Source organism: Micrasema longulum, unplaced genomic scaffold, assembly GCF_059751315.1.
Source record: "Micrasema longulum isolate JH-2025_06_02 unplaced genomic scaffold, ASM5975131v1 h1tg000041l, whole genome shotgun sequence".
Lineage (NCBI taxonomy): Eukaryota > Metazoa > Arthropoda > Insecta > Trichoptera > Brachycentridae > Micrasema > Micrasema longulum.
In genome coordinates, this window is record NW_028277248.1 from 123,717 (window position 1) to 195,805 (window position 72,089).

The following is a 72,089-nucleotide window of genomic DNA, read 5'->3' on the forward strand; positions in this document are numbered from 1 at the left end:
AATAAAAGAAAATAGCAGTGTTTGATTATGTCCAAATGCTTGCAGACTGCCTGGATTTCCTCCCTAGGGAGTTGTTCATATTTTAAGGAAATGTGGATGTTCAAACATGGGCAGAATGGTGAGTGTTACACAGTGTGTAAAATGGCCACCTAAACCAGAGAATGACAGGTCATAAGCCCTGTTAATGCCTAGACTTCGATCTTCCCTTCTCAAAAATGTTTTCCCTTTCTGTAAGTATCTGAATTTATTTCAACAGAAAGGGAAAACATTTTTGAGAAGGGAAGATCGAAGTCTAGGCATTAACAGGGCTTATGACCTGTGATTGGCTGGTTTAAGTGGCCACTTTACACACTGTGTAACAAAACGCATGTTTTTTTGAAACTAACTACTTTGAACGACGTCACTAGTTCGTATGAATCAAGCAATGATAAGAAAGTTGTGAAAGATTTCTGGTTTACGGTAAGTCACAGACCAATCAACAGAACTAACCGAGAAGAACCGGAAGAGAACTTGAGTCGTCACACGCGGAGTAATTTCAGAAATACAAAACATTAAAAATCATGGCATATGATGCATATTTAAAAAAATAGCCAACTCTTTAAAATGTTAAAAAATTGCTAGAATTTCCATCGAATTCGGAAAATCGGAATATTGCTCCCAAAATCGGTAGAGTTGGCAACGGGGATTATAAAAGTAATTACTGTTTAATGATGAGATTGATTACCCAATGATCTTCAAGCTAATTTTACACACACGTGTGCATACTTACAAAAGTATTGTTGTATACAATTAGTAAAAGTAAATATATATTGAACATAAATGACATAATGGTTTTGGTGTATAAACTGACAGATGGTACACGGTATAGAGAAACAAATGGACCACTTACTTCAAATATAACTTTCAATTTTCATTGACCCTTCCCATACTGTGCCAAAAACATCCTTGCGTTTCAGTGCTGTATAGTCAATACACATGTAAAAATAAAAGATTTAACATCAGGAAAATAGAATATTCACATGTTATTTCTTCAATATAGTATATAATTATAATCATAAGTGACAATCATATTTTGAGTTTGTCCAAATTTTTGTAGACAAGGACTGGATTCAACTCCCTGGGGAGCTGTTTATATTAACATTTTACAACAGAGATGAAGAACATTTATTTTTTATTTATTTATTTAAGAGAAGGTAATATAGAAGTCTAGGCATCTACAGGGCTTATGACCTGTCAACTTCACAAACATCAATAGATGAAAGAATTGAAGGAATATGGATGTTCAAATATAGACAGAATGGTGAATGTTACACAGTGTGTAAAGTGGCCACTTAAACCAGACAATGACAAGTCATAAGCCCTGTAAATGCCTAGACTTCCATATTCCCTTCTCAAAAATATTTTCCCACTATCTTGAAATAAATTTAAATATGAAATCCAGCCAGTCTGCAAGCATTTGGACATACTCAAACATTGTTGCTTTTTTATTTATTTTATTCAGGAAAAATACAGCACCGTTACATAGTTTTATATTTTACACAGTTAGACTTAACTCTAATGGACCAGTGAAGTTTCCATATTATATTATAATTATATCTAAGGTAATCATTGAACTATTTTTGAAACATCTCATCCTATTATGCCATATGTTAAAAATGAGTTAGATAAAATAAAATATAGTTGTTTGAGTTTAATTAGGGATAAGATGTTACGTATCGATTTGAAGATATAGGAAAGTTTTCTAATTTTTGTGTTATATATTCTACTAGCGATTTTGTTAGACGTTGTACTGCCCGAACGTTGGTTTGCCTGCTATTAGTTTGTAAAAAAACTTTTCATCGAAAAGTAGGTACCTAAGTTTCTGTTTATGATTTAATTCCAAAAATAAAAATATATAATATTAAAATATTTCATTTAAGTAGGTACCTAGGTTCTTGTTTATGGTTGAATTCAAAAACATAAAATATATATTTTTTCAAATATGGCTTTTTTTTTGCAAACGTCAAACTCCGGTCGTCTCACCAACAAAGGTGTGTTATTATACTTATGAAGGAATACGATTTTTTTTAATGTTTTGAATTTAATATTATTTTAGTGTTACCAAAAATCCAATGAAAACAAATAAGTGGGTAGAAATTATAGGGAAATTTAAGGAAAAAATCTGATTTAGATCGACAAAAAACAAATGCTGTTTTTAAACATTTAAAAACATTTTTTTTCAATACACAAAAAAACAACATCTTTCCATTTTTTGCAACTGCATTCTCCTCCTAACTTCTTTTTTACATATTCGATTGAAGATTTTATTACCTATGAACACGCACAGCGCAAAGATCTATACGCACGTAAATCGGTTAAGCCGTTTAGGAGGAGTACGGTGACTTTACACGTACAGAGGAATTATATATATAAAAATGTGTTCCGTCTATTTAAAATATTTATCAATAATTTTTCGCCAATATTTTATATGGTCTAATGATTCAAGTACTTCAGAGCATATTTTTAATTGAAGGTTTTGTTTGGGCTATTTGGGGTATAAGTCTGTTATTTAATTCAACCGAATTTCGTAAATTTACTAATTTACTTTTAAATTTATTTCAACAGAGAGGGAAAAATTTTTGAGAAGGGAATATGGAAGTCTAGGCATTTACAGGGCTTATGACCTGTCATTGGCTGGTTTAAGTGGCCACTTTACACACTGTGTAACATTCACCATTCTGCCCATGTTTGAACGTCCACATTTCCTCAACTCTTCCATCTGTTGACTTTTGTGAAGTAAAAGAGCTGAAACCTTTATCACGTTATCTGTTGAAATAAATTTAAATATGAACAACTCCCTAGGGAGGAAATCCAGCCAGTCTGCAAGCATTTGGACATAATCAAACATTGTTGAATTACTAATTTACTGCTTATTAGTTTTGACCCATCCTGTACACGCAGCCGTGATAGCTTATACCTAGCGAAAAAAATAGGTCGGGGTCAAACGTGCTTCTCAGAAAAAAAACAATTATTATATTTTTTTACTTGTCAAAATGTCTTTTATGCTTAATCATAATAATATACCATATTTTACTATGATAAAAGTCGGCCTGTGCTTAGTTATCAAAACAAATATTTAATTTCTTATTATATTTATTCATTCACTTCATACCATTGACATATAAATACACATAAAAATGCCCTGAGCCCTAAAAATTTATGACACTTAACTCATGCCCAACTCGTATTTTTATATTACCTATATATTACCTTTTCATTGGTTAATATTTGTTGATGAAAAGCCTAAAAAATATATATTAATATATATTGGAAAAAAAAAAATTAATATATATTTTTTTTGTAAATGTCAAACTACGCTTAGTGGCGCAACAGGTAAATATCACATACTACGAATACCGATAAAAATATATAAAATGGATTCAGAATAATTAGTTGTATTTTCAAAATCATTATGGATATTGTGACGAAATGTTTTCTAAAAATACATTGCTAGAAAAATGTGACGTCAAGATTCGCGATGATGTTCGAAACAAATTTCAATGGCTAGGAACAAATAAACATGAATCGTGAGGTATATTTATAAAAGGCAATGTTTGTATGTGTGTCCTCGATAGACAGGGCCGATTAACTCGCAGTTTTCAGCAAAATATAGATCTGTGCCATGAGCATATTAATAGCTCTTAAAATTTTAAATTTACTAGGTAGAAAATCAGTCACGATCGTTAAGGTTTTTTTTCATCGTTCACTAGAGCTGCTTTCGTCGAGAATGCATATTATACAAAAAATTGGAATAGTGTTATTTTTGTGTATGAAAAATGTTTGCTTTTTAATGTTTACAAACAATTTTCGTTTTATAAGGATCCCAATCTGATTATTTTCATAAATTTCATATAATTTATACCTATTTATTTCTTTTAATTGAATTTTTGGTAATACTAAAATAATATTTACTTAAATTCCATAAATTTTTAAAAATTGCATTCCTAAATAAAGTGCACCCCTGTTGGTGAGAAGAGCAGAGTTTGACATTTGCAAAAAGAATTATCTATTTGAAAATAAATTATTTTATGATTTGATATCCGATCATTAACAATTAATCAATGAAATCAAGCACAAAGTAAAGTTTTGTAAGTATCAACAATATTTTACGTATGTTCAAATGCTTGCAGACTGGCTGGATTTTCTCCCTAAGGAGTTGTTCACATTTAAATTTGTTGCAAAAGAGAGGGAAAACGTTTTTGAGAGGAGAATATGGGAGTCTAGGCATTTACTGGGCTTATGACCTGTTATTGGCTGGTTTAAGTGGCCACTTTACACACTGTGTAACATTCATCATTATGCCTATGTTTGAACATCCACATTTCCTCAACTCTTCTATCTGTTGACTTTTGTGAAGTAAAAGAACTGAAACATTTTTCGTGTGGGTGAGATTCATCCGGCTGAACCAAATCACCTACTAGGCAACGCCTGAAAACAATTTTCCAATTTTTTATACTTCTTCTTTTACCAGGTAGTTAATTCAAAAAAAGGTAGAAGGCGCATCTCTTGGCTTAAGAACTTGCGCGACTGGTTCCATTGCAGCACTCAGTCCTTCTTCAGGGCAGCTGCCAATAAAGTAAGAATCGCAATGACGATTTCCAACCTCCATCGGGGAGAGGAACCATAAGAAGAAGAAGAAGATTATTATTTGCGAATAAAGGAAGGAATATTAGTACCACACATTACGGCTTCTATATTTGTTATTCACGTTACGGTCTCATTTTTTACTTGCAAACACCTTGTAATCCGATGTTTACGGTGTTTTTAAACACATTTTCCTGATAAAAAGTGGTTCTTTGCACGGAAGTTCCTATAAAATATTTCATGGTTATTTCTAGTTTTGTCATTGATAATGTTCGTAAAAATATGCGAATAAAGTCACGCTGTTTTTGTAAAAAATACTCATCAACATCCAAATATTATTAGAGCTATGAAGGTTCTGCCACTTGGAAACTTTATATTCTTAAAAAACACTTAGAAAAATAGCAGAATCGGTTCGTTTAAATTGTTTATTTATTTCTTTATTCAATGGCTTAGGCTGTCAACAAATAATAATAATGGAACTGTCAAATCAAAAAGTTACCAAAATAACAAAATGGGGCATCAAAGGAGGAATACAGCTTTATGCAGATGATACGACTATTTTATATCACACTAAAAACAAACAAGATTTACAGAAGATGGTTGAAAGTGACGTTTTACATCTGGCGGAATGGCTGCGTTTAAATAAATTGAGCTTGAATGCAAAAAAGACTCACTACCTTCTATTTGGAAACAAGAGTAATGAATCTATTGATGTCTTTATTGGTGTTGATCGTCTGGAGAAAAAAAATAGCACTAAGTACTTGGGACTGTTAGTGGACTCGCAGCTTACTTGGAATGAACATGTTGAGCGCGTGAAAGGAAAGATTGTCCCTGTAGCTGGAATACTGTACAGATTTCAGAGAATGCTTCCAGTTTCGCTGCTTCGAGCAATCTATTTTTCTATGGTCCATTCGCATTTATCATACCTATGCTGTGTTTGGGGTTTCGCAACTAAGAGCAAAATTTCTGAGGTGCAGATTATTCAGAATAGAGCGATCAGAAATGTGTTTCACCTACCGTATGATACTCATGTAAGGGACATTTATTTTGAAACAAAAATCATGCCTTTTAGCATGCTTTCCTATTTCGAGATAACTGACACTATCATTAATACTACTCTCGACTCAATGCACAGTAACATAAAGCCAGCTTTCATTGGAGACATCCATCGGTACAGTACTCGATCAAAAAACAATATATATATTGGATCTGTGAAGTCTACGAAGTTTGGTACTAGATTTTTACAATACATAGGTTTCAAGGAATTTAATAAATTGCCACAAAAATTTAAAGTACCTGTTTCAAAATATAGAAACAGGACGTGCGAATTGAAGAATTATTTTTTCCAGAAGTACTTTGAATAAATAATGTTAGTTTATAGAGAATGCGCATCTTGAACATATACCTTTTAATATTTCACCGTTTTTGCTTGTATATGTAATTTTTAATACTATTTAAATGTTATTTGTGTTTTTTTCTTTTTATATACTTTTTTTGGCTTGTATACATAATTTCAATTTTTTCAACGTTTTTGATAAAAAAAATTAACCTGTATTGGGTGTGCGCATATTTTGTTAATTAAAAAAAAATATTTTATTTTGTACTAGTTCAGTATGTATATATACATCCATGTAATTTTTAAACTTTTTCAATTTTCTTTCCCAGATTGCATAATGTAAACATTATTTTGAATTTATTTCCATGCCTAGTATTCTGTTTATTCTGTTATTTTCAAGTATTTTTCATACCCTTTTTAATTTGTAGTATATCATAATTTTAATTTTTCTGCTTTTGTTAAATAATATTATAGTTTAAAATTTAAAAACGTCTCTAAAAAAATTATTATCTGTATGTCGATAAATGAGTTTTTTTTTAAAAAACTCCTTGGGAATATTGTATATAATTATGTATAATATGTTTTCAATATAATAAAAAAAAAATTTAAAAAAAACATAGAGTTTTTTTCAACAATGTTTTAAATATGTCGATAATAACATAACTCATACATTGAGGAGAGATCCTAAGGCCCACTATCCACCCGCAGCTGTTATAGAGTCCTGGGGGACTCTCTGTCAGCTGCGCATAGAGGAAAGTTATTATTAATATTTCTAAGGAATACAAACTCTATGCAGATTAAGGAGGGGGAGGAGGATGTATGGACAAAGGCTAACACGTCGTCCCCACCGCTCAGGATCCCCTCAATGCCTCTGTTTTTTTTTTATTCAAAAAGTATGTATTTACCCAATCTACATAAATAAACATTTTCTTTTTTATGTTACACAAAAATTATAACGGTCCATTATTTATTATAGGAACAAAAATTCATTAACATTTTCTTGTATACCCACGAACAATACATGTAACAAAAATATAACATAAAATATAACATATATAAAAATATAACATAACATAAAATATAATAAAACAAAAAATGTGTATATTTATGTTTTTCCATTTTTTTGAAAAAAAATGTTTTCCTATTTTATTTTATTTTTGCATCTGAGCATGTTTTTCATTCTTTATTTCAATTCTTAATTTTTAATTAATCTTACATTTTTTTTTCATTTTTAATATTATTTCCATTTGTAAATACTCACTACAAACTACAAACTTTAAAATATCCTTTTTTTACATAAATTTTAATTTTTAAACAACTTTCATTTATGTTTTTTTTTTTCCTTCTCTTTTTTATACTTTCATAATTAACCTTACATATAATTGCTTTATAATATGGAAACTTCACTGGTCCATTAGAGTTAAGTCTAATTGTGTAAAATATTAAACTTTGTAACTGTACTGTATGTTTCCTAAATAAAAGAAAAGAAAATAATTTAAAAAAAAACAAAAAAAAAAAACAAATAAAATATACGGAGAATAAAACCGATGACAGATATTTACAGAAATACATTAAATACACGTACAATACAAACAAGTGTGTTGTAAGTGTGTGAAAGGGTGGGTGAGTGGGTGTTATATTGGAATGAGGGTAGACATGTGTGTAAATATTATTGCACAAGTGTCGAAAATATAAATATATATAAAATATTAAGAATTAGAGATAAAATATAATAAAATAAGATAATATACGACTTTATTATTGAAACTAAGTATAAGACAAAAAAGTATTTTTTAAGACGCGCATTTTAAATGTTATTTTTTTACGATCAAATGGATCAATAGGGGGAAGGTTCAAATAATATTCACGAGCAAAACGTATAAGTGGAAATTCTGGGCATAGTTCGTACGAACTGCTGGCACATGAAATAGAGAGCTCGACGTGTGACGGGTGCGGTAGCCGGGGACATTTAATGATAACTCCGACATAAGAGCCGGTCTATCAAGGCGTCCACTAAGTATGTCATGAAGCACCCCCATGTCGACGGCGATCTTTTAAAGTAAGCGAGTGGTGCTTTTTGCAGGAAGACATATAATTAAGATTGGTATTCCTGCATCTCCAGTTAAGATGTCTAAGAAATGTCCATTGAATTTTCTCGAACCTTTTTTTATGTGTGACATATTGTGGAGACCTAACGAACGAGTCGAGCAAACTGCGAACATAAGCAAAGTAGACCATTTTAATGCACGTACACATAATTATGTTATCTTACCTTTGGACTATTAGCCCTAATTTTTGTTTTATTTCATTTTTGTATTGGAACTTGATAACGATTTTATTTATGGATTTATTAGCATTGAAAATATTACATTAAAATTGGTCATGTTATGTTTCGCGGCCAGCCGCACCTTGCCAATATTCGACGTAATCTCATATAAAATACACTGATTGTAAATGCAACGATTATAATATACAAATACTTTATACATATGCTAAACAAAGCAAATCTGTACGATTGTCATTTTTTATTAATTTATTAAACACAATTAATTTAAGAATTCTCCAAAAACCTCTCAGGCCAAAGTTTGTCATACAATTATTTTTTTTATTTCTTCTTTTCTAATTTTCTTAGGCCAGATTTTGATAACTCTTTTTAAATATCGATTGTTATCAGCTAACTTAATTAGAAAGTTCAGCTCTTCGGGAAATTGGATATAAAAAATGTATTCTTTAACGCGGTAAAAATTAGAGCCTTACATATTTCGGGTAAGTTTCTTAAACTCTTAAAAGACCGTGGTAAAAAATTCCTTTGCTGCGATGATGTAACATCGTGACGGAATTCGACATTTGAAAAAAAAGGAAATGGAGACATAAAACTTAATCACTCCTTTTCCATCGTTTGTAAAAATAAACATCTGATTTAGCTCTATTATAACAAAATAAACTTAAAATCATAAATACGCCGTTCATTTTACATGTGTGCATCCCTCATGACTGTCAGTAACCGACTGAATCTGTTTCACCCAAACACTGGTCACAGAACAGCGTCTCCGTCTTTCTTGTTATGAGTTCTATCTTCGTGCTCTGTCTTATACAGATTTACTGCCGTAATTTATATCCGCTGAGTTTAAGATATTAGATGTAAGACAATTGTTTGTGATGTGCCTACTACTTAAATTTTAAAATAAATTAAGTGAGGTCAAAAGAACCCAACGAAATATAAACAGCTCGTTCAGCAACACAAATTAACTGTTTTGTCCCATTTGTATCAACCGCCTTTGGTAAAAAGCAATATAATGTAATTGTGCCAAAAATATTTAATGATTTATTGCCAAGTATAAAAGACTCAAAATGTAAAACAAATTTTATAATAAAAATACCTGCATATATAAATAACGTAGCTAGAGATTTTTGATAAATAAATGTAGATCAATAAACGTATTACTTTATATAATTGGTACACATATTATACATATTTTCATGTATTTCATTACTTTATATTTGTTTTTTTATTATATACCATACTATATTATTTACGTTTGAGTAACATGTATTCTTGGCACATATATATACTTTATATTTGTATAATAACGATTTAAATTTCTTACTTTTGATTAGCCAGGCATTTATAATTAAGTAGTTTTAGTTTTTTTTTTGCTATTGTTATATTAGTATAGCTACTTATGCTTTAAAAAAATATTCTTAGTACCGGCTGAGCCATGTTAGATGGAGACTGTCCTAAACAGAGAACACTACGTTTTCATTTTCTATTCACTAGTTTTATATAGATTCCCTGTTACAAAATATGTATACTTATTTTATGCAGTAAATTTATAAAATAAAATAAATAAATCAATTTACACTCTTCCTTCGGTTAGTCCGAACTTAGGTATCGCGTTGGGATCACCTCAAATGCGCGGACGCCTAGGTGGGTTAAATATGGTGAAACAGGCAACTGTTCCTGTGAAATGCTGATTTAGTTGGGACTGTGCTTCCTTCCGGGAGGAACGCACACGTTCTTTTGTTTTATCCTCCCCTTGCGGGGGTGGTATTCGAATCCTCTGCCTCTGACCACCCAGGGAGTCCTTCTTTATTCAAGGCCGTTCTCCAATTGAAAATATCCGTGTTTTTAATTATGTTTGTTATGTTAGTTATGTTTGCTGTGTTACCATAGTTTTAAGTCTTTGTATATGTGTATACGTTTATTTATTGAGAAGTATTGAGGAGATCCTGAGGGGTTAGAACGACGTGTTGGCCTGTGTTCATACACCTTCCTCCCCTCCTTAATCTGCATAGAGTTTATATGCCTTGGGAATATTTATTATAACTTTCCTCTGTGTGCAGCTGACAGATAGTTCCCCAAGACTCTATAACAGCTGCAGGTGAATGGTGGGCTTAAAGATCTCCCCTTAATTAGAAGTTCATATGGATAAGAAATGGAAATATACTTGTGAGAAAATATAATCCACTCTACACAACAGTTAGAATGTTTTTGACAAATGATAAACAATGAATATATTACAAACAAGAATCTGATTATGTACTTGACCAGTTTTAATGATTTTCAAAGAACCATAATACTTCTGACTAAATTCTTAAGGACAAATAATAAAAATATTTGAATTTGTTTAATATTATTTGCCAAATTTAAATAGTAAGTCTAATTGAATATTCCTCTTTACTTTTAGCCCAAAATATCACGTTATGTTTACGTTTAATTTAGACGGTAATAATATTTTATTGTCACATAACTCTTTCATACTGATTTTAAATACCTCACATAATATTATATTTTTTCGTGGGTATGGTTTTTTTTTGTCGTTCACTGAAGCGTATATTCTTTAAATGTCTTATTCTTGTTTTTGAGAGCCAAAATCACTCGCAAACGATTGGAGGCGTATAAAAAAATAAAAAATAATGATTTTAAAAAATTAAAAAAAGAACCATAAGATTCTTCTAGTCCTGTGGGTGTTTTCTGTAAATTGAGAAATGCCGTTTTTGTGATCGACACCAATTTCAAAAGATGATTAATACAGTTTTTTTGTATGAAAACTGTCTGGCTGTTTTTAGCAGAACATAGAATTGACCTTACTGCACCCGATAACAACCATTTTTTATTTTTTTCTAAATTGTCGACTGGTGGCTTTCTGCACAACTGCGTTCAATTATACTTCTAAACTACTACAGAAAACATGGCACTTGTTAAATTCTTAAGAGGGAAAAAAATTAAGAGCGCCTTAGACGTTTTTAGAATTTCTTCTTCTTTGGGTATGAAGCAAAGTGTAGTCGCATGCAAAAAATCATCAAACCAACCAATTTACTACCCAGGTGATAAGATTCAGCATGCCACCCTTGTAGATGACTGTGCTTTCCGAAACAGTTTTGTAGTGTTACAACTGTACCTAAAAGAAGCACTTACACACTTCTGGTCAAACAATAAGGAGAGGTCTCAGCAGAATGTCCGTAAGAGGTTTTCCCAGAGCATGAACTATGTCATACTCAAAACCCGTATGACTTTTGCTCAGAGATATCTCTTATTTATCGCACCGTTTTGTAACGAGTGTTCAATATTTTAGAAGAACGTATTAAGCTCTCAAGGACAAAAAATATTTTCAAAAAAGGAGTTAAGGGCTGGATTTTCCTTATTGGGAAGGATTTGAGTGGGAAACTCCTTGATGATTTTCCAAATGCTTTAGTTTACTGTTTACCATATTGATGTGCCATATATATATATATATATATATTTTTTAAAATGATTTCTTTATTAATTGTATTAAAAAGCCAATTGTGTTAAAAGGCCAAATTGTATTAAAAAGATGTTTAGATCATGTGAACTGCAGATAGGTGTTTTTACTAGTCAATTACAAATTAAAATTGACACCCATAAATGAGTTAAGGGCTGGATTTTCCTTAATGATAGAGATTTGAGTAGGAAATTCCTTGATGATTTTCCGAATGTTTGAGTTTACTGTTTACCATATTGATGTGCTCGTCGCATCTTAACACAGGACTATTAGTCCCATGGAGTTGGAACTTATTGTCTCAAAAAATGTACAATAACCTTATGTATGTAAATAAATAAATAAATTCCAGTGGTATTCTAACAGAATGTTTTATTTGACTCTCTTAAACACGAGTTTTCACTCCATTAGAGAGGTAGAAACGTTATTATTAGTTCTGTATGTATAACCATTTTGTAATTTTATGCTTATTTTGTCAAGATTTTTTTCAATTAAAAAAATAAATAATCTAATTTTTATGTTTTGAAATAAAAATTAAAATAATAACCTTTTGTACATTATTAATAAGGCGGTGGCCTCGTTTTCTACGAAATGCACTCTCTATGTTATTATAAGTCTAGATCGAAAGGTGATGTAATGCAAAATGCATTAATGTATAATGAAATTCGAGGTGATGTAGCGTCATGCTATGTTTTAATTTCATTGGATTATCTGCCAAACGCTGCTTTTTTTTTTTTTTTTTAATATAGTAACATAAAAAACTCATGTTTTTTTTTGTATTAAAATCTTTTCTTATAATTTTTTAATGCCATGACTAACTTTCTAAAAAAGAGACTGGCTCTTGTGTTTGGAAAGTGATTTACTCTGTGATATTTATTTAGTAATTTGAAGTTATATAATTTCAAATACTCATAAAAAAATAAAAATAAACGAAATCAAAATATAAACAGAAAATAACAATTGATTGATTGATTTGGTGTTTATTTTGTAGAACTCCATATTTAAACTTGTGGTTCCTCCATATTTAAACTTGTGTTCAGTAGACTCAAATCAGTGTTTGATTTCTAATTATAATATTAAACACTTAGGCTCACCCTTAACCATTGGTTTTTCCCTCAATTATGATTAATGTACATGCTATAGTTCATTATTTAAGATTATTTTTATTTTCTACTTAAGTACCTTGAGTTATATAACTATATAAGGACATTCAATCCATCTAATCTTCACATTCGTTTGAAAATGCCCTAATAAGGCGAAACAATTGTCACGAAGTTTTAATTTTTATGTGTTTTTATTTGTAAAAATAAAATAAAGTGTTCAGTAGACTCAAATCAGTGTTTGATTTCTAATTAAGAAAATAACAATACTGTAATACGTATTAAAATAGAATGCTGTTTTTATTCGGGTTCAAAAAGTTTCTTTAAACGAAATTTACTTTGAATTTATTTACTGATATATTAGTTTTAATAGTTTTTAGTTCAGATTATTGTATATTTTTATACCTTTGAAAACAAAAATATTTTAATGTCAAATTTAGGAATTGCGATATAATTTTTGTATCTGAGTGATTTATTCATCTCAAATTTATTTATTTATTCTTCTGTGGAATGTTTTATAATATAATTGATTTTGTAAATAGTGTCTATGGCATGAAGTTTAAATAATGTACATATATAGATATTCGGTATTAAGTGTTGGGGGTTTCTTTAAAATTACTTTGATAATTCATCTTTGTACTATTTTAAGAGGGTTTAATATATAAGCATATGCACCACTCCATCCAACAACACCGTATTGTAATAAAGTTTGTACAATTGAGTAATAAGCTATTATTAAATTGTTGATTCTTTAAAAAATTATTAATCTAATAAATTTGTATACAGGGTGTTCTTTAAACCCTGTCACATCCGAAACCAAGATGATCAGTATGGGCAAGAAGACATAGACAAATGGTTGCTTATGCAGGGGAAAAGCGAGAGGGGCGCGGCCGCTCGGTTGAAGGAGTATCAAACTCCCCCCGCCTCCTCGTTTCTCCCCTGCAGAAGTAAGCAACCATTTGTTTGTTTTAAATATTATATTTTTTCATATTTTATTATTTCTGAAAATTTATTTTAATGTGCCAATATGTCTGCTTGCTCATACTGATCATCGTGGTTTCGGATGTGACAGGTTTTAAAGAACAACTTGTATACATTTTTTAAAACGTTTAACTTGTTCACTTATGTGTACTAGCCGCACATCGCTGGGAAAGGAGGGTTAACAGTAACTGTAACCTGCCTCTGGGGTGGTATTCTATATCTTCCCTACTGCCAGAGAGTGGTTAATTTAGGGAAATGTATTTTAATGCAACGACGCCATATTTCATATAATGGCCACACTGATGATTAAACGTCAAATGACGTATCAAACTGCAAAAAAAACTGAAAAAAACGAATACCTACAGTTCGGTCAACTCAACCTAATGAAGTATTTTGGGTAATGCTTAGGGTCGCAATAATGTTGTAAACGAAAATCACCATATTTTATTTACGTGATCATATTTATTTCACGTTTCATCATCAGCGTGGCCAGATATGATGCATTGTGTAAACTTGTAAATGCATACAAGAAATAAAAATCTCAAAATTAATCGTTTTCTAGGGGGTAGAAAAGATTCAGAATAGCACCCCAGGTCATGTCCAATGGAATAGCAGTCAGGCACGATCGCTGGAGATAGACACCTTTCACATCAGTGATACTTTGTTTGAGAGGATATGATAAAGACAACTGTACGACTGACTGATTTTTCTTAACTATTGATGACAAAATACATCGTTTTTGACTTTTGACTTGACTTTTGACTTGACATGTTGCATTACATTACATATTTTATTTGTACGAAATATTCCCAATCAGCAAAAGTGCCGGTATGAGGGGATATAATATATTATGACACAATAGTTTTAATAAAAAGTGGATAAAATAACATCACATATCACTCGTCACACGGGCTGTAAGAACTAAAATCGACAATCTCGACGTTCCGCTGACCCGTTTTCCGCACCCCAAAACTGAACCAATTTTCAAGTTTTTTTTTAGAAAAATTATCAAAATGAAGTCTTTTTTATCGGCATTTTTTATTTTTTTCTAAATTATGTATCATATTTGTATGCAGTACGTCCGAAGACGGCAGATAAAATTGGGCGCTTTTGCGGGTTTTTGGATGGTCCGACTTCCCAAAAAAAACATTTACAAAATAAAAGAAAACATTGTCACACGTCAATAGTAAATACCAATAGTGCGTAAAAAAATCACTGCTCTAGTGCTATAATCAAGGGAGAAAATACGGGAATACGTTTGTATGAAGAAAATTCAGACTACGTAATGTTATTTTGTCCGAATAAAAATGAAAATTGAATAATAATACATAATATTAATTAAAAATATTCTGTATTTCCTTTGACATAGACAAGATAGCAATATACAAAACTTTCCAAAGGACAAATTGAGCACTTGTCTATAAACATTTGGATAGTGTAAAAATATTGTTAAATGCAAATTTACTTATCTTTTTTGATAAGTGGATAATTACAAAGCGAGAATATTTATATTTTGAATGATTTATAAAATTATGTTTTTGTCGATTAAAATAATTAATTACGAACGCAGTGCGCAATCATATCGTGACCCATTTTTTTATCTTTGTTTTTCAAATTGACCCATATTGGCAATTAATTGTTTGCTAAAAATGTCGCGATAAACATAGAGTAGAAATTAATTTATTGTTGTTTTAAAATCACGTAAGTATGGCGACTATAAAAAGACTTGAAAATATTATTTAAAATCATCGCTAATTATCACTTTAATTGTTTAATATATAAATAATCATTTGTTTACAACTGATAATTATTACAAACAAGGTTAGACTTACTAAAACATTTTTTATATGTATTTATTTTATGGCGGGCTTATTAATTATTATTATTAATATCTTCCAGCCAACCAGACTGGTCAAATAAATAAAAAAATACGAAATTTGTACATTAAAGAAATATATATGTATACAACAAACAACAAACAAACCATTAAGCCGTTTCGCTGAAGGGGTAGGTAGAGGGGATAGAACGCCATATCATCTATCTTTGCATTCACACATCGCTTCCACTACTTTCCAGTGGCGAATGGTGATTTTATTTACAGGTAAGCTATAAAAAATATCGCATACTTGTACCTACATAGAAGGTACATAATATTATAATGTAAGTAATAGTTACTATAAATTCATATTTTTCTGTGGTTCTGTGTGATACAACAACTTTCATCCATGAAATCAACTCAATCGACGGTACTTCGTGATATATTATATGGTATTGTTATTCATTACTTTAATACATCACTCCTTAAAAAATAGCACAATTAATTCAGTCTATATTAGGTATTCAATTAAAATGTCTACTGTGCGAATTGTTCTAGTAATTAATAGTGCTAAAAACGGCCACGTCGAGTGCTATATGTCTTGCAATATGACGCATAAAAGTAATTATGGTCTTATGTCAAAAGTACCATCTCAAAGAAAAATAGCCCTTAAGAAATATTGTTTGAAATACTGTTTTCCAAATCAAGAATGTTCAAATAATTTGTGTAATCTGCAAATTTAATCTAGGAGAAAAAACCCGCACTGGGTAACAAACTCTCAAACTCTTAACAGACATTCAAAACCAAGTATACTTATTTGTATGAAAAAATAATCTGGAATGATCAGCTAGTTTCTTGGCTCACCGCAGGCGCTGGGCATCATTATGGGCATTATCATTATTTATATGTTTATAAGGATAAAAATACAAGTGGTGGAAATGATTTAAAATAAATAGTAATTATTTATTTGTTTTTCTGTAAATAAAGGTACAGTAAAACAATATTATGGTCAGCAAATATAATGGTAAGCTGCGCATAATCGCTTCTATACACGGTTCGCCCCTGCTACATTCATACATCTTCTCAACGTCATAGATATTTTTTGTAGGAAGATATAAACGGTGGTGGTGGTTTATAGGAAATAACAATTTTTTAATTATTTTCCCATAAACATGGTTACTATAAAACATTATTTTCAAAAGTCAAATATAGTGGTAGCTTGGCATAATCGCTTTTTGTGATGATTCGCCCCTGCTCTCAAGTCAATTTCGCACCAACGAGGTTTAAATAATCCTCAGTACTCGAGTAACACCGAAAACTTTTGCAGTACGCAGGACAAATCCTAACGTCTTCAATGAACCACTACAAACTGTTTCGATCTGATCATGAAATGTCAGGGAACTCACAGAAGTAATCCACAGATCTTTCATAAGATTCTGGTCGTTCATTCTGTAGCAGAAAAAAAGCGATTTGTGGGCTTTAGACTTTCTTTTCTTCTTCTTCTGCAGCCTTATTCTCTCCACTGCTAGATAAAGGCCTCTTCCAAACGTCTCCATTCCTTCCAATCACCCGCTTTAATGATCCACGTTTTACCAGCTATAGAGGCAATGTCATCGACCCATATTTTCTGTGGCCTTCCAACACTTCTTTTGTTTGCCGACGGTCTCCACTTTATTATTCTGGGTGTCCACCTGCCATCATTTTGCCTCGCCAAGTGTCCTGCCCACTGCCATTTCAATTTCGCTGCACGATCCATGATATCCACGACTCCGGTTCGGTGCCTTATTTCTTCATTACTTATTTTGTCTCTTAGACATACACCGAGCATCTGTCTTTCCATGGATCGATGCGTGCATTTTAATTTCTGGCTACTTTTTTGTGTTATAGACATGGTTTCTAGTCCGTATGTTAAAGACATAACTGAACATTTTGAAACATTAAAAAAAAATATTTCGTCTTCCCCAGTCAGATGCGTTGGGTAGCTATTTGAAGAGCACTAAAATCATCCAAAGTTGTGAACCTCAGAAACGGCTCTAAATCATCAGCGGATGATAAAAACGCGAATGAGGAACTTTAGCCCTACGGAAAATTGGATTGAATAAATCGGTAGTCAGATGGCAGAAGGGACCATCTGCAATTTTCAAAAATGTTCAGGAGAGCTGAAATACGACTCAATTTCAAGACTATAATCCACAAACCAAAATATTTTAGTGCTGCTTTTCAATAATTAATTACCGTTCTAAATGCCGCTGATTTTTTTTTCTGCGTGTTTTTACTGAAATAGTAATTAAAACTTTTAAAAACTAAAACATAGACAAAAACACAGATGGTCCCTTCTGCAAATGACTACCGAAATATTTCTTGCGTGCAGTAAAAATTGGAGCATTAAATTGTACGGCAAAGTTTCCTGAAAATGTACTACAAAAATAATGAAAAATATTTGAATAAAAACGAACCACTTTGAACGCCGTCTCTGGTTCATATGAATCAACCAATGGTAAGAGAGTTACGGAAGATTTCCAGTTTGCTTGGCGTCAATGGACCAATGGCAAAACTGATCGAGAATAAGCGGAAGAGAACCTTTGACGTCACACGTGGAGTTATTTCAGAAACACAAAAGTTTAAAAAATCTGGCGCTGATAATACCGATATATAAAAATCATCATCATTCCCTTTCCGCACCTAATGGTGCATAGGGCAGTGCATTGGTACACCAATCGTAGGGAATCTTGATCATTTTTGTTACAGGAATGTAAGATGATCAGTCTTATGTTTCCTTTTAGATCTAAGACAAATATATTGTTTTAAATGTTAAAAATATATATTTAAGAACAAAAAATTATTTGCAAGTAATTCAAATAGATCAAGTCTAAGAAGGAATCGTGTGTTAGAAATACCACATTGTAAAACGAGACTCGCACAGAGACATGCATATTTTATAGGCCTTTAATAATAAGGAATATTTTTGTGTTTTTTTTTTTAATATTTTTTATTTCCTTTTTTTAATTACAAAAAAAAAACATATTATCTTCCAAAAAATATTTTATTTTTTCCTTTCTTATGTTACACAAAAATATTATAACTGTCCATTATTTATTCTTCTTCTTCTTCTAGTGCCTTGCCGGGTCCCCCCGACGTTGGCGATCACTACAGCGAAAGCACATGTATTTGCTTGCGCTAATTTTACATTTCGCAGCCAGGACGACTGCTTATTTATGTACTCGCCGTAGTGATTCCTGGGAAAATATGACCAGAGTGGTTAGCCGTTGCCTTCTTTGGTGGATTTTATGTCGGGGTTACCTTCCCTTAGCTGGTTGGTTTTGGTTTTGAGGCGCCAAAAACTCGCCTTTCATCCTCTCGTTATCTGCTGTGATCACACCGTTATAAGTGTGATCCCATTGCCCAGGGTTCGTGACGTGGACGCTAACGAGTTGGACTAGTCAGTAGTGTTGCCGGTGGAATGCAACTGGACGTTCACAGCATTTTATAGAATATTTAACGTTCACATTATTTATTATAGGAGCAAAAATTCATTAACGTTTTCTTGTATACCCACGAACAGGTGATGCCTTTGTGGGATTTTTTGTTTACTATTTTTACTATTAATATGTATTTCATTGCTATGTAATTATGCTTAATTTTTTTAACACTTTGTTTTATCACTTATGTTTATTATAAAAAAACAAAAAAATAAATAAAAAAATAAAAAACAAATAATGAAAAATACATAAAAAAATATGTATATACATTTTCGAATACGTTTAACGAAATGGGTACATTTTTATATCAGTATATATATATTTATAATTATTTTTCCACATCCGCTCCTAAGGGGGGCTTGTGGACATTACCAGACGCCACCAGGAGACTCACCGCCTGCCAGCACTCTCGCCTCCTCCCACGTCAATCCGGCGTCCCTTAGTTCCACCGAATGAAGTCGAAATTATAACATAAATAAAATAAGTAAATTAAAAACCGCTGAAATATTATTTTGTTTGTCTTGTGTGAATTGAAAAATATAAACAAGGTGAAATTCGGTACTTATTATTTTAACATGACAAATAATCGCTTCTCCTTCAAATCGATGGTATTTCCGATATTAACGATGTCAAGAACTGATGAGAATTAATGCTATTTTGTTAATTGTAATAGAGTGCTATTCAAAAGAAAATAGCGTGCTAAGTGCTATTGTGAATTATTTTTTTCGTTTTAATCTGTTACACGAAGGAAAGGTGATTAGTTTTGCGCTTCCGGTCTCAGGACATTGAAATATTGCTGCATATAAAAATACCATAAAAAGAAATATTTTACTTAGACCCTGCCAAGAATCGAATCCAGGATCTATAGCATGATAGACGTATGCACCAACTACGACTTATCTAATACTCATCTACCAATCGATTTCTTTTTTTAGGATTTTTACGTGAGAGTAACTATCGTGTCGAGTAGAAATATCTCTTCGGGGCTTTTATTTTTTATTTCGTACATAATTGTATTATTCATCGGCCCGAACACTTAAAAAAAAATTCTCTTAGGTAAAAGTTAATTTTATTTATAATTTAAAAGTTTGCTATTGTCAATTTTTACTGGTCGCGAACTCTGTAATCACTTTGACTTCCAAGTTCCTTCCTCAAAAATGTTTTCAATCTCAACTGAGCCCATTACAGATGAAGTAAACCAACTGACATAATAGTCCAATTTTATATTCAAACCTTTAAATAGAGATGAAAATAATCCAAAAAAAAATATCCGGTGTTGTGGCCTGTGGTCACTCACTCACCTAGAAATTAGAGATAGGTTAGCGTTAGCGAGTCGTTAGCGATACCCAATGGTTTTTTCATGTTTTCAGCAGTTAGATTTGAAATATTATCATCTTTGAATTAAATAATGGGTAATTAAAGCTATTCCCTATAAATATATTTAATTTTTCCCTTTTTAAAATTCTTATTTTTTAATGTGTAGTGACTACACAGCACAGTAACGCGCGGTTGTTTTTAGGACAGTAAGGGAAAGGTTAATAAAAAAAACCGAATTTCCTCATTACCATAACCAAATTAATTTACGGATGCTTTTCAATGATAATTTCAGATTCACAATGCTAATGCTAATTATTTTTGAATTAGTAATGTCAAGTGCCTAATTCGCCGAAACATCGATTCCGGCGATTGTCGACATTCCCCTTCCGACATGGCGCTGAGGCCGCTCGCTCCCAAACCGATTATATAACCGACCGGTCGGCATTGACGGCAGTGACCCCCAAACGGAGAGCTGGCCGGGCGGATTCAAGAACTCGGTACCAATGTCGCAAGCAAATGCCAATGCCACGATGCGGGTTTCGTAACTGCACGGTAATCCGTTCGTAAAACTGCGACAGAGTTACGCAACGCGCGGAGAATCGTGGTCGTACGTTGAGTTACGAAGATAATACAAAACGATATACACAATATGCACCCACAACTCATGTGTTGAGTTGGGATGGAACATGATGGAAAATGGAAGCATGCACATTATTAAATTCAATTCAATTCAATTTATTTATTTTAAATATAACATATACATTACAAAAATATATTCAATACGTACATCTTATAAAAAAGAAGAAAAAATACACGAAAGAGACTCATGTCAAAGTAGTCGAAGAATCCTGCTCCGGAAAACCCCTTCGGATACATGGAACAGATCAATATCCAGAGCGATGTTGTTCAGCATAGCAGTAGCCCTTCCAACAGGCAGGGTGCTCCTGTATATTGGAATATGAAACAATCTATGCTGACGCTGTCTTAGGTAATTATCAGGAACATACAAACCAATGCTCATCATAATTTCAGAATTATCGATTATACCGCGCAACAATCGATAAAAATGTGTGGTCAAATACACATTCCTTCTAGTCTCTAAACTGTTGTAGCCAAGCATACCCTGGAGAAACTCGGTCGGGTAGAGCCAAGGATAATACCCGCACTCTCTCATGTAGAGATATCTCAGAAACTTCTTTTGGATTTTCTCTATCATAAGAGAGTACTTCAGTTCATGTGGCCCCCAAATCATCGAGCCATAATAACATCTGTGCCTCGATTATGAACGCTATCTTCATCTGTATATATCGAGACGGTATACTTAACTTCTGTACTATCTTTATCTTACCTCGGTATGTTCTACCCACTTGTCATATCGACATCATATGATCGAAACAAGCCAATGGAATGACCGCAAACAATTAGGTTTTCCAAAGTAACTTCATTGTCAAATTAAAACCTAATGTAAATGGGTGCCATATTTCTTACCGTCCATGCGCTCTGTAGCTACAAGACGTGCTGTAATCTAGCTCCTATCTTTTATATTTGAAAAAGATCATAATTGGAAACGAGGAACTAGAATCCCCAATCGACCATGCGCTCTGTAGCTGCAAGACGTGCGGGGATATTTATTTATTGTACAGCGCCCTTGACGTGATTTTCTCAAAAATGGCGCTATATAAATTATCCAACTATATATAGAGCGAATTATGCACTGTTAGTTTAAAGTTCAATACGAAATATAATCGGTTTAAAATAACCTCGAAAAATATATTATGCAGTATGTCAAAGAAGACCTGAAATTCTTGGATACAAAAGTCTACGATGTATACTCGTACAAGAAAAGCGATTTGCTAATGAATGTTGATAAATCGAAAGTGATGGTTTTTGAAAGGGATGAAAATTTAACGAAATGTGAAATCGGTGTAAACGGAGATATTCGGCATCAGGTAGAAAAAATTGTGTATCTGGGAAGAATGTTAACTTGGGATGGAAAGACTGAGAAAGATATTGAAAGGGGGTTGAGTGCCAAGAACAGGGAGAATGGTTCACTAAAATCTACTTTGGCAAACAAATGTTTGTCGCAGGAGACAAAACTAGTAGTTCAAAATGGAGTTATAGTGTCAACTCTTTTGTACTCATATGGGAGCGAAGTGTGGAATTGAAAAAAATAAAGATGAAAGTAGGTTAAAGGCTGTTGAAATGTAATCCCTCAGAATTATGTGTGGTAAAGCGATGTATGATAGGTGCACAAATGTCGAGATCCGTGAACTATGTAAGGCTGAGACATACATCATCGACAGAATCAAGGAAGGGGCGCTGCGTTGGTTTGGACATGTTTAGTGAAAGAACGGCGCAAATGATCTACAATGCGAATGTTGATGGATGCAGAAAACGAAGAAGACCGAGAAAGACATGGCACGATCAAGTCCATCAAATTCATGAATATGGACTTGTCAAGAGTAGGGATAATCGGCGTGCGTGCATGATAAAATGTATGAATGTAGAGGAAGCGAAGTCTGTATGCAAATACAGAGTGATGTGGCGTTCTATCCTCGCTGTTTTTTTGCAGTGTGTCAATCAATTTTTAAATATGGTATTGTTAGATGGGAATGTGGAGATGACTCATTACTCAAAAACTAATCATTTAAAAAAAAAGCTTTAATAAAAATTATCCTGAATGTTCCTCAAAGAACCAGCTCCCTCGACATACACGAATAACTTAATGTTATGACTAAAAAAAGGTATGAAAAAGTTTTACTTGCAAACAAAAAATTTGATATTCAATGCCTCATATGACAGTAAACACAGTTCCTAAAGTAACTACTGTTCATTCACAGAGACTGGACCGCTGTGCGCGTGCAAACCACTGGCCCACTGCGTGATATCGCATGATTGGCCCATTTCTCACCACGGCAAAAATTTACACGGCATGATAAAATACAATACGGTGAATCGATATTTTTTGTTTTACAGTCATTTAATGCCTGGCAAACGCAATAACGGCAACAGGAAACCACTCTGGTCATCTTTTCCCGGGAATCACTATGGCGAGTACATCCAACAAGCAGTTGTCCTGGCCTCGGAGTAGCGCAGGACCGAGATGCTTTCGCTGTGGTGATCGCCAACGCCGGGGGGACCTGATAAGGCACCCCACGAAAAAACGCAATAACCAGTACACCATAAGACCAACTAATCTCCAATCGATTTCCTTTTGCAAAATTTTTACCTGAGAGTACTCGCTAAATTTTAAATAATGATTTTGATGAAAATATCATTAAAATCTCTTTTATTAAGTTTTACTATATTATTTGAATCGGGATTTGAACCCGTAGCTAGTGTTGCGGACTCACGGATCAGAGGTGCAAAGTTTAAATTCCAATCTACCCCAACTTGATTTACATTTTCTAATAGTGAGTTATTTACAACTCATTGAAAATGGTCACTAAAATTGAAATATTTGGATAAATTATAAGAACGCTAATATTTATTTTTTTAAATAATAAATTAAAGAGAGCGTTTTATTACAATATTTGAGTTTGTCCAAATGTTTGCAGACAAAAGACTAGATTTCACCCCCTCGGGAGTCATTAAGATTAACAAATTACAATGGGGATGGAGAATACCTTAAATAAGGGAATATGAAAGTCTAGGCATTTACAGAGCTTATGACCTCTCATTGGCTGGTTTAAGTGGCCACTTCACACACTGTGTAACATTAATTATTTTGCCTATGTTTGAACATCCAAATTTCTTCGATTCTTTGATATTTTTACTAAAGTCATTAACTATGGAGTTTTAGATAAAAAAACGAAAAATAAAAATACCATCAAATTTATACCTATAGGTACTGACGAATCTAATAAATGTCAATGTACTATAATTTTACCGTGCCGTTTAGATGATGTTATGTGTAAAATAGGCTATTCCCCGTCGGGTATCACACGGCTGGTTTGTTTATTTGAAAATTCTTGTAATAATGAACAGACTTTAGACATTTCACTCTGATGCTGCAAAAGCAATTGAAAATAAACCCAACTTTTGGTCAAAAAAGATTGGTCAACTTCTCCATTAAAACGTACAACCTACTTCCACTGTCCATAAGGACAATTAATAAATTACCCATCATCAGGGAAAACGAAAACGAATTCAAAATAATTTTACAAAAATGTACCTAGGTACTGTTATAGTTAAATGGAGGGGGAAGGCAAAAAACTTTAACTTATAATATCGTATTTCACAATTCTTCACCTCGGCTTTCAATATTCCCAATAAATAAAAAAACCTACTATGCGTTACTTCCTTTACCCAAACCTTATCAATACTTTTTGTGTTATTATGTATTTATTATTTTGGTTTAGTTTATAATATTAAACAATGTAAAGTTGAATGCCCAAAAAATGCTGTGTTCTTGAAATATTTTGTTCTCGGGTGTGGTGTAAAATACAAAATGTAATGTTTGTGTTATGTTAAAACAATTATTTCACTAGGTAAATGCAAAAACAATAGGGGAATTTATAAATAAGTAATCTGCTAACATCTATTTTTGCTATAATTATAATTACTTGGCAGAAGGCCTCTATAAAAAAATCCATAAAATATGTTGTTTTCACGAAGAAAATAAAAAAATAACCTACTTACCCCATTGATCATAATTTTCTATTATAGTATATTTGGAACATTTTTCAAACAAGCAGTCTGACGTTTGTTAATACCTGTTATTGAGAGTTGGAATTATTATCATTGCACCCCTGTGCAGAGGGCTAAATTTGGCGATCTGCGCAACTGCAAATTGCCTGTCGAAAGTCGAAAATGTCTCTCGGCGACCAATGTCGGGAACAAATTGTACCTATTCTCTCTTAAAATGTAAATAAACCGTAGTTTTTTCCCACCAAAGGTTTGTGTCATACATTTTAACTAGTGCATGCCAATTATCCGTGTCTTTACCGGTCATAAAATAGAAATGTCACATCTTTTTCACCATCGTTCACCTGTGTTTTGCTTAGTAAAAATCGTGATTTCGTCTTTGTGAAAGTGTGTGTTTGTCTATCTTGCTAATTTTCACAGGGGGTTTAAAGCAATGGACGATGTCTGCATTGAGAGAGTGAATAAATAATTTCACTTCCTAATTGACGTACTTATATGACCTAGTTACGAGTTACGATCATTCGTTGACCTGTGGCAGTGAATCCTCTATACCTCTACAGTATTTTTAGTTCACGTCATACGTGATAATCTATTTTTAGTGCCTTGTCGCGATTTTTAATATAGAAAATTAAATATGTCGTCGGCCTCTATCACTGTACTGAATAAAACAGGTTTTAAAAAGAAACCATTTGTTTCTAAATAAATCATAAAATTATGTTGGTCCTGTCAATCCCATTCATTCGAATTTTCTTTTCTGAACTATGACTAATCAGCATACATTTTCCTGTTTAATGGTTTCATTTAGTAATAGAAGATGTTATCAAAACATCTAATTATTTTTCAATTTGTCATTAAGATCATGATCTTGTTCAGAATATTGAATCAAATTACTTATATTTTATCACACGTATTATGTAGCGACGCTGGTAAGGAAACAAATACAAAAGAGACGATTAAAGTTTTTTTTTTAATTCATAAAAAATCAAATATTTAAAAATTGTATTTTATCAAAATAATACGCATGTATGAGATTTTTTTATTAATTTCAAATTAATTTACATATCAAGAATAGCAAATCTAGAAAACAAAACAGAAAATTAACATCGGATTAAAATAATAATAAAAAATCAGCGTAAAGTACACAAAAATAAAAGAATAGAATATTTTATCACGTTCACTGCCAGTCTAAAATATTGAAATCTTGATAAAATTAAACATATTTTATTATCACATTTGCTCGGAGATAAAAAAAATGCAAAATAAGACAAAATAGTATTTATTGTGTATGCAGATAGTTGGTAGGATTCCACATTTAAATTTATTAAGGGATCCAAAATAAACCACTTTTATTGGATTTAATTCTACTTATATTTTTTTAAATATTTGTGATGCGTTTCGTCTTGTTATGACATTATTAAACTTACTTAAATCCCAGCACCACATACTACAAAAACGATTAGAAATGTGCCTACTGCCGACTGCGACACGGTACATTCTTTTTTCTACAAAATACACAGTTTACCCTGAAGGTGGCTCCTGCAATGGTAGCCGAAACGTCGGAACAAATCCAAAACACACGGTATCACCCAAAAAAGAAACATATTGAAAACAGTGACCGTGAAAACCTTCCCACCTATTTAACTTTAATATTTACAAAGTTTCCTTATATACTAACAATAATTGCTGTTTAATGGAATAAGTGCATAATAGTTTATGGGGGTATTGAGAATTTTTATAAGGACCAAGAAAAGTAACATAATTAAAAACAATTAGAATATACTGAGAACATTTTATTAGGTACATTATGGGTATATGGGGAAAGCCTTGCATTATTTAAAATATTTGCAGGGGTGCAGCTTTAAAATTCATATAATAATTACATTTTAATATTTATTTATTTATTAAGGAAATCATACAGTATTTATATAAATACAAGGTACAAAAGAACAGTTAAAAAAAGCAGGACCAATTACAGATTTCACATTAATTTATTGTGAATGCAGGAGAGGGGAAAAATAATTACATTCTAAAAAAATAAATGCATAAAAATTGAATAAAAAGTACATAAAAAGGAAAATACATGATATAGTTCCAACTCTACTTTCCTCCCCTCTCTCTCTGCTTCCATGAACATTTATATTTCATAGTAAAAATTTGCAACCAACAATAATTAATTAGATGCAGGAAGTAGATGTACATATGAATAAGTTAAAATTAAGAGTGGAAATTAAAAGTTAAAATTCAAAGTTAAAAGTTAAATTTAAAAGTTAAGCAGGAGATAAATTTAAAATGTCTTTAACAGATCTGATAAAAATATGGTATTTACAGTGTAATATGTCAATGTCACTTAAACTGTCATTATAGGTAATCTGTATTCTTCGAAGAGTGCTATTTTTCATATAATTAGTCATTGAGTAGGAATATTGATTTAATTTACAAAGGTTTATTTTGAAAAATGGTTGAAACTCTACTTAACTGTTTTATTGAATTATTATTAATTAAATGAATTTAATAATTATTGAATTTAATAATCAATTCATCATTCAATAAAACAGTTGTTACTTTTCTTGGTCTATACAAAAATCTTCAATACTTGTTAAATGCCCCCATAAACTATTAACAATATTATACACCTATATCATTAAACAGCAATTATTTTCAGTATATAAGGAAACTTTGGAAATATTTGAGTTGGTTTGATAATGTCCTAACAAGACGAAACGCGTCACATATATTTTTAAAAATAAAATTAGAATTAAATCCAATATAAGTGTTTTATTTTGGATACCTTGGAGATGGACAAGCATTTTCAAAATACTTAATGCTATAAGTGATGTCCCATCTCTGTTGCAATCAATTTCTTTTCATGTTCCCAACCATGTCACCAGAAGTCAAAATCTGCTATTTATTAAATCTTCTAAGAGCAACTTTTGTTTTTATTCCCCAATGTCCAGAATGTGTAGATTAGTCAATTCATCACACGACTTGTAATTCTTTGAGAAAGATCTTCCGGCTTTTCGTAGATCTCTTCAAGACTAAACAGTGTGGGATGAAGTTAAATTGGCATGGTTTAGCTCAAAGTCTTATGTCTTTCGTTTTTATGAATATTTTGTATACCATTATTGTTTTGCCCTTGCTTGTCTTTGCTACATAGTTTTATGTTATTTTTGTTCAGATTCTTGTATTTATGTTTCTGCATGTAACTGTTGTAATTGGCTTAGGCCGTATATATAATAAATAAATAAATACCTTGCCAAATTACAAAATAATATTGTATATATTTTTGTGGAAAAACGTAAAAATGAAAACTTCGCCAATTGGCAGAGCTGGCATATAAATTCTTCTTCCCTTCTCCAGTGTTGGTGGTGATCCTGTTACAGGAACAACTAGCAGAGCCTCTATTTTAGAGGTTTGTCAGCAGGTGGACAAGAGAGGATGTGGAAGGAATGAAAAATACTCCACAATGCCCAAACCAATTTAGAATAAAATCTTTCCTGTATTTGGCGGGATGCCGATTTCACAGACTTTCAGCAGTCTATCTAACTAGCCATGGCATCCCCTTACACTTTTCTTGACATTAACAAGAGATCTGCGCAACGCAGGAAGATCCTGCCCAAGAAACTCCCAAGTCACTGAAAGAGTTTACTATTCTACACATTCTTGACATTGGGAACTAAAGCCATAGTCAGATTTGGAAGATTTTACATGCAAAATATTATTGTTTCTAGTGACACGGGAGGGAATATGGAAGGAGATTGTCTGTAACAGAAAAGGGACATCACTTATTGAGTTCAGCATTTTAAAAATACATGTAAGGTCCAACTCCGTTCTACGGTTCTCCAATGAAGACATTTGTAAATGTTTTTCTATCTATCTTGTTTTAAAAAAGATTTTACTATTGCATGAATTCTGATGACATAGTTTCAACTCAAAGTTGGTCAAATTCTGGAATCAAATGTCCCACCAGTCACAATGCAATGCCCCTATAATTATAAACGTTGTAAAATGTTTTCAGGCGTTGCTTAATAGGTGAAATGATTTAGCCAGATGAATTTAACTTCACAAACAACAACAGATGGAAGAGTTGATGAAATTTGAATCTTTTATCAACTTCTGTAGAGTGGCTGCCTTAAAAAAGCCTTGTGAATGCGTAGACATCCATATTTCCTTCTCAAAAATGTTTTCCCTCTCGGTTGCAGTAGATTTAAATGTTTTATAAAGGTTTAAAAGTGTTAAATGAGTTGCCAAAAAGTCGCGGGGAAGCTAGGAAAGTATTTTCATTTAGAAAATAATGCATACATTAGTTAAAAAATATATATTACCTAATAAAAATAGACATGACAAACTTGAGTTAAATTCAAAAATAAAAAAAATTGATGTTTGAAGCATTAACTTTGTGATTTTTCATGTTTTAACTTTATTTATTTTGTTTCAATCCCTTAATTAAATTGAATATGCCTGCAGGTTTCGGAATTAACCGTTCTTTTTGTTTAAAAAATATAATTTATATTCGTATATCAAGTGTAGTGTTTACCGGGATGCATATTTGTAAATTCTCCATGCTTTGTCCATTCTGGATGTTTGGAATCCATCCCAGAAATAACCGAAACAAATCAAATTCTTTTATAAGACATTTATGGCATAGCTGAGATACTAAAATGAGAATGTTTATGTTGAGTGACGTTAGCAGGCGCCACTCAGAGGCGATTTCGTGGCGTTACGAAATTGAACAGTGCTAATAAATAACAAACGCCCGAGCGATTCTAAAATATCTCGAATGGTACACCTATTTATGAAGGTTGTGTTCAAATTATAAATGAATAAATAATGCTTTCTTTGTTTTCAGGCCAAATAGTTTTTCATTAAGATAATCCTGCATATAATAAAAACTAGAATTCTGACATTTTGGCCTTCGATTAAAAAAGGTAAGTAAATTATACATTTTTTTTTTACTTGTAATTTGAGATAGGTCTTGGACTTGTGAAAGTGTAGATGACTCTGAGGGTCCGGAGATCTTAAATATTATTATTCATATTAATTATTAATAATTTTGAATGCTTTTTTTAAATATTTCAGATTATCCCCAAACGCTGCTTGTCGCCTCTGTGCCATGAACAGGAGAAAAATGAAAACAAAAAAGAAATGGAATTTAATTGTTCCACTGCACAAAGATGTGTTCTGCTGATGAATAAAACGCATCTAAAATATCTGACCACTCTATCTGGAATAGGTAGTTCTGAGACAGATTGAGAGATTCACAACAGAACCTTTAGAAAATAACTAAATATAAGAAAGGGAACAAAAAACTCAAATTGACTTACTTGCAAATCGATTTTGAATCCATCTGCCAGATATTCTTTTGTCTTCCTTTTTTGTACTGTTGGAACTTCCATTAGAAAATACAATCGCCTGCAGCCAAACGTTAAAAAATTGCCAAAACTGTATTGATTTCATTGCGACAATAACAGAAAAATATCTTCGCCAGTAATATAAGCTTGTAATTAATAATGCTTTCGCTACAAGAGTTGTGAATTGTGCTTTACATTACGAAATATAATTAAATGTGAAGAATTTTGATTTTGATCAATCAGAAAGCAACACGTGTCAAATGTGTCAAAAGGTTTTGATGATGTCGCTAGATTTATGACGAAAGGAAATGCACTTCTATGGATCAGGCGTTCAAGAAATGTGTTGAATATACAGGGCCTAGATCTGTCATTTTACAATATTCGGTCACCACCAAGACAAGTGGTTTAAATCCCTTAAAAAAATGTGTTCATGTTGTGTCAAATTCAACATTGTAGATAATTAGAACTCCGCACTCTATCAGCCTAAAATTGAAACTGCATTCAAGATCTTTGAATGTTATCAGTCGAATTGAAAAATAAATTAAAAACATGGCATTTATTATGCATTTAAAAGACCTTGACGTGGGTTTGAGGAAAAAATCAAATCCGAGCAAAATGCCTCTGTAGCGATTAAATTTAAGAATTTTAATTTACGTTTTGAGATCACTTGTGATGATTCTCAAGCGTAGATAGAGGTTCTTGAATTGTCGATTCGGTATGGTCTGGTCGGGATGTTAGGTTACCTGGGGTGTCAGTAGCTGCCAAACTGTGGCTCGCGGAGGAGACAGAGTGGGGCGCGGGGAGGGAAGGCGCCATGAAGAAGCAGAATGTGCGAACTTTGTCCCTAATTGTCTGCACATTCACATATTTGCTAGTGGGCGCGGCTGTGTTCGACGCTCTGGAGTCGGAGACAGAAAAGAGGCGCTGGGAGGTGCTGCAAGGTTAGAGAAACACTGGAATATTGTATATTTGAATTCGTTCAGAAACCCCATAAGTCTACAAAAAAAAAATTGTTTACCAACTTTTTTCGTTCCGAAAATTCCACAAAAAAAAAATTAGCATTATTATCTAATCTAAAACTTTTTAAATTAATGGAATTTTATGCTTTAAAAAATAATTTTAAAGCGGCTTGACTTGTGGCATTTGGCTAATGACTTATGGGGTTTCCAAATTACTATTAATATTATCTAAGTAGGTACTAATAATTAAATGATCACTATTTAAACAATATTAAAATCTTTAAATAATTTCACTTGCACGGTGAATTTTGAACTAACTCACAAGTTCTAACTCGTATAAAAACATCAGAATGAAACCGTTAATTGTTTTATTTACTGCAGATTTGAAAGCAGTTATCTGTGGACATATTTTGTTATACGCAATATCAGTCCAATGGTTGTACCCAGTGAGGTGTTAATAAATAAAATAAAAAAGTATTATGTATTTGTATTAACCGCAACCCGGTAATATTAGATGCACAACTCAAGTACACTCATTTTTACAGAAGAGCGGTAAAACGTAGATGTCCAATTTTGTGTGATATAAATCCATTGATTTTATGAATGTTGTATTGGAGGGTTTTTGACATTAACGCCAAAATTTACTACTCTCAGCTTACTTACAGCAACTGAGCTGTCAGCTTCAATCAAAAGGACTATCAGAATGCATATGTCTCCGCACAAATAGTTAAATTAGCCGCTCAGCTGGGTGGCTAGGCTGTTCACTAAATGCCGGCATGGTTGTAAAATAGGCCTTAGGAAACGGCTGAACAAAAATCTGCTGGGTTAGGTTAAGTTCAATATTAAAAAAAAAATTCAAATAACTTGTTAAGTTAAGGATTAAGTTAAGTAAAATAACGTTTTTTTTCATACGATTAAATTTAAACCAACCAATCCTAACCTAACCTAACCTAACTTCACATAACAAAATAAATATAAAAATAAAGCAATTATTATTGTAGTATTAAAATTTAAGAGGCTAAGCGACGTTCAACCCTTTCGTTAAACGTTTATTCAACAAATGGCCAAGCCATTAGGTTGAATCTCGTCATTAAATTAACAGCCTAGCCGCTCAGTTCAGTGGCTGATTTAACTGTTTGGCGGCGAAATATATATTAATTACTAAATAGGGTATTTTTACAAATTGGGAATAATATTGAAAGTTAGAGCGAATTTTTAGGATTCTAATAATATATCTATCAGTGTATAAGAAATAAATAAAAACAAACACACAATAATTTTTCATTCATAATTTTTTGGCTTAAAAATGAGTACATATAAAACGGCTCGAGTTAGTGTCACCTCACTTTAACATTGTGGTAATGTAATACGTGCTGTTTGTACTTTAGAGTGTGAAGTGTCTTGTTTCAAGGTAAATCAAAATATTCATATTTTAAACCTTTGCACAAAAAAACTGACGCACAAAAATAACAACATTACTTATTTATTTATTTATTAACGGACATTGTCCATTTATACAATTTATAGGGTTTTAATATTACAATATAAGAAAGTTAAAAACATTTAAAAAAAAAGAAAAGAAGCATTGACAAACATAAGGGACATCAAGACAAGATCTGGACTATTTATTTAGTGCTCGTTTAAATCGCTGTAAACTTAAACCACAAAAGTTCAGATCTTGTCTTGAGTTAACAATACGACAAAGGCCAGGCATTGGAGAATTAAGATCATTTGTTCTATGCTGATCGAAGAACAGTACTTCGTTGTTTCTCAACCTACGAGTCGAAATATAGAATTTTACTTGTCCCAGTAATGATGGAACATCGAATAATTACCTCTCTCTAGTCCAAGCATCCACGCTACTTTTCGAAGCAAGTGATGTTGGACTGATCCAGTGTGATTTATGCGATTCACATAAATTGGAGACCAGACCACGCAGGCATATTCTATAGAAGAGGGCGAACAGTTGAGCAAAAGAGTTCTGACTGTTCGGACATTAGTCAAATCAGAGGATATTTTGTTAATGTTTAGTAATTTCAGTGATTTATTTACTGTATCATACATATGCTCGTTGTATGTCAGTTTATAGTCCAATACAACTCTTAAATACTTAAATCTCCAATACTTAAATCTCCGATGGACTTAACCACATCATTACCGTTGTAATTTTTTGTTTATTTGAAAATACATGAAAAGACCATCATTCACATAGTCTTTTTACCGTCAATATTAGAGGTGCTAAAAAAGTTTTTTTCTGAAACAGCTGTAACAGTATCCCAAAAAAATTAACTGTAACTAACTGTGCAGAAAAACTTCATCAGGATTCTATTAACTCACAAAAATAAACTGTTTCTAAACTGATGAAAGGGTACTCGCAAAGTTTTTCTTTTGACCTAATAAAGCTCAGCCGAAATCAAGTGAGGGTTATCACCAGAGCCCGCCCAGGGCACTGCAGATTGAAAAAACACCTTTCTAGAATGATCCTTTCCGAGACTTCTAGATGTAGGTTCTGCAGTGCAGATGAGGAAACACCTATACACATTCTATGTCAATGTGATTCTTTACATCATAAAAGGAGCCTCATCCTCGGGGACCACTGGTTAAACCCGAGGATGTTAAAAAGCTCGCTCCCTACCTAAAAGCCCGATATTTTACAAATCTGGGCTTGGAGGGGGGTTTAGCAAAATCTAAACTCTCGCCTTCCACACAGTAGCCAGGCTCTTTACAGACCTGGGCTTGGAGGGCGAGAACTATTCGTAGGTGAGAACGTTACAATAGATCTTTACAGGTCGCAGTGACGTCAGGAGCTTACACAGCACTGACTCCCACCTCTAAGAATAAGAAACTGTTTCTAAAAAGAACGGTCTAGATCAGTGTAGTCAAAACCTGTTGTTATTTTAGAAATAGCTTCACATCCAACTATTTCTACAGATTTTTTGCCAACGCTGGTCTAAACTGTTATTTAGAAACCGTTCCACGACAGAATAAACTTTTAATTGTGATTCTTTTCAAACAGTTTAATTTTCAAATGGTAACTTTTACTTATTTTAAATAACCAAAATGCCCATCTCTTGTCGATATGGATATGTTATGTACTCCCACGTTTCCTCTTTTTTTATTGCCTTGTATAAAATGGCGTCTTCTTACATTGTATTCTTTCTTTTTTTTATTGCAATGTCATTTCTTAAACCCACCAATGACATGTCATAAGCCATGTAAATGCATATGCATTCAAATTCCTTTCTCAAAGATTCTAAATATCAAAATATTGTTAGCATATAAATAATTATGTTTCCAGCCATAGAATACATGGTGATCAGCAAGTACAACATATCTCCCGAGGACTTCAAAGTGATGGAGACTGTCGTCCTGAAGGCAGAACCTCACAAGGCCGGCCAGCAGTGGAAGTTTACAGGCGCCTTCTACTACGCCACCACTGTCCTCACTACCATAGGTTGACCAATTCAAGACTTGCTTATAAAAATCCCATTTATGGGTAGATTAAGAAGTATGATTTGGTAATGTATCCAAAATAAAACCAGTTTATTGGATTATAATTCTACTTTACTTTTTATAAAATATACAAAGGGTATATTGTGATGCGTTTCGTCTTGTCAGGGCATTTTCAAACAAACTTACTTAAATATTTACAAAATTTCCTTATATACTAAAAATAATTGCTATTTTACGTTTGTGGATTTCTATACAAGCTAAAATAAGTTGAGTAATTAAAATTCAATTAGGGTATACTGAGTATATTAGAGGAATATTTTGGTTATATTGGGGAAAAACCTTCCATTATTTAAACATATTAATTTTAAAGTCATACCCTTACAAACATTCGATGTACGTAGCAGATTCTAGTCATTCATTTTGTAGCGAAAAAATGAAGTTTTTTGGGCCCTTGTGAACGGTGTGTTCAAACACTTGGAAACATTAACCTATTGCATGAGCTATCTTCAGGGTAAACTGTGTGTTTTGTAGAAAAAATATGTGTTTATGTGCTAATAATTTGCGCCGTGTCGCAGTCAACAGTAGACATATTCCGTATCATTTTTGTAATGTGTAGTGCCAGGAACCATGTTGAGCTTAATTTCAGCCCGTCTTTGTCTATGTTATTTGGGTGTTTGTGTATTTCAATTGCAATTGTAACAATAATAAAAGAGGTAATTTTCATTAAGGTTAGTTAAAGTTTGAATGATTTTTAAGTGTTTTGGTGAATAAAAATCGTGAATATTTCAGGTTATGGGCACTCAACCCCCTGCACCATCGGTGGAAAGCTGTTCACTATGTTTTATGCCATCGTCGGAATACCTCTTGGACTCGTCATGTTCCAGAGTATAGGAGAAAGGGTTAACATGCTAAGCAGGTAACTTTTTTGAACATGTTTCTAAAACCGTTATTAAAAAAATAATTAAAATGTAACGTAACTATTGAGGTCGTTGTACAAAAAAATTACTATTCATTTCTTACTATTCCTTATATATTGACGTTGGAAAAGCAAAAATTCCTAAGCGACGTGTAGCCAACTTTACAGAAGAGCCAATAAAAGTGTTTTTATTTTATCAATAAAAATCTCAATTTTAAAGTTTTATTTAAAGTATGTATGAATCACGCCAAAATATGTGACTTATATGAGATTTTTTATTAATTAAACCAAAAATACCGGTTTTACTTTTGATACTCACGTCGTGTCTTTATTTCGTAAATGCGAAATCCCATATGTTATTCTCGTTATTGGGAGATTCTTCGGAAAGAAAGTTTGAATATCAATATTTTCTGATTTCCAATGTTATTTTTATATTTCTTGTGTTATTAACATCTAACTCACGTTCTCAGCTCTCCGTAGACTCCTCGATCACTAAAACCGACCAACTCGTTCCGGAGATACAATTGAATTGAGCGCGCTGTGCCCACACATGCCCAAATTTGGACCCCCACGCGCAGCGCTGTGACGTCACGCCACAACCCTCCCTGTGCTTGCGATAAACTATTTCTGGTAGCTGGCAAAACGAGCTATCCAGTCATAGTTTTAGATATTCTGTAATCCTTATAATTTTTGCACTCAAAAGGGACTCTTGGGGCAAAACCTAACATGACACTGAGAACGAACTATGAGAATTTCATTAGCATTCACATCAAAAAGCTTAGTTTGGCTCTTCTGTAAAGTTGCTACATGTCTCTAAAGAATTTTTGCCTTTCAACCATCGATATGCACAGTATTTTTTTTTAATGTTTTTAATTCAGACTCTCTGATGACCTATTTTTTTAAACGATAACCATCGCCATCCTACTAAACCACGCAATAGACCCAGGATCCTTAATCTCTTTCGGCAACTCATTGAACATCTTAAGTTTTTTATGGTACATATTGTTACGAGTAGCTTTGATTCTTGTTTTTGGGAGTCTGAAACATTTACCTCCCCTCGTTGGAGAGTAATGAATTTTATCACTGTAAAGTTAATTTATTTTATTCCAAAGGTTTTTAAAAAATTAAATATTTAACATAATTTATATAAAACATATTTATGTCTTGTTAATTAATATTTATTATTGAATTTACTAAGGCATAGTTAAGTTTCATTGAACACAAAAATACACACAACGGTGACATCTATAGGATTTTCATGTAACCAATTACATGTCATTTCTATAAAGCTTAAATATTAAAATATAAGTACTACAGTGGCTTGCCATATTATTAGACTTAAATTGGAAAAATTGAGAATTCTCCATACAATTGATTTTTTGTGGTTTATTTTCTGTTTATGGGCTTTTTTTATATTTGGAGCTTGAATAAATAAAATGCACAGTTTTTTTATTATAATAAAAGTATTTAATACACAAAAAACAATAGTAATTAAAATTAAATGATATTTTTCATATTTTGTGTGATGGCCTTTTGCTGCAATTACGGCTTGTATTCGTCGCGGCATGCTCAAAATACTGCTTTTTACCGTGTTTTTCAGCTCTTCACTGTGATTCCAAACAAATAATAATCTTTCTTTTCATTGCTGCTTGGTATTTATTTCATTTTTAGACTTTTCTCTTTTGAGAAGCTCCCAAACATTATTTATGGGATTCATATCTGGAAAATTTCCAGGCCAATATAAATCATAAATTTTGTGATGGACTTGACCTTGCCATGCCTTGACATTGCATATATTTTGTTTTTTTTGTTTTATTTCAGTGTCATAATAAGATCGGTGAAGCGTGCCCTGAACTGCCGGCAGACCGGTGCCTCTGAGCTGGACCTGATCTGCGTGGTGACCACACTATCCTCACTCATCATCGCTGGTGGAGCAGCCGCCTTCTCTAAGTTCGAGGGTTGGAGCTACTTCGACAGCGTTTATTACTGCTTCATTACCCTAACCACTATTGGTAAATCTCAACAATTTTACTGTACTTTTAACTTGTTTGCAATTATGCTGGCTATTGCTGTCAAATCTTGTCTCTCAATCGGGAAATGTCAGTTCAAAATACTGGTGGATTTTTAAAAGCTGGCGCGTGTGCTATACTTACACATACGCATTGTGTAGTATCCGTTAATAAGCCCATGGTATGACATCGCACGGCATATGCATTATGAAAATAATCTCTGTCTCTCTCGCGCTCAGACGCGCTTATGAGCGTGACATAGACAACTATTGCTTTATTAGTTGCTAATGATATGGTTATACAATATACGCAGGATGCTTTTGCGTTCGTCTGAATTTTGCTGCGATTCTTTATAGTCAAATTATAATAATATGTACAAATATTAAGTTATGGATTAAAAACACTGGTTTATAAATACTTAGGTATTTTCATTTAATCGAATAAAGAATAGGTCGATTATGTAGTGATGGCGCTTTCACAAAACTTACACAAAAACATTTTTAATGTACAGAATACTGATTTTAAAAATCTTGATGTTATATATTGTTATATTAAATGTTTTTAAAAATCTCTTTTGGATTAGAGCTAAAAGAAACAATTACTTAAGAAAATGTCATATATTTACGAGTATTTATTTTTAAACAAGCATGTTTTTTATTTAATATTTTGTGTTCATCATAATAATAATTAATAGAGTGAAATTAAAATGCACAGTACAAATTATATCGGAAAAAATATGTATACACACTTATTGTTATTGATAAACAATAAATCTTGTTATTTATATATTCTGGAGTAATTGACTCTAAAAAATACATTTTTTCAAATTAAAATCGCCCCTTGTTTTTGGAAGGACTATAATTAGTAAAATGCAACATTTTAAAAAATCATTTGTAAAATAAAAAATAATGAGACGTATTTTAGTAAATTAATATTACATTTTCTTAACCCATTTTTTTTTTGTACACAACCCTCTAATCCAACACCGAATTTTTTAAAAAAAGGTAGCACATTTGGTTAAAATTCAATACGATGTTTTTTAAAATCAACATCCTGTAGATTTTAAATGCGTTAGTGAGTTTTCTGAACGCTAAGTTAAACCACCAGTACATTAGTAGTGGAAAGACGGCTATAGTCTACGCCAGTCATTCCCAAAGTGGTCTATGTCGACCCCCAGGGGTCTATCACGACCTGCAGGGGGTCCATGGCACTGAAAAAAAAAATTGGGGTCTATGAGATGTAAATGGGGGTCTACGGTATGTAAATGGGTAAATTTATTTATTTATTTCACATAAAACTTTATATTTTTTGTGTTCTATATAAACTCCTCACTGGGCATAACCCGTGTCGATGCATTCATTTACATTATGTTCCAGTACATTATAAATAAATATATTATAATAGATAACACTGTATGGATTTAAACATAAAACACAAAATAGCAGACATACAACAATAATTCAGAGTTCAAATAGACTACTATTTTGGTGGGGTGACCATCTCAAGGCAGTTTTCGGGACCCAAATCCAGAAGCCATTTTTCAGCTAATTTGAATTTCCATTTATATTTGATTTTAAATCAAGAGTGTTGTAAATTTTGGCAGCAAGGTACACGTGACTCCTCTGACCAAACGATGTTGTCATTTTAGGTGGCACAAATAGTTGTCTCTTTTTTTATCTTGTTTCATAGATTGTATTATATTTACTCCCACCATTTTTATGTGTGTGAACGAGAAGTGCCCTAGCGTACAATTGCCTGATGTCCAGAACACCCACTCGATCAAATACCTCCGTTGTGGGTGTTCTGATAGGGACCCAAGCAGAGAGAAATGTAAATGGGTCCACAGTTTACTACCTTCCTATGGAGTGAAATCTAGTCTTATCTACAAACATTTAGATGTACTCAAAATATTGTTGATCATAATTTGATCATAAGTTTGATCATAAGTTGATCGTAAGTTGATCATAAAGACTGGATTTCACTCCCTCGGGAGTCATTAAGATTAACAAATTGCAACAGGGATGGAGAATGCCTTAAATAAGGGAATATGGCAGTCTAAGCATTTACAGGGCTTATGACCTGTCATTGGCTGGTTTAAGTGGCCACTTTACACACTGTGTAACATTCACCATTTTGCCTTATGTTTAAACATCCATATTTCTTCAATTCTTCCATTTGTTGATTTTAGTGAAGTTAAAGAGCTGAAACCTTTATTGTTGCGAAAGAGATTCATCTGACTGAATTATTTCACATACTAGGCAACGCCTGAAAACAATTTTTCAATTTCTTCTTGGACCAGTTGGTTTCATTACAATATTTGAGTTTGTCCAAATGTTCGTAGACAAAAGACTGGATTTCACCCCCTCGGAAGTCATTAAGATTAACAAATTACAACAGGGATGGAGAATACCTTAAATAAGGGAATATGGCAGTCTAGTCATTTACTTCACTAAAATCAACAAATGGAAGAATTGAAGAAATATGGATGTTCAAATATAGGCAAAATGGTGAATGTTACACAATGTGTAAAGTGCCACTTAAACCATCCAATAAGCCAAGGTCATAAGCCCTGTAAATGCCTAGACTGCCATATTCCCTTATTTAAGGCATTCTCCATCCCTGTTGTAATTTGTTAATCATCATAATTTTTACTCAGATGCCACTGAAGATTTGTTTTTGTTAGTTTTACAAGTGGAAAACTCTGATTTTATGATTTTTGCTGACGTGATTCTTTGTGCCAGGTTTCGGTGACATGGTAGCGCTCCAGAAAGACAACGCCCTGAACTCCAAACCGTCATATGTGATGTTCGCCCTCATCTTCATTCTCTTTGGCCTCGCCATTGTTGCTGCCTGCCTCAATCTGCTGGTTCTGAGATTCGTCACCATGAACACCGAGGACGAAAGGAGAGATGAACAGCAAGCCATACAGGTTAGACAAGCCGTTGATTTGAATTTGCAGGGTTTATTTATTATCAGTTCGACAAATGTTTTACTTATCATCGTCTCGATGTTGAAGACATGTTTTACCTACCATTAAAACTCTTATCACCTGTTTATGAGTGGTTCGTTGTGTCGCATTGGTGGGGACGTTTTTGGTGTAAGTCTTTCTAGATTTAAACAATCACTAAGATAGACCAGATCTTGTCTTGAGGTATGGTCCTTAAAATATAGCTTGATTAGAATGACATTTGTCAGAAAAAGTGACGCCATAACTTTGCAGTAACGTCTAAGGAGTGATTTATACTGACAAACGAAAAATCATTCGTATCTGGCATGTTAATTAATCTTTTTAATACAATGCTTGAAATATAAATCAACATAATTATCTAAAATCAGCACTAAAACTAATAAAAACTAGAATAAACCTAATTATTAATAACGTTCTTACAAGGTTACATCATTTTGCAAAAATGTTAGAGATGAGACAAATTGATCAACGTAAATCGATCGAATAAATATTCATTTGTTGTTATCATGAAAAAAGTATAAATGTCTTATTTTTTAGTAAATAATTGAAATGTTGATGGATGCAGAAAACGAGGAAGACCGAGAAAGACATGGCACGATCAAGTCCATCAAATACTTGAAGATGGACATGTCAAAAGTAGGAATAATCGGCGTGCATGCATGAGAAGATGTATGAATGTAGAGGAAGCGAGGTCTGTATGCCAAGATAGAGTGTTATGGCGTTCTATCCTCTCTGCCTACCCCTACGGGGAAACGGCGTGATGGTTTGTTGTTGTTGTTGTGTAATTGTTTTAAAGACGATAAAAGGCTTGTTTTTGCTTTTTTATATCAATTTTCGGGAACAGTCTCACTTTTGCATAAAAACACTGATAAAATCAATTTGATCCGCACATGATCAGTGATCAATAATTTTCCATCACTAGTGACATTAGTTTGACAGGTGTCATTTTATTCAAGCTATATTTTAAGGACTATAGTAATTATCATTGAATTATTTGTCCTACCTTTTATTTTCTTTAGTTGTATTTTGTTTCAATTCCATCTGTCTATACTATAAAGGAATGTATTTACCATTGTTAAATGAACTAAATAAGTCTGTAAATAAATATGTAAATAACTACAAAAAGTTAAAAAACCTATGTTTTCAGGAGAAACAAATTTGTGATTTTTATGCTTTTAAGGGGAAAATACTTGAGAAGCTAGAAATTTACATGATTTTTGTGAATTTTTTGGATATAAAAAAGATGTATATTTTCGAAACTTTGAGATTTATTTAGACATTACGTATTGAAAGAACAAACACGATTTTTTTAAATACATTATTCTTTAAAATAGCGGCTTGGCTGGAGTGTGAATACCATGGGTCTGCGCCAGAGGAAAAAAACGGCATGATGATACCGCCTGTTGTAAACTTCTGAAAAATGGAAAACAAAAAGAAACTTATTATTTATACCCATAATTTGTCGATGAACCTAAATATGATTAAGACAATATGAAAATTCCAATAATTATATGCGTTTGAAATAAAAATTAATATTTAAGGCTTTTTTTGCAAAAAAAAACTTTTTTTATTTTTCTTTTTAAAAATATTTAAATTTATCAATAAGGTAATAGTATAAAGATATGGTAAAAATTTCAGAATGATTGGTTAAATAGTATTTAAGCTACACGGCACGCCAGTTTGAATATTTACGTTTTGAGAAAAACGTGTTGAAAGTTTTGACTCGAGAAAGCTACATGATTTTTCCACCTCACCGGCTAATCAGCAATTCCAGAGCCATACAACATTCCTTCTGCTTCTTCGTAAAACTGATTTTCTTGAATGAGTTGCTCACTCTTAGCTTTTCGAGCTTCCTTTGTTGAAAAAGAGCTGCGTCGTTCCTGACGACGCAGCCGGCGGTCGTCGACTTCCTCGGCGTATCTCTTGCTGTGGCTGCCTATCGTCACCTGCAGCTCCGCCATCATCTGCAAAATTGCCGTGTAGCTTTCGTTAAAAATACCAGCAGCTATAATTATATACTATATTATATATATACTAATTAAAGTCTGGAATGGAGATATTTAGGGTCCAAGCGCCAGATTGTTGCATTGAAACTTTCATTAGCATTTTGCGTGTGGCCACCTAAACATCTGACTAACATCATTACATCCTTGAAATGTTAAGCCAACATATGCAAAAAAATAAAATGCATTTTTTGAAAATTGTTAATGTATTTCCCCCTTAAACGTCTGGTATTTTTTAATGAGGCTTTAAAGTAAATTTGTTTTCAATTATTTATTAATTTTTATGTGTTCTTCATCATCATTTCCTTTCCGTACCTAATAGTGCATAAGGCACTGCATCGGTACACCAATTGAACGTAGTTATGGAGAAAGCAGCCAGCCAAAGAAAAGCAAAACTGAGATAGCACTGTAGTGAAAATAGTGAATTATTAAATTACTCCACAGTCACAATGTTTTTAACTTTTAAAAACGATTAAAAATGCATGCATTAATTTTTTTATACCACAAAAATAGTTTAATGAGTAAGTTCAGTGTCATTTTAAAAAAAAAAATATTTGTTAATAGAATATTAAACAAAGCCAAAATTTTTATTACTTATTTTTATGTATCGTATTATCAGCGCTATGATTTTTTAATGTTTTTTATTTCTGAAATAACTCCGCATGTGATTTCAGAGGTTGTTCCATGACAGTTCTTCCGATTGGTTCGTTTACTGTGACCAAACTGGATATCCTTCAAAGCTCTCATATCATTGGATGGTTCATATGAACCAGTGTCATTCAAAGTATTGCCTTTTTTATTAAAATTTTTTTCGTACAATTTTAAGAAATTTAACGTACAATTTAATTCTCTAATTTTTACCGCGCGCAAGAAAACATTTTTTGTATCCAATTTCCCGTAGGGCTGAAGTTCTTCACTATGTATTTTACCAGTTTCAATCATTTTTAAAGTCTGGCTTAAGCTAGGGTTTCCTAGGACAGCGGTGCCCGTATTTTAACGGCCATAGTGAACGGTGATGCGGTGGACAGCCGTCGTAAAGGTGACAATAAAGTAGTTTCCTAGGAAAACGGTGTTGTTCACTTTGTACTTTATATTTTATTTATTTATTTATACTTTTACATTGTTTGTATTATTTGGGGTGTCCCGTGCCGAGGGAAACATTTTACAAAATGTGAAACATGCCTTAAATTAGCAATTTAACAAAGTTAACATAATAATAACAATAAAAAAAATGTAATTAATCCAATTAACCTAATTATCATTAACACAGTAAACAATATAAACTAAAATAATCATATAAAACGTAACCAATTTATAGAGACCAATAGAACAAATTTCATAAACAGTACACACATTTTACCTATTTGGCTTGATCCACTCATCGATCCGTGTGCAACCCTCCTCCACTATCCATTTCTTAATAGCAATTTTATATTGTGAGAACTTACTAATTGTCCTTATGGATAAAGTAGATTGTACACTTTAACCGAGTAGTTAGCCAATCCTCTTTGACGGAAGGTTGTATTTATTTTTTGCAGCATCAGGGTGGAGTATCTAGTAACTCTTGTATTGTAACGTATAGTAACAGAGCTTTTACTTAAAGTTGTTTCACTGACCGCGTTATGCTAAAAGGCTGGACCGATTTTAATAAATGAAAAATACTCCGGAGAAAAAAACACCTTTTTTCATCTTTTTTTGTTTCATCTGATGTCAAATTTTCGTCGCGTTACCTGTCGCCTTTTGTTTTGTTTATGTTTTTAAATTGTCTTACAAACAATAATATTTTCAGGCTCTTCGTGGTGCGGTAAGATTAGAAGGCGATGTTATTACAGCAGATGGGGAGATTCTCAGAGGAGTTTCTAAGGGAACGAGACTGCCAGCCGATCCAAGAGAGATTCTACAAGGTAAAAAATATATTTATAAATAACATCTACAAAAAGTCTGCGTGCCATTTTCGTAGTTATTTCATACAGCCCATTTTGTACATTTTGAGAAAAAGGCATAAATTATTTAACATTTCTGTTAAATTGTTCGCTCTCTACGAATATGGCTCTGTGGTCTGATCTCCCTTCTATGTGAGCCAAATAAATCGTATTAAATCAGTCCAATATTGCAAACTTAGAAAAGTAGCATGGATGTCTTAGAGATAGGTGACTATTTGTATGCTGCAGGGGCGAATCGTCAAAATAAGCGATTATGCACAGCTTACCATTATATTTGACTTTCGATAATAATGTTTTTTACTAAATATGTTTATGCGAAAATAAATAAAATAATTGTTATTTATTATAAACCACCACCATCATTTTATATCTTCCTAAAAAAAATATCTATGAAGTGAGCCCAGCGCCCAGCCTGTTCTCAGTGAACGATGAAACTAGCCGATTACCTCAGCTTATTCCTCCATACAAAAAAGTACACTATATTTTACATCCTTAACCCAAGTCAGCTTTTTTAGTATTGAAACGAGCTTCCAGATTTAGACATGTTATTTGAAGATTCTCTTTTTGGAAACTAGTATTTTGAACATGATTTCCGTAGGACTGTTTTTCTTTGATATAATAACGTTGTCATATAATGTATCATATAGGACATGTGGCGTTTTTCATTTTTAAAGGAATCGGCCAGTGCCCAGTGTTGACAGTTACTGCTGAATGTCATTGTGGTATTTGTTAATTAATTTTTGTACAAGTATTGTATTAAAATAGTGCAGAATAAAGCTATGTATATATCGTGTGGTTAATAATAATTATTGTTTGAGTTGATTTTCACAGAACCACAGAAAAATATAGTCATTTATAATGATTAAATACTTACATATTATGTTCTTAAATATATATATACAAATTAATGAAAATTTTTTTGTAGAACCTATAAAATAAATCACGGCTCGCCACTAATATGCTGATATTTTAAGTCTACGAAAATGTAGAATTAACATTGACTATTTTTATATATCCAGTATGGTATAATCTTAGAGTAATAATTCACGCCCTCTCAAAGAGAAGCCCCTCAGCTCTTATTGCATAGAACAAAAGTGTTAAAAAATTTTGGCTCTGTTTTGAGTTTAACAACAAACGTGTAACGGACGGTTTTGTTTGCACTTGCAATTCTCAACCTGAGTACATACGGCCCGTTGTATTGTACCGTTGTAAATACTAATGTCACATCTTCAAAAATGGTGCCATTTAGTGGTCTGTTGTAAAAACTCAAAAGGCAGCTGCAAAAGGGAAATTTGACCCCTTAATGGGAAAGGACAGTACAAAAATATTCAATCAATCTATTTATGCTTATAAATATATTCTATATGTCTTGAAAAAGTAGAAGAATTTGTGCACCTGGTAAGCATATTTTCAAGAGATGGAGGAGTAGAAAAAGATGTTGAAAAGAGAGTGAATGCGGGCAACAAAATGAACAGCTCACTAAGCGCAGTAATTGCTAATAAAAATATGTCAATCGAAGCTAAACCGGCAGTGCACAATGGAGTTTTAGTCCCGACACGTATGTATGGAAGTGAAACATGAAACTGGCAGAGGAAGTATAAAAGCCGAGTGAACGCGGTTGAAATGCGATCTCTCAGACGAATTTGTCAGAAATCGCGAGGTAAAGTGGCGCGAGTGTAAATCTGAGTCAGGTATAATTGATAAGATTAAGAAAAGGTCTCTGAGACGGTTTGGTCATGTAGAACAAATGGACGATGAAAGAATGGTAAAACAGGTATATATGGCAAGCAATGAACGGTAACGTGGGACGAGAACGACCAAGGGAGAAGTAGCATGATCAGATATACCAAAATCTTAAGTCTGGCCATGTCGAAAGCAGGCAGAACTGAAGGGCATGTATGACAAGATGTTTGAAGGTGAAAGAAGCTAGAAATGTATGCCAGGATAGACGTGTGTGGCCGTCTATTCTCTCTGTTTGCGTACGGGTGTACGGAGAAATGGCGTGACGGTAGTAGTAGTAGTAATTATTTTTATTATTTTTTTAGGCGGAACACCACTTATGCAGTTTCCTGATGAAGCCGAATATGCAGCGAGTGTGTGTAGCTGTCACTGTAATTGTTTTGGCAAGCAAAAGTAAGAATTATATAAATTATTTTGTATTTTATTATCGCGTAAGAATGTACAATATATTTTTTTTTTGCTATCACTTAAATATTGATTTCCATTTTACAATTTTCGTTCTCAAATATGAATTATGAACCCTTTCAGATCAGAAATAATTCCTATGGATGTAAAAAAAAATGTATTCAGTATGTCCTACAAGAATTGTTTAATTTTCCCTTCCCAGTGATTTATTTATTAAAGGGACATTGTCCATGTATACAATTTATAGGGTTTAAATATTACAATAAAAAAAAGAAAAGAAGCATTGCCAAACATAAGGAACATCAAGACAAGATCTGGACTATTTATTGAGTGCTCGTTTAAATCGTTGTAAACTCAAACCAAAAAAGTCCAGATCTTGTCTTGAGTTAACAATACGACAAAGATGGGTCATTAGAGAATTAAGGCCAAACATATTAGTTCTACGTTTTTGTAGACTAGAAATATTTAACATTGACTCTATATCAGCATAAGAATAATTATTTCTCTCTAGTCCAAGCATACACGCTACTTTTCGAAGCAAGCGATGTTGGACTGATTCAATGTGACTTGCAATTGACATAGAATGGAGACCAGACCACGGAGGCATATTCTAGAAGAGGGCGAACTGTTGAGCAATAAAGAGTTTTGATTGTATGGACATTAATAAAATCAGAGGATATTCTGTTAATGAAGCCAAGTAATTTCAGTGATTTATTAACTGTATTATATATATGCTCGTTGTACGTCAGTTTATAGTCCAAAACAACTCCTAAATCTCTGATGGACTTAACTACATCAATTTTGGAGTTTTCTATTAGGTACTCGAAAAAAATCGGTTGTTTTGTTCGGTTGTTTTGTTCGGTTGTTTTGTTTGGTTGGTTTTTTCGGTTGTTTGTTGTTGTTTTGTGTGATGTATAGCTAGTACAAATTGCATTTAAAAGCTTGAATATCTCTATAAATACCGTATTAAGATTTTCAGCATTCCTCCATTATACATTTACCCATCAATTAGTCATTTATTATTAAATGATAAATACTTATTGGGCACAGAAATTATATTTTTTACAAATTATCTTATGCAAAATCTTAAAATACATGGGGAAGTACGTTTACTAGGGTTGGAACGATATTGAATGGTAGGTGAGTGCCGGGAACAGTGAAAGGTGCACTTAAATCAACCTTGGCAAATAAATGTTTGTCGCAAGAGGCAAAATCAGCAGTTCACAATGGAGTCCTGGTCCCGACCCTGATGCATGGGAGTGAGGTATGGACTTGGAAAAACAGGGATGAAAGAAGGCTGAATTATTATTATTGTTATTAATAATAATAATACACTAGCAGCTATTAAGCTGATGCGTGTATATCAAGTGTACATGGTTATTAAACATTATACATTGCTGTGTGCATATAGTTAACATTCACTGAACTAGCACCAATCACTTTCTCGGGAAGGCCATTCCATTTCTCCACCACTCGGTTTGTCGGGAAGTTCTTCCTGGGGTTGGATGAAAAGGAGGTTGTGTTTAGTTTCAAAGAATGACCTCTGGTGTTCATTCATAGTGAACATTGATTTCAACTTGGGTACATTAATATTGCTCAGTTAAGATTTTGAACGTTTCAACCACACCATGCTGCTTCCGCTCTTCCAGTGAACTTAACCCGAGCTCCCTTAAGCGGTCCTCGTATGATTTATTTCTTAGAATGCTGTCAAAATGCGATCTCTCAGGCGAATGTGTGATAAAACCATATATTATAGATGCACAAATGTTGATATCCGTACATTATGTAAGGCTGAGATAAGCATTATCGACAAAATCAAGAAAGGAGCTCTGCGTTAGTTTGGACATGTAGAGCTAATGGATGGCTATTTACAATAGAGGAAGACCGAGAAAGACATGGCATGACCAAATCCAACAAATACTTGAAGATGGACATGTCAAAAGTCGGAATAATCAGCGCTCATGCATAATGTAGAGGATGCGAGATCTGTATGCAAAGATGTGGCGTTCTATCCTCTCTGGGCAAACGGCGTGATGGTTTGTTGCGGTTGTTAAAATATAAAACAAGTATTGACACTTCCCAATTCTTATTGATTCAAAATATTGTTGAAATTTCTTCTAATAAAAAATTTTCAGGTTACTCCAATACCACGATCCTTTATCTCCGATCCCTCCAGCTAAGACCGGCAGTAAGGGTAAGCAGACCAAGGGGCTTCTGAACAAGGTGCCTCGCTACATAGAGAAGTCGGGGTGCCTCAGCCAGTCGGGAACTCTCCGCCTCAACTCTGCATCGGGGTACCTTTACATGAACGCCAAGAATCCCGAGTTCCACATAGAGGAGGAGGACTTTAGAGAGCTGGTGAGGAAACGAAGATTGGAGCTGATGAATAGCAGCAAGAATGCTTTCAACTACGATACTTTTAGGTAATCATTTTTTATAATTTAATTGTCAAAATTATGATCCTATTTTTTGAAAAAAAAAATGATATCAACGAGTTCTTATCATTTACTTTATTCTTTGTCTGGGCGGATAAAGAATATGGTTCTGTGTGTGAAATAGAACCAGAACCCTGGACGGGTGTTTATGAGTAGTATAATTTCACTGTTTATATGAAATATTGGGTATGAACATAACTTTTGTAAATTTTTTTTCCAAATTTAAAAATGAACACCGAAAGTTAAAAAAATTGGTAAAGATTATCCGTACATACATCATTTGGAAGAAAATTTTCTGCTTTGCAAGGTATTGTGTTTGCTTTCACGTTACAAAATATTTTTTTATTTTTATTACAAGCCTTCAAATGAAATGTCAAGTAGACGAAAATAAGCATTTTTGATACTTCTTTCTGTTCGCATTCAATTGAGGGAATAAAGCTGCTCGCAATATTTGCGCAGTGTACAGTGAAGATGCTTGTTCTCTTCTTTGGAAAAAAATGGCCTCAACTTTTGGAAACACTAACGAATTAGTCAATAATTTATTTCCCTAATTATTTTACCAAGAATTGGTCCTTCAGGTGTTGGCCTAGTAGGTGATATAATTCCGTCAGATGAATCTCACCCACATCAAAAATATTTCTCCTTAACTTAAAAAAAAACTTCTTTCGACATCCGCTCCTAAGTGGAGCTTGTGGACATGACCAGATCCCTCTGGGATGCCTTAAGTCGAAAGATCGTCATCGATCGCCTTCATGATGGCCCGAGTCTGCAAGTTTAAAGAATAGGCAATTTGGGTTTAAGTTGTCCTTAGGAATGCGGAGCACATGTCCGTGCCAGGTCCACTGCTGCATCCTCAAGACGCTCGTTTTAGGAGGCTGCTGCGTCCGTTCTCGGACTTCAATGTTAGTTATAAAATCGAACCACCTTATGCCTAATATTCTCCTCAAGCACTTACTCACAAAACTTAGAAGTTTGGTGTTTTGAGCTTTGGTAAGGTGCCAAGATTCGCACCCATATAGGAGTACTGGCATTAAGAGTTGAATAATCGGCATTTCATTTTGCCCGAGTATAGTCTAGAGTTCCAGACAACACGCATAATGTTAAAGGTTGCTCCAGCAATTCCTAGGCGCGTTGCGAGCTCTTTGTGCATGCTTACATCCTCAGTTATGTGAACTCCCAAGTATTTAAATCTGTCAACTTTCTCGATCCTCTGCCTATTATTATAGAAAGGCTGATCAGGGCCAGGAAATGATTTGTTGCACATAACCAAGTATTTTTGGTGAACAGATGTAAGAAATGAAGAACTGTGGATTTTCAATCATAGACAAAATGATAAATGTTACACAGTGTGTAAAGTGGCTACTTAAACAAGCCAATGACAGGTCAAAAGTCCGGTAAATGCCTAGACTTTCATATTTCATTTCCTGAAATGTTCTTCATCTCTGTTATAATATTTTAAGCATTTATTTACCAAAGTTGATTTTAGTTCACCTTGTACCCAGTACGCCCCCACCTTTTAATAATCTTTCTATGTATTTCCATCCCTAGTAAACATACTTCTCAGATACACAAATTCTCCTAACGTCGTGGAACGAGTGCATACGGAAGGAATGCGGTAATGTGTTTTGACAGTTTCCGGTTAAGTTTTGATGAAAATTGGCGCCTTGATGTTCAAGTAAATAATATATTCGTGAGTATCTACCAGCTAATTTTTATTTAAACTCAACAGGGCAGCTTCAAAACACATTACCACATTCCTTTTGTACGCCACAAACCTGTTCTCTGACAATACCTGTTTCAGGATATCTTCTTCGACAGCCCAAATCGAGCCTTGGCCTCCAACTCCGCCTATCCTCAGCTGCCGTCTTCCAATTTGGGACCGTAGTAGCTGTGCTGCATCTTGTTTTACGTCCTCCCCCACCTCAGCCTGGGTCTTTCGAGCCTTCTTTTACTTCGGGATATATCCGTACACAATTATAGTACCAAAAATTAAAAGGGCAAGAGATGTTTATAGAAATCGCACTGTATTTAAATTTTTATTTTAATATTTTCAGATACAATCACAGGTCGGGTAGCGATATGGATGGAAGATGCACCAGCATTCAGCTATTCGGAAGCCGCAGAAGTTCCTTCTACTCAATTGACGGGAGATCAGAGAACGAGAAAAGAAGTCACGACCCATTGATGGACGATTCATCCAAAGATGACAAATCGAGCTACTCGAAGCGGAAAATAATGAGAAACGTAGATAGAAATATACGCGAAAATAAAGAATTACAAAGACGGCGCGGCCAGAACTACTTCTATGACGAAACCGACTTCCGTTTAGGAGAAGATGCGTTCCTGGACCCCTCCAAGGTTTTCTCCAAGCGGAAGAAAAAGAAAAAGAATAACAACGATGACTCGGTTTGCGTTTACAAGGGCGGGAGGAAACAGGAGTATTCGTGGAACGTGAACAGCCGAGTGAAGAACGACCGTGCCAATTTCAAAAACAACTGTGATCAAGTGTCGAACGACGACAGTTGCGGGTATTATTTGACCAATGACGACGAAAACGAGTTTTGTTTTATAAACGATACGCTGACGTTCGCACAACCTCCGCACCGTGCTAGTGTTTAGCATATTGTATGTGCGTAGTGTGTTGCGTTTTGCATTGCGTACAGTGACTAAAACGTTTGTCTAACAAAGTGATTAAAAAATATATTCCTCAAAATATTTTTGCTTACTTTTGAAGTTTTAATCAAATTTTTTTGTGCAATTCGGCGTGGTGCATTTAGCAAACCAATTCTCTACATATTTTAAATACATACTTTAAACTAAATAAATATTTTGCTTTGAAACTGCGATCCTAACTCAATCAAACAGAGATGTTTTGTTTTTGTACATATTTAAAATTCTTCAAACCGAATATTATGTCTCAGTTTGATTTTGATTCTTTCGGTTGAAAATTGTTGGATTGCTAGATCTTGAATTCTAAATATGTGAATTTCGACCCTAAATTTGTCAGAAATCAATTTTCCTTTGTTTGCTTTGTACATATTCCCAAATTCTTCCAACCAAATATGTATTTTAACTCGTGGCATATTGTTGCATTTTGAAATAGAACTGAGTATTTCTAGCTTCATCAAAAATAAGTTTTTTGTACATCCGCACCTCCGATAAAATTGTCATAACTTAAAAAATTCTGATTTAGTTAAATATAATAAAAAAAACAGAATTATTCATGAAAAAAAATACCATCTTGGCTTTGAAATTAAAATGTTTAATGCTTTTATAGCACACGTTTATAAACGCGGCCATTTTTAAACAGTGTCATATTTTCAATTTTTTTTTTATGACAATTGAGATTTTCTTTGAAAAGTGTAATATCATTCTTTTGAATGAATTCAAATATATATCGCTGGGTAATTACTACAACTAGGTAACTTCAAAGCAGTATTTTTTGAGTTAAATACCAAAAATACATTTTTCTATCTTCCTCCGTGAATGCTACAAAATGACGAGTCATATATAGTCATCATAAATGCTACAAAAAGACGACTCATATACAGTCATCATAATATTAATATGTATCTTTTTAGGCTGATCAATCTTTTTATCTTTTTAGGCTGAAATTCAGAAGGTTGAAAAGTGATTTTTGCAATACTTATATCTTAAAGAAAATAATAATTATCTATTCTTGTATCCATCATTATTTCTAGCAGAGATGCTGGATTACAACACCCTCGAATCTCGTCGTCAAATTTTTCTTGGGAAACATTTCTTTAAGCTAATTTCTGGAAGTATATATAATCCAAATATACTGAAAAATATCAGTTTGTATGTTCTCAATAGTTATACTAGAGCGAGATTTCATGCACTGTTTTACACACCCAGAAGCCATACAAATGCTAGTCAGAATTCACCCATTAATAGGGCAATTCGCTTGCTGAATACGGCTTCTGTGGATAATGTGGATCTATTTTTCTGTACCTATCGGCAGTTAAGCCCCTATTTGCTTACCATTTATTAATTTCTAACTTATATTTACAGCCTGCGTTACATAGTGGATTAAACAGTCTGTAAAGTAATGCAGACTACAATTTGTCAAGTAAATAAACTGTTTACTGTCTACCCTGAAGGTGGCTCCTGCAATGGTAGCCGTAACATCGGAACAAATCCAACACACACGGGATCACCTAAAAAAAAACATTTTGATAGCAGTGACCGTGAAAACGTACACACCTATTCATCATGATATTATTTAAATGCATCATGACATGTCTATTTGTAGCATTCGCAGAGGAGGATGCAAATATGTGTTTTTGTGGTTAACTCGGAAATCCTGATTTTGAAGTTACCGAGTTGTAGCCGTTACTCCACAATATGACACCGTCGGCATTGATGCAAGGGTGAAAAAGTAAAACAAATAAAAAACATTTTAAGACGACGTGTTATCACAGCTTTTAGGCTCTCCTTGAAATTATTGATTATTTTATCGGATGTGGGATATTTAAAATTTCCCCAACCATACGATTCATTCCAAAACTCAACTAATATCAGATTTTTTGGTTAAAAATAGATTGCTAGATTTTTAATTCTAAAAATGCGTATTTTATTTCTAACGTCATTAGTAGATTTCCTGTTTTTATCGTATGTATGTCGCTGTACATATAATATTTTAAATTCTCCCAAAAAAATATGCCTCAGTTTGATTCCAATTAGGTTTATAAATCTTGACTACCGATACTTCGAATAATATTTTCATTTATGAAAGATAGATTTCCTTTCTTTTTGTACATATTTAGAACTCTCTCAACCGAGCGATGTAAAAGATAATTTTAATTTATCGAAATGCACCCCGCTAATTGTACTAGTCAATTGTTAAATATTCTAATAGAAATTCGAATTTTTCAAAACGTTTTTAATAACATAGTGTGAATAGCATGTAAAGAATAATTTAAAAATTATATTATTATGCGCTTTGCAAAAATGATAACGGACCAATTATTAAGAAAATGATTCGAATTCACCAAAAAATTAAATAAAAAGTGATCCTAGCTGACGTATACATAAATTAATATTGGAGACTTGACCAATCTTCATTAATAGATTAATTTAGAAATTTTCCTACATATTATTATTGGATAATTATGTAGCACCATTTTTGCGAGAATCGCCTCAAGGGCGCTGTACAATAAATATCTACCCAGTCTTGCAGTTACAGAGCGGTTGGTTTTCTAGTTTCCCGTTTCCAATAGGGTCAAATCGGGAATAACGTTGAAAACATTGAATTTAGAGCTGGTTTTTACGATTCTAATGATAAAACCATCAATGTATAAAAAACAAGTTTTCATTTATGACTTTCGGGTTTAAAACCATTAATTTTGACGTCACACGTCATGCCTGCCGAGCGGGCCTCTAACAACATTGGGAACAAGTATGACGCGGTAACGTAACACATGCCATTTGTCTCATAGGGAGCGAAACATCTCGTTTTTAGGTAATTCAAAATATGAACGTTTTGAACCTTTGTAGAATTTTTTTTCCGGCATCGCACGGAAAAGTAATATTACCATTACTATCACAATTTTTTGCTTACGTAAACATAAATTTTAATTACAGATGGGAGCTAGATCACAACGCGTCTCACAACTTTAGAGCGCACGGGCGTTTCGAACTCTAGCTTCCATTTATATTTGAAATAATTAATAATCTAATTTTTCTTTTTTTATGTACACTGTAAATAGATAACTTTCTATTTAAATATTGTTTTTAATAATTTGATGTGAAGTTTACGGTTATTTTTTGTAAGTAATTTTAAAAATGCAACTGTGATGCGTATCTTGCCATTTTATCGGTATTTTAAGTTTGTCCAAATATTTGTGAACAGGTTTCCGATTTCACCCCGGAGTTTAATAAGATTCACTGATATTAAAACAGAAATGTTTATAAGAAAGTCCAAGCATTTACAAGGATTAAGACTTGTCATTAGTGGCTTTAAGTGACCATATTACTCACCGGGTAAAATCTACCATTATATTATGTGGATGTGACGCTTTATGTTCGGGGGACCGCCGTTTAAACCTGAGAATGTTAGGGCGCTCGCCCTTCCTAATAGTCCGATACTGTAAGGATTTGGGCTTGGAGAGAGAGATTTAGCAATATGAAAATACTCACCCTGTGGTCAGTAACCAGCGACTTTAACCCTGTATAGGACACCTGTGTGGAACAAAGTGGTACATAAATATACCAACGTAATTGTGGTAATTATTTTCTAATATTTCGAATTAAAAATACGACTTGTGTCACAAGAGTATCGTAATAACGTACACTGGAAGATGAATCTTCCACTTAGTTCTTTTTAAATGCAATGTGTTGTGAAAGATTGTTTTCAGGCGTTGCCTAGTAGAATCTCACCCACGTGAGGTTTCAGCTCTTTTACTTCACAAAAGTCAACAGATGGAAGATTTGAGGAAATGTGGATGTTCAAACATGGGCAGAATGGTGAATGTTACACAGTGTGTAAAGTGGCCACTTAAACCAGCCAATGACAGGTCATAAGCCCTGTAAATGCCTAGACTTCCATATCCCCTTCTCAAAAATTTTCCCTCTCTGTTGAAATAAATTTAAATCGATGTAATTTCACCGATTTTTAAACACCTTGAACAATTGGCTATTTTTCAACAAGTTACAGCTTAATAAAAATAATTTAAAAGAAGTATATTGTTAAAACCCCTACGGGTCCAAAGTCGAATCTCATTCGACATAAATTTTTCCCATATATCATACTTTGGAAAATTATAAAATATAGATAATAAGGCCATTACTATGTACATTTCAAAAATAAATCTCGTTTTTCTACAAATCGAGTTTTTTTTTTTCCAAATGAACAAATTAGTTTCTATAATTTTCCAAAGTATGATATATGGCAAAAATCAATGTCGAATGAGATTCGACATTGGACTGGTAAGAGTTAAGTGCCCTTGGCACGGGCCATTGTTTACCGATTTCAACTCATTTTCTCAATTTTAATGACGCGTATCTCGTCAGTCTCAGAGTAATAAATAAAATGAAATAAAAATAGTCAGCACCGTGGTAGTGGTCAGTGCGTTTACCTCCCGCGCAAGAGGTCTCGGGTTCTATTCCCGACATGGTTGACATGAAATATTTATTTGAAAAGGTGTTTTTACACTATAACATTTCATAGTCCCTGGACTGGTACACGAAGCGAAAGACTGATCATCTTACCTTCACGTATGCACCATTAGGTGCGGAAAGGGAATAATGAATGAATGATGAAGGGTAAAAGTTTTTTTTATGGTAACTCACCAGCAAGAAACTTTAAGTGGCTGCCCTGCACACTTAGCTAATAGTGACATGTGGCTCTTTTCCTGAATGCCACTGAAGTTATATTTCCAGTCCGGGAAAAGTTCTAAAAAAAACATCTATTGCATATTACTCAAAATTAGAAAAAGGTAAAAAATGCCATCTTTGTTTTAATCAGCCTATGATTGAAAAAGTCCATATTGCAAAAACCCATGTACTGTGTAACACTTCATGCCTTGATGCCTAAAATCCCTTGACTGTCAAACCAAGTCATTGAAAGGGTCGGGAGTTTCAAATACCTGGGAGTATATGTTACGAAAAATGGCAGCTTTTAAAAAGAACTGGGAGTGCGACTAGGAATAGCAGGCACCACATTCAACAGTATGAAGGCTGTCTGGAGATCAGATATTTACTCGGTGACAACCGGCCGCCTGCATAACACCTGTTCATCTCTACGGAAGCGAATTGTGGCACCTCACTTAGGCCCAAAACATCAAAATTCTAAATTTAGAGAATAGGTGTCTCTGAAGAATCTCCGGTGTGCGGTGGTTTGACTTTGTGAGGAATTAAATAATAAGAGAACGGACCCAGCAAACTCCAGTGACAGCTGTCGTCAAGCGGAGGCGATACGATTGGCTTGGCCGTGTGCTACGGATGCCTCCTGAGAGCCTTAACCACGCTTGCCTACTTTACAAGGCATCAGATTCTCGATGTCCTGCACGTCCACTGCTGTCATACTGGGAAATTGGAAAAAGGTGATTGTGCTGACCATGTGTATTTGATTGATCACAAATTGACAATACTGCAGTGAGGGGTACAATGAAAGCTTTTAATGTTTCTTTGTTTTGTTATTTCCGCGGTTTCATTGTAAAGAAATATTAAATTTTCGCTTAATTAGTTTTAAAAAAATTAATATTGATATGCGAAACAGAAGAAAGACTCAAGTTTTTATGAACAGTCGGCGTTGGTGCTTAACTATGGGATGCGGAGGATCTTTGTGGACACCATATGCTCCAACTAGGGAGCGGACATGAAATGATGAGTATGAGGATTGAATTATTTCACCTACTAGGCGTATTGCCTTCCCATAAATGTTCTTCATCTTTTTTTAAATATTTATACATATTGTAATCCTAGCGTGTAAATTCCAGTACTCGTCTATAAACATTTGGACATACTTAAAATATCGTTTTTATTTTATTTTGTAAGGACTATATTTTTAATGCCATAGTGATGCGTGCCCATGTAAACAATTATAAACATAAAATTGTATACAAGACAGATTTTTTCTCAAATATTTTTTTTTCAATTTTTAATCTTTTTGTTGAAAATTGTAATTTGTGGCATAGAATGAGGAAGTTCAGTGGATCTTTTTAATATTTTATTTGTTAAAAGACTGGAATAATTTATTTTTTAAAAATTATTGTTTTGATTATCATCTCTACGATTTTTTTAAGTTTTGTAATTTTTTATTACTCCGCAGTCACGTCACTAGTTTTCTTCGGTGAGTTTTCTTGATTGGACAGTCAGATTTGGCTTCCCGGAAACCGAACATCTGTGACAACCCTCAATCTTTGGATGTTTTAGAAAAACTTGTGACGTCATTTAAAGTAGTTCATTTTTATTAATTTATTCATACATTTTAGGGAAACTTTGTCGTACAATTAAATGCTCTAATTTTTATAGCGCGTAAGAAAACCTTTTTTATACCCAATTTCCCATAGCACTGAACTTCCCCATCGTTAACGTTGGAGGGATTTCAAAATGTTTTTCTAGTCAGACATGTGAAAATAAGTATAATTTATTCAATTTTAATATTAATTTGTGCGTACCTGTGATATTTTTACTCACCTCATACATTAAAAAAAATATCCACATAAAAATTCTTCCATTTTATTGTTGAATTTTAATTTGCTATGTTTTATTGCAAACAAACCGTCAGGCCGTTCCCTGGTAAGAGTAGGTACAGAGGATAGAATGCAAACATTTATCTAATCTGAGAACAAGGTCAAAAGTTACCTAATTATAGTTTTTCCCGAGATTAAATTGTTTTAGCACGTTAATACTACAGTCATATTCAAGCGTTTGCATGGGGAGATGTAATATATAACAAACAACCCACAACAAACCATTACGCCGTTTCCCCGTAGGGGTAGGCAGAGAGGATAGAACACCATATCACTCTGTCTTTGCATACAGACCTCGCTTCCTCTACATTCATACATCTTCTTCCGATTTTCGACTGTCGTTCTTCAAGTATTTGTTGAATCTGGTCGTACCACGTCTTTTTCGGTCTTGTTTTCTGCATCCATCAATATATGCATCGTAACTCCACAATTTGTTTAATTTTAGCATTAATTTGTATGGTATGTGATATTTTTACTCATTTTATAAAAATAAAAAAAAGGTCCACGTAATTACTCAAAAAATCTTCCATTTTATTGTTAAATATTTTATAATTATTGATGTTATTTGTTTTGAAAACTATTTTTTTATGACCGCATTTTATTGAAAAGTGTCTTCTTTTTGGAGCTGTTAAAACAGCTGTTGTTTAAAATATTTATTTTTTATTCTAATTTATGTTAGATCCTATCCTTGTAAAGTTGTAAAAATTGTAAAAAACACTAAAAAACGCCAAAAAGGTTATTTATATTCTATTTTACACTCTGCACCTTAAAAAAGTACACATCGTCATTGCGCCAGCAATATCTGTTGAGTGAAATTAATTTTAAGTATTTTTAATTTCTCATTAAGATTATACAATTTTGATGTATAATAAAATAACATAATTTTCCTTTGTGTTATCAATAATAAGAAATATGTTAAAAAAACAACCCTTCATTAAAAAGTACATTGTTTTATTAATATGCTGATTTTTTTTAGTGCTACTAGACAGACATTGCCGGCGTATTGACGCCATATAGAACACAACCAAATGTAAAATATTTAATATATAGTAATTTTATTTATAATATGGAATAAAATTCAACCTGTATATATAAAAGAACATTCCAAAGATTTAAAAATACATATTTATTTCGGGTATAGTTGACTGCAAAAACTCGGCTCGTTTTTAGAACTGTAAAAATTTGCCGTGTTATGGCCTTTGACTATATCAAACTTTCTAATGCACTATGCTTACTAGATACCAATGCTATTAAAAAAACAATTTTATTTGTGACACAGAATGTTATATTTAAATGTAGTGACCGACTGAAACAAGATTTTCAGCCAAAACCGAAAATTCATTTCGGGTTGTGTTCTAGTTTTGGCCGAAACTGAAACCGTTTTTAAATACGTTAAAAGTCACTTTGAAACTCCCAAAATTGGGCGTTTTTATTGTTTGACCTTCATTAGAATACGTGTTAACCTTTCCCTTACTGTCCTAAAAACACCCGCGCGCTACGGTGCTGTGTAGTCACTACACGTAAAAAAAAAGAGATTCAAAAGGGGGAAAATGGAATATTTATAGGAAATGGCTTTAATTAACCATAATTTAATTCAAAGATGATAATATTTCAAATCTAACTGCTGAAAACATGAAAAAAACATTGGGTATCGCTAACGACTCTGGCGAAACGTGCACTCGCGCCAACTTCCCGAGAGCTACTTAGTAACTATATAGTACTGGACTACGTGACTGACTGAGAGTATACTTTTGATGATATTTGTAATTTATAAACGATTTCCGATAATATGCTTTTTTTGTGCCTAATAAGTAATAAATTAAATAACCGCAGACCGTGAGCCCGCAGGTTTACAGAAAAGGCCACTTGGGTTTAGGTTTTCCTGAGGCATGCGCAACGTGCGTCCAAGTCAGGTCAAATGCCACATCCTGAAGACGCTCGTTATAGGAGGCTGCTACGTCCGTTCTCGGACTTCAATGTTAGATGTAAAATCGAACCATCTTATACCTAATATTCTTCTCAAACACTTACTCTCAAAACTTAGAAGTTTGGTGTTTTGAGCTTTGGTAAGGTGCCAAGATCCGCACCTATATAGGAGTTAAAATTTTAAATATAATAAATACTGGGTTTAAATTTTTGGCATTTCTCTGTTATACATTTTCGTAATGGTTAAAATATATATTTAAAATAAAAAAATAATAAATCACTAATATATTCGAAAATTTACTGATGTGTCGCATGTCACGGCGTATGAAGTAAAAGAGTACTGAATATACGACACTTTCTACGTCTCAATATTACAGGTATACCCACGAGCGAAGGAAATGATTTCACGCGTCAGATGCGCAAATAAAAATGTTGCATGTATTAAAGTACAGTACGCCAGTAGCTCCACAGTACCACAGTAGCTCTCCGAGCATCGTTAAGGGTGGGCCTCTCGCTCACGTTGCGAGCTTGAGCTAACGGTTTTTTCGTGTTTTTAGCAATTAGGTTTTCAATATTATCACTTTTGACTTCAACTATAAATAATTAAAACATTTGCAAATTGATATTTTATTTTTCTGATTAAAAAATTGTGTATCGACTACACACCGCCGTAACGCGAGGATGTTTTTGGCACAGTAAAGGAAGGGTTAAACGCCTGGCCCTTTTTACACCTGCCTCGCCAATCCACCCGGCCCAGTAATTTTACTGGTTACATCATACAAACACATACAAAATGTGTCACTTTTTGTAGGGTGTATCTGGGAAAATTACCGGGCCGGGTGGATTGGCGTGGCATGTTTGAAATGGCCTATCTCTTGCTCTAGTAATGAGAGTTGGTTTATTTTTAAGCCTTGACAAAGAAACAGTCGTATTCTGAAGCCGGTCGGCATGTTAAATTTATTTTAGTGATTTTGTACAGACCTAATACATAGTTATATTATTTTACATGAAAAATCACACAGTAAATGCTTAAAATATGCGTTTTATGACATAATTTTCTTTTACATTACATTTATTTTGTATTTATTTTATATTGTGCCAACTGTTCGTGTGATAATTCTCAAAATATGATGTAAAATTATTTTAGTGTCAAAAAATACTCAGATAATTTGTAAGCAATCGTGTATTCAATTCTGAACCATCCTAAACGGCCATTTTTTGAAATGTTTTTTTTTTTACAGAAAAAGATTCTCTGTGAATCTCCCTTCCATTCTGTATATCTCAAATCTCAAAAATGCAATGCATCTTACGTTTATGTGACAAAAGTGATCAAGATACGCTGCGATTGGTGTATCAATGCAGTGGCCTATGCACCATTGGGTGCGGAATGGGAATGATGATGATTAAATTAAATAATTAAAAAAACAAAAAATTGGTACGTATTATCAGCGCTATTATTTTTTTTAAAGTTTTTTATTTCTGAAATTACTGTTCTCTTCCTTCTCGGTCAGTTCTGCCGGTTGGTCCGTTGACGGTAAGTAAATCGGAAATCTTCTACAACTTTCTTATCATTGGTTGATTTGTATGAACTACTGACGTCGTTTAAAGTAGTGTGTTTTTATTTAAATAATTTTAAAAAAATTTTTCATACGTTTTCAAGAAATTTTGCCGTAAAATTAAATGCTCTAATTTTTACCACGCGCATGAAAAAAAATTGTATCTAATTTCCCGTAGGGCTGAAGTTCCTCATCGTTTGGCAAAGTATCTTGAAAATGTATTAAAAATGAATACGTGTAGCCACTCACCAATCAGCAGAACTCACCGATTAGAACTTGTGACGTCACTGGTGGAATTATTTCAAAATTACTAGTGACGTCGTTCAAAGTAGAGAGTATAATATTTTCTTTTTTCGGTACATTTTTAAGAAACTTTGCCTCACAATTAAACGCTCTAATTTTTACCACGCGTAAATGCAATTTTACGTAGGTCTGAAGTTCCTCATTGTACTTTGATTTCTTCACAGGATTTTTTCGCTTTTAACAATTTTACAATAACATGACATATACAATACTCTGAAACGTACCATTTATTATGTTGAAAAATCGCTCTAATACACATTTTGTGTTTTGTCGTTTAGGATAGTTCAGAATTGAATACGTATAATATTGTTTTGTTTTAAAATACATCAAGCCAATTAAAAAATACTTTTGTACATTCTTAATGATTAATTAAAATGTATATCATGGTCACTCTACCTTAAATTCTGTATCAAATTTGTAATCCTTACCATGACCATTGTAATTTTTAGTTTATTTTTTAAAAATTATAAAACTTAAATTTTTATATCATAATTTCTCCTATTCGCGCCCAGTGGTGCAAAGGAAACTGCACTGGCCATCGAATCAATGAAGGTAAGGTGATCAGTCTTCTGCTTCAGATGGCAGTCTATGAACAATCATTCTTGTGATTTACCCAAACATTTTAAACTAGTCGTAAAAAAATATTTTAGAAAATAGGAGTAAAGTTGTGTAGGAGTCCAAACCTCGTTAGTGATCATCATTTTTTTAAACTTTTGGGCAAAGAATAATATGTAAAAAATTGCAAGCAGTTTAATTACAAAATTATTTTATAATCCTTTTTTTTATGTCTAACCAAGTTATGAATTATATTAAAAAATTCAGCACTTGTTTGCAAATATTTGATCATGCTTAAAATATTTCTTAAATTTATTTGAAGACTCAATTATGGTAATATTGCAGGCTCCGAATCAGAGAACTGGAGTTTGCTCTCCGTTTTACCACAACTTTATTTCCGTTTTCTCATATGGCCATCAAATTGTCATTTATGGGTAAATAGGTATTTATTTGCATAAATAAATGTGCGAAAAATGTGGATTTGGCATTTGATTGGATTGCTGCAGTGTTATCTTTATATTTTAAAATGTAGTGTGACCCAAGCTTACCAAAAACTGCCATTTTAATAAAAAAAAAAATTTGATCTGTGATTTGTATAATTTTTAACTTCACTATGAGTTTTTCTGGGTTTTTATGACATGTCATTCGTGCACTTTTCAAAAGATTCGAATCGCATCATCAGGGTTGATGTTTTTATTATTATTTTATTCATTATTAAGTTTTGATATGACAGTAAAACTCAAATTATCCGGATTAATGAGTGCCAGATGTTATCTGAATATGCAGAAATCCAAATAATTGGATTAACCATAAATTAAGGCAATTTATTTAGAAAAAAATTTACCCTAATATCACTTTTTTATTACTTTTGAAATTATACAGCCAATTGGAAACACATTAAAAACTTACTTGAACGTGTCCAGCAAAGTTCATTGGTTTAACAAAGAAATTCGTTTACGAGCAGCGAGGTCCTTATTCCGAGGTTTTATTTCCTGATCACAATCCGGATATTTGGCAATCCGGAGTTCATCTGTAATACGTATTGTTTTATTCATGGCATCCTGCAAATTCATTATCATTCCCTTTCCACACCTAATGGTGCATAGTACACCAACTGCAACGTATATTGATCATTTTTGTTACATCGAGGTAAGATGATCAGTCTTACGCTGCAGGTACCAGCCCAGGGACTATGAAATATTCCAGTGTGAAAACACCCTTTTAAATAAATATTTCATATTAAAAATGTCACTAAGATAGACCAGCTCTTATCTTGAGGTAGTATTTATTATTTATTTTTTTGTCCTAGCTTTAATTTTCTTTAGTTGTACTTTTTTCAATTGTTTCTGTATGTATTATGAAGAAATGTATTTACCATTGTTAAATGGACTAAATAAGTCCGTAAATAAATTAATTAATGTTCTACCAGGGAGTTATAGACATGTTGGAGCATCCCTGAGGGGGTCCACCGTACATTCACGGAGACTGGACCGCTGTGCACGTGCAAACCACGAGCCCACTGCGTGATATCGCACGATTGGCCCATTTCACACCGCGGCAAAAATCTACACTGCATGATAAAATACAATTCGGTGGATCAATATTTATCGTTTCACAATTATTTATTTATTTAATGCCTGGCAAACGCAATAACCAGTACACCATGAGACTTTAGAAGTTTTATTATTTATTTAATTATAATAATAAAACTATATACATAGTTTTATTATTATAATTAAAAATGCAGTTCCACTTAAAAATGTCAGTTGAAAAACTCAATATATATTATTTGAATCGCGTTGTGGTCCCATGGCTAGTGTTGCGTAAGTCCGCAAAGTCTTTGAGTACGGATCAGAGGTCCGAGGTTCGAACCTCACTACCCCAACTGGATTTCCCTTTTTGAAAAGTGAGTTATTTACAACTCGTTGAAAATGGTCACCAAAATTGAAGTATTTGGGTATAGTATAAGAACGCTATTTTTTTTTTACTTTTTTCAAAATAATTTATTAACCCGGGCGTTTTTATTGATATTTTAACTAAAGTTATAACTATGGAGTTTTATAAAAAAAAAGAAAAAAATAAATATCAAATTTAAATAGGTACTAACGAATCTAATAAATGTCAATCCACTAAAATTTTACAGTGCCATTAAGATTCAGATAATATGTGTGAAATAGGCTATCTTCCGTCGGGTATCATGCGGCTGGTTTGTTTATTTGGAAATTCTTGTAATAATGAACAGACTTTACATCGACAAATTAGGTACAAAAACTTTTTTCATCCACTTTGAAATAGATCAGGGGTGGGGTATACCAATCAACCCTCGTATATCCCCGCAAATAACTTCAACCTTGATGATGAACGCTGCAATGCAATTCTAAACGTCGTAATAGAGTGGGAACGACACACGGCATAGTAACACAGAAAAACTCATTGTGCATGTGAATGGCCGTGGAAATCTGAGAAAAATAATTTTTAATTGTTTAATTTTTATTCCTTATAATTATACGCATAAGCTTAAAAAAAGTACCAGTAGTAACATAGTCATGATTCAAGCGAAAATATTTTGCAATGATACATGACCATTTTTATACTGGGAAGACTTGACAAATTATTGTGGACTTTTTAATACGTGCCATACTCGAATGTTGTGTTAATTTTTATGAATATTTTTTTATTGTTTCGTTTCAAAATCTTGTCAAATCAATTTTTAATCACAATTTTTTTTATCTTTTATTTAGCGACAAGATTTTAAAATTGTAGATACGAATTGAATTTATTTTGTAATTAATTAAAATTTGGCTTCTTTGCGAAAGATTTATTACTAAGATTTCGAAAATAAACATTTTCAATAAAATCGTAATATGAAAATATAATTGTTTTATTTCATGTCATGCGGTGTTCTATGCGCATTGTATTGGTAAACCGAATGCGACGTATGTCGATCGTTTGCTGTTGAAGGTAAGGTGATCAGGTGAAGCGTAAGTGCTTCCAGTTTAAAGATGAAGTTCTATTTTTAAAACAGTAGGATATGAGCTTTAAATCCACAAATCCTTACGGGCCATGGCGCGTATATAAGCTACCTGTGCCGTTTTAAACTTTTCGAGATCAACAGATGTCCATGTGATGTTCCCCACTTGTAAACGCATTGCCTCGTTTCTGCGTGAGACATGACCTAGGTTGCCATTCTGAACCGCTCTCGCGGCACGAGAAAACAGTTTTTCTCGTGTATTTTGTATCTAAATACACAAGGTAATACGGTCGCGAGGGCGTTTGGAATCATGATGGGAAGAAACAGGCGTCACACCTTCAATGTGACGGTGTGGTCTAAGATGAATTCTCTCGAGCGATTACAAAGATATACTACCGACCCCCACCTTCAAGTTTTGAGTAGGTACAGCGATATGAAACAAGAGAAAGCGTACGTCACGGTACACATATCTACGCACTAAAATGACATAGCTTCAGTATGACGTCATAGTTGAAGATAACATTATCCCAACCGATTACGAAGATACGCTACCGATCCCCCCCACCATCATATTTTTATATAAGTACATCGGTTTGTACCAACGGGTCAGAATCCCTCAATATATTTATGTACGCATTAAAAGTGCCAAATATTTTGTTACACCGAATATTTTATCCTTAAGTAACGTTTTATTTAAATTTTTAATCGTTCTGAGGTTGCACTTTTTTCTTGAAAGCCTATTGAAAATATGATAGATAAATGAGTTAATTTTGAAGTCAAATTTAATTCCAACGTAACTGTCAGATTGGAAAAACGAACTCCTAGATGCAAAAATCTAGGCGTTAGAAAGTTGCCGATACAAACAAATAATGAGATATTTTATTTTTTTCATCTGTTTTACTATCTTTCTAAGCGAACGTATCGAGACGTTAAAGGAGCCGGCCTTGTAATGGCTCAGTAGATAAACACAGACGATCGTTAAGCATACCGTCTTGGTAATTGTCAAAAGTCATATAAAAATCATGTTCAAGAGAGCATTTTTTGCTTGAATTGGGATTTATTGGAGTTTACAATCGCGTTGAAGTGGGCACTTTTTATCACAAGCCTATTTAAAATATAAATAAGAACTATTTTAAATGTTAATGAAGTAAGTAAGGCGGACTAAATTATTGGGGTCATTCATTGGTTGATTTCGATCATATGATGTCGAGATGACAAGTAGATAGAACATACCTAGGTATGATAGTACAGAGGTTAAGTATACCGTCTCGATATGTGCAGATGAAGATAGCGTTCATAAACGCGGCCCCGAAGGCGTGATGCAGAAGCACTGATGATGATCTAAAGACATCCGTTCCGAATAAGTCACAATGACTTATCACTAGACCAGTTGCAGATTTGCCCTAAGGCCCAGTAGGCTCAGGCCTAAGGGGGCCAGATATTAGGGGCGGCCAAACATGGCAAAAAAAATGTGATTCAAATTCAAATTATTTGTACACAAAGTAACATAACAAATAACAGGATTTAAGACGTTAAATTGGAACTTTATATCAAACCAAGAACCCTTGAGCAATGGTTTGAGATTATTAAGGTATAATACCCTCTAATAGCAAGAGTATTTGCCTCTTAAACATAGTTTCACTGATGTGAAAGATGTCGATCTCCAAAGTGATAATATTCAGCTGCTTGACTGCTCTTCCAATCGGCATGACCAGAGGCAGGTTAGTTCTGGAAACCGGGAGGTAAAACAGTCTGTGCTGACGCTGTAATAAGAAAATAAGGGCGTACGTAATATAGGTGAAGAGATGCACCAAAAGGATGGTCGGGAAAACCTCAGAACATACATGACAGAAGAACTCCAAAATCGACGGGACGCTTATAAAGAAGTTTATAATAAATTTTATTTTATTACTAATCTGACGAAACTTAGCACGTCAGAAGCCGAAGAAAGGCCAAAACATTACAAACAATTTTTTCTACTGACTTAGAATACAAGTTTTCAGAAGAATGTCTTAATTTTTGTGCTCACTGCAGTATAAAAAATGAGTATAGAAAGAGTGGTGTCAGTTTATTGGAATGGCTACGAGCGGAAGGTTTTCAAACTATTTATCCAGTCGTGAATATTGCTCACCGCATGTGTGCGTGTACCAGTGGCGAATGGTGATTTTATTTACAGGTAAGCTATAAAAAAATCATACATTTGTACCTACATAGAAGATACATAATATAATGTAAGTAATAGATACTATAAATTGATATTTTTCTGTGGTTCTGTGCGATACAACAACTCTCATCCATAAAATCAACTCAAACGATGTAACTTCGTGATGTATTATATTATATTTATTTATTTTATTTAGGAAATCAACAGTATCCATTACTTTAATATATAATTCATTAAAAAAATACCACTATGAATTCAGTCGATATTAGGTATTCAATTGAAATGTCAACTGGCCGAATGTTCCAGTAATTAATAGTGCTAAAAACGGCCGCGTGGAGCGCTATATGTCCTGCAATGTTATGACGCATGAAAGTAACTATGGTCTTATGTCAAAAGTAGCATCTCAAAGAAAAATAGTCCTTACGAAAAAATGTTTGAAATACCGTTTTCCAAATAAAGAATCTTTAAATAATTTGTGTAATCTGCAAGTTGAATCTAGGAGAAAAAACCCGCACTGGGGTTAATACATTCAAAATATAGTATACTTATTTGTATAAAAAAAATAAGCTGGAATAATTGGCTAGTTTCTTGGCTCACCGCAGGCGCTGGGCGCGCGTTATTAAAATTTATATTTATATTAGGATACAAATACAAACGGTGGAAATGATTTAAAATAAATGTTACTTGTTTTTCTGTAAACAAAGTTACAATAAAACATTATTATTGTTACTCAAATATAATGGTAAGCTGCGCATAATTGCTTCTATACACGGTTCGCCCCTGGCGTGTACTCCTGCCAGTAACTGTTCTGGAGAAAGATTTTTTTTTTTTTGTTTGCGACGAGTTAAAAACTATTTACGCACAACAATGACAGAGCAAAGGTTGAATTGTCAGGCTTTACTTAACTCTTGTGTGGCTGTGATGTCACACTGGTCGACATAGGACACAAGACTTGATATATCTCTTTTATTTTTTTAAATTATGAATTCGTATTTTTTGTAATCTTCAAATGAACATTTTCACACCCGATTTGGAAAGTAAAGTTTGTGTAACTATGCTAAATGTAAATCCAAAAATTATTTGTCCTTGCTCCGGCGAAGAATGAATGTCCGCTAATTCAGCAACACATCTATACAGATACCTTATACAAGAGAGAGCACTAAGTTATAAGTCGTAACAAAGAAGACAGAGACGCTGTTCTGCGGTGGGTGTTGTCTAAAAAATATTCAGTCTTCAGTTGGTTGATGACAGTAATGGGGGACGCACGCGCGTAACATGAGCGGCATATTTGTGATTTTTAATTTATTTTGCTATGGCAGGGCTAACAGGCACCTTATCAAAACCATCTCAGAGAGGCGAGCCCGATGGATCGGACACATTATGCGCCATGAGGGTCTCCTGCCCGACACCATAGAGGGAATGGCTGAGGGGACAAATTATAGAGGGCGCCCCCGACGGGAATATTTGGAGCAAGCGTGCGAAGATTTAAGCTGCGCCTCATATGTCGAGCTGAAGAGGGCTGCAGAAAATAGAGACCAATGGAGGACGAGATGCAGGACTTTGCTGCAAACCAATCCCCAGGATTAAAACTGCGAAGAAGAACAGGGCTAACTTAAATGTTTATTTGCATAAATTATGGAACAATAATTATTAAACATAAATAATAAATATTCCGTCTTTTACTAGAGGTAACACAAAGTTACATCACCGCGCGCAAAGGGATTATTTACCACAGTGTTTTAAGAGTTAACATAGAAGCGGATTGTGTAAGGAAATTGGATTGTTAAGATTTTATTCATGATTTTGCTGCGCTTAAGTGTAGACGCGTTTTGTAACATGTAAAACACGTTTTATGCCTTGTATAATAATAAATTAGCACTGTATTAAACAAAACATAGTTTCTTTATTTTAAACCTACATTTATTTATTAAAACGTACTTTAGGCGTTTACATGTTTTACATACATACGAGGGCGGATTGAAAAGAAGCTACCTAAGTAGAAAAGAACTTTTTTTTTCTTTCAAAACCATTTATTTCTCAACATAGTCTCCTTTTACTTCGACACACTTAGTAACACGATATTCCAACTTTTTTATACCATCTGAATAATACGATTTCGGGAACCTCTCAAAATACGCGTTAGTTTTGGTAATCACTTTTTCGTTTGAGCTGAATCTTTTTCCTGCGAGCCATTTTTTCAAGTTTGGAAACAGGAAAAAGTCAATAGAATCTAAATATAGACTATAAAGTGGATGATCAACCAATTCGAAGTGTATTTCATTATTTATCTTTATTTAATTTAAATTTAATTATCTTTATTTAATTTTAGCATCGTATCTAATGCTGTGTGAACCGGTGCGTTGTCTTGAAGAAAGAGCACTTTTTTCTTCTTTAAATGTGGTCGTTTTTCCTTGATTGCATCATTCATCATAGATAATACAATATATAAAAATAGGAAAAAAAAAGGATAGGTTTCTTAGTCTATAAACAAAAAAAAAACTTTTTTTAAAAACCACTGAACTCCATTCGATCGTAGTTCACATGCGGAACGCTGCGTAAATGAAAACACTACGACGCGCGCTACGAGCAAGTTGGCGAAAAATGTTATTTCCATCATACTCCTCCCCAAACCCGATGGTGCATAGGGCACTGCATTGGTACACTAAATGTATCGTATATCGATCATATTATTTTTTTCACGATTTTCAACAGGTATTAAATTAAACAGTTTTGGTACTACACTCCCGATCGTTCTATATCCATAGTAGTTCTTCTGTCGTGGCACTGTCAGCTGCTGCGCTGATACTTGTCGGGTCACGATCTGGTGGGTTACTTTGGATTTAAAACTGCAATCGAGGAAATGATCTGTCATTATCTGATCTGTCATTATCTTATACTGGCATTGTTTGTTAATAGGCAAAACGTGAACATAAAAAACTAATAGTTTATTATTGTCTTTTGCCTCAATCTTTATTTTTTCAGATACAATAGTTTTTAAAATTTGTACTTGTAGGTTCAAAACTCTGTCGGTATAAGATTCAAAACTTAAGCCCTATATTCTTAATTCATATTGAATGATTGGGTCAACTAGCCCCAAGTAAACTAGTCTCAGCACTGGGTATGGAAGGTATGGTTTAAGTGGTACATGTTAAGCAGGCAAACTCTTAGCTTATTGCAAACTGTTTTTACCTGTTCTTCTCAATTAAAAGTAGTGGTGACGAGAGAGAGAGGCGCAAAAGTTAATTCCTCGATAGCTTAGAGAGCGCATGAACTGATCCAAGAAGGTCCAACAAGGTCAGCCAACACACACGTTACTAAGGACGTTTACTGCCACTTAATATACAATGGAAATCGACTCACCTGTGTTGAAGTGTTCCCCCTTGCTCCACCAGATATTAAATGCGGGAATGATGCGGATGTCAAGTTCTTTCTTATTCTGTTTGGTGTATCAGGATTAGATATTGGTTGCGGTGATGATAATAATGCTGACACTTAAGCGGTAACTTTAAATAGCAAGATAGCGGTACGAATATTATTTGTTGTTAGTTTTTCACGCGGATCACAGAAGACATTTGTTTGAAGAAAAAAAATACAGCTGGCCGTTTTATTTTGAATATAGAATTTGTGAATTGTTGCAATGCAGTAGGTACTGCCAGGCTGCTCAGGTTCCTACTTCTCAAGGAAAAGCCGACAACCAAAATATATAAATGGCAGTAAACATTCACGCGTAACCAAGTGGAATCTATAATAACACCTAATATTTATATTTTGATGCAAGATCTATTTTTGTGTATTTACAGTCTTGTAGATTTTTATGCAAACATTCCTGAGAGTGTGCATATCATACTAATAAATCTTCTCTTGGTCTATTATATGGGGACGTGATGTGTAACGCTTTCGTTTTTTGTGTTTATTGTAAGGCTATAATCATGTGACCATCTTAAAACTTGATTTAAATACGATTACAGTTGCTGCGCGTCTATTTGTGTCTCCAATAGCAACAAATGCAGTATCATCTGCAAACTGATAGCACAGTGAGTATCGTATGACATGCCATAGAGTTACAGTATATCTGGGTCTCGATTATGATGGGAATATAAAGACGTCATACCTTCACCTTGACGGTATAGTTGAAGATAAATTCCCTCTAGCGATTATAAAGATATACTACCGACCCCCC

The 72,089-nt window shown here is 33.3% G+C and overlaps 1 protein-coding gene across 1 annotated transcript; it reads left to right on the forward strand.

Moving 5' to 3' along the window:
* Positions 1 to 25,148: 25,148 nt before the first annotated feature.
* LOC148285311 (potassium channel subfamily K member 3-like) lies at positions 25,149 to 53,774 on the forward strand. Its single transcript, XM_088227074.1, has 11 exons — positions 25,149 to 25,290; positions 29,887 to 29,965; positions 30,117 to 31,329; positions 34,646 to 34,801; positions 35,590 to 35,716; positions 37,538 to 37,728; positions 40,467 to 40,654; positions 44,486 to 44,600; positions 46,685 to 46,772; positions 48,920 to 49,207; positions 51,274 to 53,774. The coding sequence occupies exons 3-11, from the start codon at positions 31,203 to 31,205 to the stop codon at positions 51,836 to 51,838; spliced, it is 1,845 nt and encodes a 614-aa protein (XP_088083200.1). The 5' UTR covers positions 25,149 to 25,290; positions 29,887 to 29,965; positions 30,117 to 31,202; the 3' UTR covers positions 51,839 to 53,774.
* Positions 53,775 to 72,089: the final 18,315 nt, after the last annotated feature.

What these genes read in the sequence shown, in the direction of transcription:
- LOC148285311 (XM_088227074.1), top strand. Translation starts at nt 31,203, where the DNA reads ATGAAGAAGCAGAATGTGCGAACTTTGTCCCTAATTGTCTGCACATTC. An exon ending in ATGAACAGCAAGCCATACAG is followed by an intron (nt 40,655 to 44,485) that starts GTTAGACAAGCC and finishes TAATATTTTCAG; the next exon opens with GCTCTTCGTGGTGCGGTAAG. An exon ending in TTCAACTACGATACTTTTAG is followed by an intron (nt 49,208 to 51,273) that starts GTAATCATTTTT and finishes TAATATTTTCAG; the next exon opens with ATACAATCACAGGTCGGGTA.